Source organism: Gigantopelta aegis, chromosome 12 (assembly GCF_016097555.1).
Source record: "Gigantopelta aegis isolate Gae_Host chromosome 12, Gae_host_genome, whole genome shotgun sequence".
NCBI classification, from domain to species: domain Eukaryota; kingdom Metazoa; phylum Mollusca; class Gastropoda; order Neomphalida; family Peltospiridae; genus Gigantopelta; species Gigantopelta aegis.
This window is the reverse complement of record NC_054710.1, coordinates 4555820-4621099: the sequence shown is the minus strand read 5'-3', so window position 1 is coordinate 4621099 and position 65280 is coordinate 4555820. Positions and strand designations below refer to the sequence as shown.

Sequence of the window (65280 nt, the reverse complement as noted above, 5' to 3'; positions counted from 1 at the left end):
TATAACCATAACGTTGATGCTATACCATGTACTTGGTTAGCCTTTTATAAAACGTAATATTGGATGAATGTGGTTTTATGTATAATATATTCATGTACACAGTTGGATGTTTTGTGGTTAAAACATGCAGTTAAACGAATACTATGTGACCAGTACTTACAAAAATGGAATAGTGATAAATTTGACTCATCAAAAGGTATTAACTACAGAATGTTCACGCATGCATTTAAATTAGAACATTATTTGTTGAAACTCAACAAAAAATGCTAGAATTCTTTGTAAATTTAGAACTGGTAATGTCAGACTTCCTATTGAAACCGGTAGATGGTTTAACATTGAGAGAGAAAACAGAATATGTCACTTGTGCAACACTGATGTTGGTGATGAGTTTCATTATATTTTTAAATGTACGTCTTTATCTACTGATCGAAATGTGCATATACCTAGTTACTATACCAATAGAGCAAGTGCAATTACCTTTTACCAGTTATTTTCTACAACTAAAAAATCACTTTTGTGTAAACTATGTAAATATTTGCAAATTGTCATTGAGAGGGTCAGTCTTCCGGGTTAATATTACTTAAACATTATGTCCATTACCACTACAGAAAACACTTATTTTGTTTATATTTTCTCCATACTGCACTCGGTGCAGTTTATGAGAATAAAAGTCTTGTCTTGTCTTGTCTTGTCTTGTCTTGTCTTGGTAGGTACTACTGGGTTCGGATCCCAGTCGAGGCATGGGATTTGTAATCCAGATACCAACTCCAAACCCTGAGTGAGTGCTCCGCACAGCTCAGTGGGTAGGTGTAAACCACTTGTACCGACCAGTGATCCATAACTGGTTAAACAAAGGCCATGGTTTGTGCTATCCTGCCTGTGGGAAGCGCAAATAAAATCTCCCTTGCTGCTAATCGGAAAGAGTAGCCCATGAAGTGGCGACAGCGGGTTTGTTCTCAACATCTGTGTGGTCCTTAACCATATGTCTAACGCCATATAACCGTAAATAAAATGTGTTGGGTGCGTCGTTAAATAAAACATTTCTTTCTTTTTGGACAGCAAAACGATTGTAAAGCATATATCACATTATACGACGCGACCCAACTGAACTCAACAGTTGAGTCGCGTCGTGTAGTGTGTATTAAAATATCAGCCGTCGGCGACTGATTTTCAGTCGGCCCGACTGCATTTGACAAGACCGAACATGTTCAATCGCAGACGACGGTTGTCGTATATTGTGAACGGGTCTACGATGCGACGCGACTGTCACGTCGTGTAGTGTGAATGGTTTAGACGATGCTATACAACTGATGTATATCGGTATCCAATGAAATGTCTACATTTCATCACGTGACATAAACGTTACAAAGGCACCTAGTGTTTTGGTTTCATGGTTAATTTTAAATATAATCTCAAGCAGCTTAAACTCTTTACTAATGATACATAACCGCCGATTATAAATATACGTTATCAGATCTGCAGAAATGAAGTGGTATAATAAAGATATCTTCAGGAAAATATTATTTCTCTTTGGGATGAATTCAATCATTTTACCAGTGACCAGATATTTCAGGGTAATGGAGAGTCGCTCTCCAAGACTTATTATGCACGATGGAAGCAAGTAGATATTGGGTGGTAGACTGATTGGGTGGGAGACGGGCTGACTGAGACCGAGGGCGCAAAGCAACGGTTTTAGGGGGGGGGGGGGGGGGGGGGGTACGGGTTATGCTTCCCCGTAAAATGTTGAAATCTAGGTGTCCTGAAATGCAATTTCTTGCATTCTACGAGACAAATTATCTCTGTCTTATCCGGCAACTACGGCAGTCCGAGCTCTCCAGTGTCTTGTTGGACCCATCTTTGATTGCTTAAAGGGGATAAATAAAAAATTATTATTATTTTATTTTTTTGCAGTCGAGTTGAGTCGCATCGTATAGTGTGAACAGATTTCAGACACGACCGATTGGTCAGCGATCGTGGCTCGCGACGCGACGCGACCATCCAGTTGAGTCGCGTCGTATAATATGATCTAGGCTTAAGGCTTCTCATCACTTTTGCTGGTACCGTGATGTCACACCTCTCGGAAATGTAACGTCTGCGAGCGATTGGGATGCATGCAGTTGGGGTTCATTAGTTTTCATCTGAACACCATACAGTGTCTACGAAGAAGTTTGAAGTATTAGGGATCTTCTGTATTTAGAGAGCCTACTTGTGACGTCACGTTTGCAAAATGCTTATATCAGACTAGCACACCTACGAAAAAATCATTTGGACATGATAGGTCTGACATCCAGAACAGGAGCTAGCTTGGGATTTTCAGGTGGTACGCATACTTTCGGCGATGGAATAAAACGCATACACATACACGCATTTACATCATATATTTTAATAATAATAAAAACAATATTTGTAATCTCAGGTGGTACGCAGCTAGGCCCATGCAGAATCATCCGCGAGTGAAGGCCGATTAGTGGAAAAACTGTATGCAATCGGTTACGTAATTACAAAATGCGATCACGACTGTTCAACAATACGTAGGTGTTAGATCGTAAATGACGTCGCACCAAGCATGGTGTAGACTACACTTTATTAGGTTCAGAAGTCCGAATTGGACCACTGTAATTTTAAAAAGTATTTCTGAGTTTTCATTGATGCACAGGAAGTGAATGAATCTATATACACTCTAATCCCGAGACTACATTTGAAATATGTAGGTCTATATAAACCCTAATCTCGAGACTGTATCTGAAATACGTAGGTCTATATAAACCCTAAACTCGAGACTGCATATGAAATATGTAGGTCTATACACACCCTAATCTCGAGACTGCATCTGAAATATGTAGGTCTATATAAACCCTAATCCCGAGACTTCACCTGAAATATGTAGGTCTATACAGACCGTCATCTCGAGACTGTATCTGAAATATGTAGGTCTATACAGACCGTAATCTCGAGACTGCATCTGAAATATGTAGGTCTATAGAAACCCTAATCTCCAGACTGCATCTGGAATATGTAGGTTTGTCTTACTCTTCTCTGCCAATACCTCTTCCTGTAAGCAAGTATTAATAATAATGAAAACACACATTTTCTAATAGTGTTCAACTTACTGTGCTAGCACAACCAATATACAATAACGGACGTGAATAAACACCGTTAGTGCGCGTGGATTCAAAAGTAATGGGAGGAGGTAAAAAACCCAAAAGAAACAACAACAACAACTGAGGACTTACCCATTAAACCAGAAAAGTTTGTCTGAAGTAATGATACAGTGAAATGAAATAACATATCTTATGCAGCACCATGTCGACCCAAAACACAACTAAGGAATATTGTACTTCAACACATGGTTGTATTAGTGTTTTATCTTATGCAGCACCATATCGACCATTTTTATGGCCAACCCTACACTTCATTGACGGGTTTCTGCCAGCCCTGGACTACCTCGCATACACATCTTGAATTCGTTGACAATGTTTAAATAACGTTAAAATCGTAACATACATGTTTATATTCTGTCTAGAAATAAATACTTGAACCACAACCTTATCCTGTTGTGGTTGCGTTACATACATATATGTCTTACATAGAGAACGAACAAAATATGTGCCCATGTTTGTATTTCATATAGCAGAAACATACTATTCCAGTTCCCCATGTGTATTACATACAATAGAAACAGGATGTTTACCCGTTTGAATGTTTAAGTTGCCCGTTTGTGTATTAATACATAAGGAACATAATATTACAATACCCCCCCCCCCCCCCCCCCCGCGCCTCGTGTATTTCATGTAGCAGGAACAGAATATTTCCCAGTGTGTTTTACATACAGAAAGGGCGGGACGTAGCCCAGTGGTACAGCGCTCGCTCGATGCGCAGACGGTCTGGGATCGATCCCCGTCGGTGGGCCCATTGGGCTATTTCTCGTTCTAGACAGTGCACCACGACTGGTATATCAAAGGCCGTGGTGTGTACTACCATGTCTGTGGGATGGTGCATATAAAAAATCCCTTGCTACTAACCGAAAAGAGTAGCCCATGAAATGACGACAGCGGGTTTCCTCTCAAAATCTGCGTGGTCCTTAACCATATGTCTGACGCCATATAACCGTAAATAAAATGTGTTGAGTGCGTCGTTAAATAAAACATTTATTTCGTTCTTTTACATACACAAGGAACATAATAATATAATCTCCCCCTCCCGTGTATTGCATATACCTGGAACATATTTCCAGTGTGTGCATTTGCAACAACAGGAACATAATATTATAATACCCCACCGACCCACCCCCTTCCCGTGTACTGCATATAGCTGGAACATATTTTCCCTCGTTTGTATAACATACAGCAGGAACAGAATATTATAATATCCCATACACCCACCCCCTTCCAGTATACTGCACATAGCTGGAACATATTCTCCCTCGTGTGTATAACATACAGCAGGAACATAATATTTGCCCGTGTGTTAGACCTGTGTTCCCCGTGTGAGTATTACTGAATTCCCCATGCATGTATTACTGTATTCCCCGTGTGTGTATTAATGTATTCCCCGTGTGCGTATTACTGTATGTTCCCCGTGTGCGTATTACTGTGTTCCCCGTGTGAGTATTACTGTATTCCCCGTGTGTGTATTACTGTGTTCCCCGTGTGCGTATTACTGTGTTCCCCGTGTGAGTATTACTGTTGTCCCCGTGTGAGTATTACTGTATTCCCCGTGTGTGTATTACTGTGTTCCCCGTGTGAGTATTACTGTATTCCCCGTGTGTGTATTACTGTATTCCCCGTGTGTGTATTACTGTGTTCCCCGTGTGTGTATTACTGTATTCCCCGTGTGTGTATTACTGTATTCCCCGTGTGTGTATTACTGTATTCCCCGTGTGAGTATTACTGTGTTCCCCGTGTATTACTGAATTCCTCATGCGTGTATTACTGTATTCCCCGTGTGTGTATTACTGTATTCCCCAGTGTGTATTACTGTATTCCCCGTGTGTATATTACTTTGTTCCCTGTGGGAATATTACTGTGTTCCCCGTGTGTGTATTACTGTGTTCACTGTGTGAGTAGTTCTGTATTCCCCGTGTGAGTAGTACTGTGTTCCCCATGTGTGTGTTAATGTGTTCCCCGTGTGTGTATCAATGTGGTCCCGTGTGTAGTTTTCCCCGTTTGTGTACTGTGTTCTCCTCGTGTGTGTACCAGGTGTTCTCGTGTGTGTGTACTTTTCCCCGGTGTGTATTAATGTGTTCCCCGTGTGTGTATTAATGTGTTCCTCGTGTGTGTATTGTTTTCCCCAAGTGTATATTAATGTGTTTCCCGTGTGTGTATTAATATTTCCCCCATGTGTATTAATGTGTTCGCCATGTGTGTATTCATGTGTTTCCCGTATGTGTATTGTTTTCTCCATGTGTTTATTACTGTGTTCCCCTGTGTGAACAACGGGATTTAGTGCATTGTGTGTATTACTGTGATCCCCGTGTGTGTATTAATGTTCCCCGTGTGTGTATTAATGTTTTCCACATGTGTGTATTGTGATTCCCGTGTGTGTATTAATATTTTCCACATGTGTGTATTAATGTTTTTCCCATGTGTATATACTCCCATTGACTACTTCCCAGTTTGTACTACTGGTAACCGTAAGGCTGAATAAACACACCTCTGACAATGTAAGTATTGCTCCATGATAAACGTAAGCATGGACACATTGATTGAAAACTTATATGAAGTGATGGATTTCGGCTATGATGACGAGAAGTGTGAACGCTTTAAAGACTACATTGTAAGCAACAGTGTGGATTATGATTCTCGATGTCCTCTGTCTATCTAGATTCATTTGGAAACCCAGAACATACAACCATCTGGAAGGTTGACATCACCATCTTAACCAAACCATCAGATAAAGCCATCCTAACATATTTGAATTAATAACAGTTTTGAAGTCTTTCGAAGCGACACACAGTAGGAGGATGGCCCAGTTAGACTTGAAAGCGCCGGCTCTAAAGAGAAATAGGAAATATGTAGAGTTGGGTAACCGTCTGAGTAGATTGCACTGTGTTTCAGTCTGAGAAGTGGAAACAGGACTCCTATGCAGTTTCGAGATGCTGCTGGACGTTTGAACAAACTTGGCTTAAGTGTATGTTGTCAATACACAGACATTTTCATATATACATTAGATGGTGTCATGTTTATTATGAAATACACATACATTTTAAAATATACAATTGTTTGTTAATCTATGCATAAGTGCAGTTCATTGTCATAGAGGTGTGTTTACTCAGCCTTATTTTTACCAGTAGTCATAATGGGAAGATACCATTCTGCTTACCCGTATGCAGTTATTTATGTGAATGTATTCCCTGTGTTGCGTATTAATGATGACGGTTCCCCGTGTGCATTTTTTATGTATGGTATTTATTACTTTGTAGTGTGTTTATTAGAAATAATGTAACATCGAAAAATATGGCACTGTAACTTTGAGATAGCATCTTTAAATTTAGTACGTAGGCCTAAAAATTGTGTTTCTGGAAACCCGACACTATAGAAAAAAAAAAGGGTTGAACCTAATTTGTATCAATGAAGATGTGTTTTCTCTCTCGATATCTTTATTATGTAGATGAACAGAGTAAATATTTAATTTAAAAACAAAGAAAAAAAAAAAGAGAAAAAAAAAAAAAAAAAAAGAGAACAAAAAGAGAACAAAACCCGACAGGCCATACCTGTTTTGTTTTTTTGCCACACTCCCAGAAACACACATTTGTTGCTTGTTTAGGCCTGAACATGTCTGTTTGCACAGCGTTCAAGTACATTGCAATTTTGATATTCCAAAGTTATTCATGTAAAGATTATTTGTGGAATCAATTAAAATCTGAACCAAATTGTTTACAACTACGATAAATTACTCTCCTACCTTTAAATACTGTTACATTTCTGCCAAATTTTGTCCAGACACAAGTTGTGAAAAAACCCAATAACATTATATTAACACAGATTCCACATATGAGACTAACAATGTCGCCAGTATCGACTTCGCTGAGATAGCATAAGGCAAAATACATGCAGTTTTCAGCTGTCTGCCATTTTGTTTTTTTATGGAATACTCCTCAAGTGGGGTGAAAGCCTCCAAAGTATGTTACATAATTAATATAAAATCAATTATCTCTAGTGGTATCTTTAAACAAACAAATACTAATTTAAACAAATTAATATGACGTCATGACGTTTGCTTTTATATCATAACATGTTATGACGTTGTTAGATTAAGTCATATCATTTCACCCCTCTTGGAGAATATTCCATAAAAAGTCAAAATGGCAGCCAACACAAAATTACATGCTTTTTGCCCTTTAGACGGGCCAGTATACGATCCGACCCACAGAAAAGTCGAACAAAGGGTATGTCAACGGTTTTCTGCCCTAGTGGCTGTAGTGAATGACACGAAAAAACGTCTACCAAAAACTGACCCCTAAAAGTGGGTTAAAACTGGGTAAGTTTCAAGATGGCTGCCGTCGGCCGTGAAAATCAGTAAAAGTGCTATAAATTGCTGAACATTTTGGGATTGAACCATAATTCTTGTTTATAGTCCATGGTTTTAAGTGTTGAGCAACTCATTGGTGACAATACGATTTTGACCCGGCCAGTGAACACCAAAAATCCAAGATGGCGGTCAATAATCAAGAGTGAAGGGCGTCAATACAAATAAGTGCGCAGTGCGCTGTCATTTGACATAAAGCAATTACATTTGCTTTTTATGAAAAATATTAGGGATCAAGGAATACAATGTGCCCATTTATTATTTTTTGAAACCCGAGTACGATGAATCCAAGATGGCTACCAAATATGGTGACGTTATATATTCACAACAACTCCATTAGTGATGAATTTATTTACATGTTTCAAAAAGTGTATTTACAAGAACGGATTTAATCATGAAAAATCCGATACACACTAAATTTACTGGTAAGTTCACACATTTTACAAATATCCTTTAAACCATTTGAATGTGCAGAACACTATAGATGTGCCAGTAAATGTCCTTCAGGTGTATTGTAATTGAACAGCAGATGCGACTGATGTTAAAATTAATAGTTTAGATTTAGGATTCATTGACCAGGCAAGAATGTTAAGTTTCTCCTATCTTGAGATGGTGCCAATAGCTGAAGGGCTGAATACAGGTCTGAAAGCCTAAACTCATCACTCATCACATTCCTCTAGTTCATCAGAAACCTGAACAAACTGATTGTCACCATACGTAAGTTAGCATGATCCACACACAGAGGTGCACGGAAGCCCATGTTTTCTGGAACTGCAACGAAGGCCACTACAACCAGTTGTACAATTGCAGTACGGTGTCCGGTGCAGCATTTATATCAGACATTATGGGTACTAGTTGATTGTCTTCTAGTCTCCAGCCCCAATCCAAAGGATCAATGTCACTCTCCATCCCCATCCATGTCATGGTCTGATTGTACACCCTGAGACAGTGGAATTTGGTGGCAGATTCAGTTGGAGGAAGACGTTCAGGCGTAACGAATTATTTAGGAGAGGCAACGTTTTTCGTGAATATGCCATACCGCAAGGCTGCCAGAGAACATGTGCTCTCCTCACCAAATATAACAAGGTGCTCTATGTCACAGTGGTTCTTACCACGTAAAGTGAATGCATTTGCACAAGACTGGAGGACTGGATCACCTTTCGCGTGTTTTTCAAAGGCTGGTCTCTTTCCAACGCCATACACACGAGACGTAGAATCACATCCAGTGAATGCATGTAGGAATAATATTTGTGTGCACATCTCACTGCCAAGAAGATACTTTATCTAAATGATGTTGTTCACTTTTGAAACGCCTCTAGACTGTTTGTCCGATCTAAAATAGTTTGGTTGTACATCTGCCGTACAGTAATGGAGTAGCAGAATCAACAAGTCAGTGTCCTCACCAATCAGTGTGGTGGAATGCACATATGCAATGTTAACTGCAGTTTTAGCAATGTCCACATCAGCGTCTCCTTCTGCCTGAATGACCGTACAACCCACTCTCTCCAGTTCGTCACTTATTAAACTGGAATCAGTGGTCCTGTCAGGAGCAACCTTGACAGCAGATGCATTTCCCAGTGTCTTGGCTTTATCTTTCCTCTTGAAAGAGAAGGAGAACATAGGCTGGTGTATGCGAGGTCATTGAACTCCTGCATGGCAATGTTGAACTCAGACATTATGGGGACTGACATTGTCCACAATGCTTGCTGTTCTTCCGTCATCTTACTGCCATGAGTCAAGCCATCTGTGCTTTTTACTGATCTCATAAGCTTTTGCTCAATGACTAGGTCGCAACTGAGGCCTGCCCAAAACTGATTTGTTCGACGAATGACATGGAAGCCATCTTGAAACTTCCTATATACAGCAGGGTGTTTGCTATCCAGTTCACTCATTTCTTGGATGTAGAGATAAGCAGACTTTAGGTAGTTGTAATGTCCTGCTGCAGCGAATATTGGCAAGGCATCAAAGACTGAACGCAAGTGATTATCCCAAGACCCAGTGCGATCTGATTTGATCAACGCTCGTACAGTATCAAACATCCGATGCTAACCTAGCCACAACTGGCTTGTTTTGGAATGTGCATTAAGTTCAGGTTTTTTCTTGTCAAGTGTCTCAGTGATTTTAACAACTGCAGTGGATTTTACAATATTTTCAAGAGTGGTGTCACCCTTCAACAAGGAGGGATACATTCTTTCAGTGTCATCTACTAAGGAAGCAAACTCAGGATTTTGATCTATCACAGATTTCACAATCATTTAATGAAGACACTTGTCAACCAGCAGATGGTCATGGAATGCCCTTTGAACAGATTTACCGGTTGTCATATGCACGGCAGCATTTTCACTGTACACTACTTCCAGAATGTTTTTAAGTCCTGTGCTCTCCAACAGTGTGCCTATTGCACCAAGCAAATGCATGAACGTGTGGAAAGTGCCCAGCCTAAGAACTATATTCTTCAAATTGTTATTCTGTGGCGAAGCACTGATGATCTCAGCAGCTTTCCAATACAGGGGCTGATCAAACGTTATAACTGGAGCAACATGATGCGCGATGACCAAGTTGCTGAGGAACTCCAAAGTGGACAGAATGCAAGTTTTATCCCCAGGATACATATCAGTCATTGGAAAATATTGTATGGAGGATTGGCCAGGATGCGTATGCCTCTGATGAAGAATATGCATCATGCCCTGCACATTCGGAACTGGTTGCTTGAAATGGAATGAAAATTCCCATAAGATATTGGCTCGTATATCACAATGTTGGAGTTCAGGAAGTTCTTGAAACTTGATGTTTCGAGGAGCATGGGTAGCGAAGCGGTATTCGATGATATCAATTTTGGACATCTCTACAATGCTCAGCTCCGAAATATTTCGTCTACTGACAAGATTGTTTGTTTTTCTCCCTGGGGTCAACGCAGCTATAGTGCCCATTCCGTGAAATGTACCTTTTCCGTCAATGGTGATAATATTGTGACAATGACAAGTTCAATAGATCTATAGGACTCAGGTATCAGGTATATGTACCAGTGAATTCCATGACACTTAAAACCTTTGGGTAGACATAAAACAACTGTTCTACACCGAATCATAAGAATTCTATGCCATTTTCCTTCGTGTTAGAGTCATTAGCGGCCAACTTGGATGTGATCCAGTTTTAACCCCTTTCCAGTGGGCATTTTTTGGTAGACGTTTTTGCTGCCATTGAATGCATCCCATACAACAACCAAACACTGGGAAACCTTTTGTTAAAATGTTTTGGGAGTGTGGGTGTATTTGTGCATAACTTGACCCGCTACTATGCGATATCAGCGAAGTCAATGTGGATTCTGTGTCATTGTAATGGTTTTTACAAGATGTCTGTCTGGACAAAATGTGGGTAAAATCTAACGAAAACTAAAAGTAGGAGTTTTATTGTAAATGGTTAAGAACATTATCAGTAAAACTAATAAATAGACCCGCCTTAAAATAACATATCAGTATAAAACTAATAAAATGTATGTATTGTATGTTTAACGAACTTTATCAGTATAAAACTGGATTCTGTGTCATTGTGTTGGTGTTTAAAAGAATTTTTATCAGTATAAAACTAATAAATAGAATGTGTTGTAACAGTTTAAAATAACATTATCAGTATAAAACTAATAAATAAAATGGGTTGTATGTTTAAAAGAACTTTATCAGTATAAAACTAATAAATAGAATGTGTTGTAACAGTTTAAAATAACATTATCAGTATAAAACTAATAAATAAAATGTGTTGTATGTTTAAAAGAACTTTATCAGTATAAAACTAATAAATAGAATGTGTTGTAACAGTTTAAAATAACATTATCAGTATAAAACTAATAAATAAAATGTGTTGTATGTTTAAAAGAACTTAATCAGTATAAAACTAATAAACAGAATGTGTCGTAACAGTTTAAAATAACATTATCAGTATAAAACTCTTCCTAAGGATTGCATTCCGCTGTTGTCTTTACACCAAATAATTACGAAAAATTATTTTGCCAAAATGTAAAATTACTATTCACGTTCGTAAATAGCATTAATAAATGAACTTAATACCAGACGTTTTGACCAAAATATAATTATTTTTGCCGTTTTATTTTTAGCATGAATACCAGTTGACAATCAAGCTGAATGACAAGCACAACGCGCACGTGGAAAGGATGTGCCTTCAAGCCAGAGTGCACATTACCGTGCGTTAATAACCTGCCTTCACTTTGTGATGAAGGCTCAGATTGTCATGGAATAAACAATTTTACCATAATTTATAATTTTGTTAGTTTGATTTAACTGACAATAATTAAATTTTCTGTGCGTCTATAATGTGATTGGTCCTGATGTGCTTTTTTTTTGGTTCATATCTCGATGAACCGAAACCAATTAAACAACGCCAATCCCCACCCCCCCCCCCCCCCCCCCCCCCCCCCCCCCACCTCCTACTTTTGTGCAACAAGCCGGATTATTCAGGCAACCATATTTAAAGTCCGAACCAAATTGTTAACAACTACAATAAATTAATCTCCTACCTTTAATTACAGGTACATTTCCCCCAAATTTTGTCCAGACACAAGATGTGCAAACACCATTACAGTGACATCGATTCCACATATGAGACTGTAACGATGTCGCCAGTGTCGACTTCGCTGAGATAGCATAGGGCAAAATACATGCAGTTTTCTGCCGTCTGCCATTTTGTTTTGTTTTAATGGAATACTCTTCAAGAGGAGTGAAAACCTCCAAAGTATGTGACATAATAAATATAAAATCAATTATCTCTAGTGGTACCATTAAATAAAAATAAAAATAACAATAATAAAATTAATATGACGCCATCACGTTTGTTTTTATACCATAACATGTTATGACGTTGTTAGATTAAGTTATATCCTTTCATCCCTCTTGGAGAATATTCCATAAAAAGTCAAATTCAAATAATAGTGAATGAACGTTTGCATTCTTACGCGACCGAAGTATTATTGAAGTTTACAGAAACAATACTACAGACGTATTAAAAACCAAGCAAAATAAATTCAGTTATGTATTATTAAAGTATGCATACAAAATTAATTATGAAATTTAACCACAAATATTTTTAGGTTCATGCAAGTATGAACCGAAAAAACGATGCGCACACTTGTGTCTAACCAACTACGCGGAGTAATACAGCGTGCACATCGTGTTTTTCGATTCATATTTGCATGAACCCCCCAATTTGCATGAATGCCCCAATTTAGGCGTCAACTTAAGTTCAAGAACAAAGCAAAATAGCATTCAAGAAATACATTAAAAAATCTCCACATTTCCTATTTGCCAAACTCTCAATTATTCTTTGATTGTTTTTGCATCTTTGGAAGGTAGGGGCGGGATGTAGCCCAGTTGTAAATCGCCCGCTTGATGTGCGGTCGGTCTGGGATCGATCCCTGTTGGTGGATCCATTGAGCTATTTCTCGTTCCAGCCAGTGCACCACGACTGGTATATCAAAGTATGTGCTATGTGATATCCTGTATGTGGGATGGTGCATATAAAAGATCCCTTGCTACTAATGGACAAATGTTGTGCGTTTTCTGTCTAACACTATATGTCAAAATAATCAAATGTTTGACATCCAGTAGCCAATGAATAATAATCAATATGCTCTAGTGTATTCTTTAAACAACAACAACAAAAAATAACCTTTGGAAGGTGCTAATTGAAGATCCGGAGAGTGTAAACTTGACATCATTAACATTAAAAAAAAAACTCAAAAGAGGGAATACACAATATATCGGATACGTTATCACCTATGACAAATTTTTGATGCCTATGACTGGGTTTTCAGAGTCCAGGAGTTCATTTTGAACTACTCTCGGATAATTAATATATTGCAGTATCATTTAAATGCAAGACATATTAGCAGCGAGAACAAGTCAATTGCAACTAGGACAAGGTTTTGAAATTAGTGCTGCTTCAGGTGTATAGGAATTCATTTATAACAACGTTTTTATTAACTGAGATATTGCATCATCATTTAAATCCAAAATGGCCACGAAAATAGTCACCACGAGATAGAAATGGCCATATATTGCATTTTATTTTACCCTCCCCGCACCCCTTGGTTTTTATTTAAAGCTCAATTATCACATTCACCACCTAATACCGACACATTTTATTATGGATTATGGACTATCAAACGACCTCATTATATATTTTGCTACACCTTAGACAATCATTTTAAAGCCAACCGCTCAGTTTTAATGTACACCTATTCATTTTTGCAATGCCTGTAAGCAATTTACAATTCAACTTCGCTGTGATAAATGTGTATATTCACGCACATCATAACAGGTGACTGAAGTTTAGTTTGTATCTGTTTGGTGACAAAGAGAATTTGTCTCAGAATATTTTTTTTAAAATTCATCCAAAATCAACATTTTCCACCATAACATTCATATATTCCCAGGATACGAGAAAACAAAATCAATGTTGCCCAATAGAAAACTGAAAATACACCACCCAACGATCAGTGCCCTTATATATTAAACATCTTCATATATATCCTCCTCAGACTGATTCTTAGTTCTACACACACAAAAAAAAAAACTATATGCGAACTCAGTGGTTAACAGAAAACTATATGCGAACTCAGTGGTTAACACAAAACTATACGCTAACTCAGTGGTTAACACAAAACTATACGCTAACTCAGTGGTTAACAGAAAACTAAACGGTAACTCAGTGGTTGACACAAAACTATATGCTACCTCAGTGGTTAACACAAAACTATATGCTAACTTAGTGGTTAACACAAAACTATACGCTAACTCAGTGGTTAACAGACAAATATACGCTAACTCAGCGGTTAACAGAAAACTAAAGTAACTCATTTGTCAACATGCACATTTTGGATCCAAAGAGGCCATTTTTTTTTGAAAAGCCACATCAAAAAAAAAAAAAAAAAAGTTTTTATTTAATGACACCACTAGAGCACATTGATTTAGTAATCATCAGCAACTGAATGTCAAACATTTGGTAATTTTGACATATAGTCTTAGAAAGAAAAATCGCTACATTTTTCCATTAGTAGCAAGGCATGTTTTATAAGAACAATTCCATAGACAGGATAGCGCATACCACAACCTTTGATATGCCATGGTGTACTGGCAGAAACGAGAATTAGCCCAATAGACCCATACTAATTTAGTTGCATAGTTTCAGTGGTAGAACTGATTTCAGTCAATCTGGTGATTTCATTAATTTCAACTTATTTCCGTGCTTATATCAAATTCAGGTTCAAACACGCTGTCCTGGGCACACACCTCAGCTATCTGGGCTGTCTGTCCAGAACAGTCGGTTAGTTGTTAATAGTTAGTGGTTAATTAGAAAGAAGAGGGTGTAGTGGCCTTACACCTACCCAATGAGTCGTTAGAACCCGCTCTGGGTGGGAGCTGGTACCAGGCTGCGAGTCCTGTACCTACCAGCCTTATGTCGGATGGTTTAAGCACGACACCACCGAGGCCGGTCCACATGGTGAACACTGCAATGAATAGTGGGACAACAGCACACAAAATTAAATAGTTGCTGGCCTGTGCCCTATCAGGCTGCTATCATATCAAGAGTTGCAAAAGCAATACATCATCAAAATTCTGCCGAAATATTTAAATGTCTAAACTTAGATGCTGATATGCATAAGTTACTTGAGAAGTTTCATAGCTTGTTGCTATGGGTGTTCAAATTAAACGTGTTGCTGTGTGTACATAGTCAGACATACTTAGGCCAGCTATGATTGGGTGGTGTATTTTCAAAATCAAATACTTTTAGGGGCAACATCCCTTTGTTCACATTTGTGTCCCATAAATATTTAGCTATTTTGTGTGGTAACTGCAAAATGTTTGGTGAGCAAAGCTGATTTTGAAAACAAATTACATTAGTGCTGAGACAAATGCACACTCACTATGAAGAGAATGAAAATTCAAACGATAAAGACTGATTCCACTGTTCTTACCATCATCATCATCATCATCATTATCATCATCATCATCATCATCATCATCATCATTATCATCATCATCATCATCATCATCATCATCATTGCCTATTAATCTCAGTAATGAAAGCATTCTAGACTTGACGGGTCAGAATGACCAAATTCATAAAGTTGTGTATCCATCTGCCAAGAAAGCTTTTCATCAAATGTGGTTACAATTGGCAAAGTAGTTTTGGAGAAGACAAAATAGAAGAACTATAGAAAACTCAGGGTCAATTAGGTGACCGAACAGTAACGACATTAACAAACTAAATCTCTTGATCTTTACATTTTTCCTTTTTAGGGAGAGGATCAAAATGACAAAATTCACAAATTTGTTTATCCATATACCAATGAAGCTTTCCACAAAACGTGTTTGGAATTGGTCAAGTAGTTTTGGAGAAGTTGAAAATGTGAGGAGTTTACTATGCACGACACACAACAATGGATAAAAAGGTAATAATTTGTAATACGAGACAACGAGTAATCTACTTCTTTAAAACAAAATTATATATTGAAAAAATCCACATATATTTTATAGCTATTTTAATTCATCAAAGTACTTTGTGGTCTATCATTTTGATACTAACGCTGAGGCTAAGAACAGGTCTATAATAGTGATGTGATGTCTATAGTCAGTCTGTTAACATAAACTTGAGGCTAAGGACAGGTCTGCAATAGTGATGTGATGTTTATAGTCAGCCTGTTAACATAAACTTGAGGCTAAGGGCAGGCCTGCAATAATGATGTGATGTCTATAGTCAGTTTGTTAACATAAACATGAGCATAAGGACAGGCCTGCAATAGTGATGTGATGTCTAGAGTCAGTCTGTTAACATAAACTTGAGCCTAAGGACAGGCCTGCAATAATGATGTGATGTCTATAGTCAGTTTGTTAACATAAACATGAGCATAAGGACAGGCCTGCAATAGTGATTTGATGTCTATAGTCAGTCTTTTAACATAAACTTGAGGCTAAAGGCAGGTCTGTAATAGTGATGCGATGTCTACCGTCAGTCTGTTAACATAAACTGGGGGCTAAGGACAGGTATGTAATAGCGATGTGATGTCTATAGTCAGTCTGTTAACATAAACTTGAGGCTAAGGACAGGCCTGCAATAGTGATTTGATGTCTATAGTCAGTCTTTTAACATAAACTTGAGGCTAAAGACAGGTCTGTAATAGTGATGCGATGTCTACCGTCAGTCTGTTAACATAAACTGGGGGCTAAGGACAGGTATCTAATAGCGGTGTGATGTCTATAGTCAGTTTGTTAACATAAACTGGAGGCTAATGACAGAACTGCAATAGTAATGTGATGTCTATAGTCAGTCTATTATCATAAACGTGAGGCTAAGGACAGGTCTGTAATAGTGATGTGATCTCTATAGGGTGTATACTACCAAATCAAATCCCATAGACGACAATAATAACAAGCGGACACTCCTATTTGCAGCGTATTAATATATATAATAACCACAGATATAAATACTACCGCCCTCACCCTTAAAGTGAACCAGAAACAACTGGGGGTCGAGCTGCTCATTTCTGTGATAATGGGTAGCGTCTATGACTACCCAAGTTCCACACAGAATTCGAGTACTTTTTTGTACAGGTACCCCATACATGGTACTAGATGAAATAAACTTGCATACATGTTTTGCCCAGATGAAACTACAATATGTTAACATAAGCTGGATGCTAAGGACAGGTATGTAATAGTGATGTGATGACTATAGTCAGTCTAGTGACACAAACTGGAGGCTAAGGACAGGTATGTAATAGTGACGTGATGTCTATAGGCAGTCTAGTAATATAACGTGGAGGCTAAGGACAGGTATGTAATAGTGACGTGATGTATAAAGTCAGTATAGTAACATAAAGTGGAGGCTAAGGACAGGTATTTAATAGTGACGTGATGTCTATAGTCAGTCTAGTAACATAAAGTGGAGGCTAAGGACAGGTATGTAATAGTGATATGATGACTATAGTCAGTCTAGTGACACAAACTGGAGGCTAAGGACAGGTATGTAATAGTAACGTGATGTATATAGTCAGTCTAGTAACATAAAGTGGAGGCTAAGGACAGGTATGTAATAGTGACGTGATGTATAAAGTCAGTATAGTAACATAAAGTGGAGGCTAAGGACAGGTATTTAATAGTGACGTGATGTCTATAGTCAGTCTAGTAACATAAAGTGGAGGCTAAGGACAGGTATGTAATAGTATCTGTATTTTGGTTACTTGCGTGTCCTGCAACTATAACAGACAACATATTTAAATCACGCACACAAGCACACTAATATGTTTTTATAAATAAATACAAATAGAGACGAAGATAATGTGTAGGCCTAGACTCAAGAAAAGTGATTTAGATAACCTATAAGCAGGTATGTAAAAACAGAAAATCGGTAACTTATGACTTATTGTTAAAATTAAAACACTTCTGTATAATTACTGTTACAATTATACAGACTGTCATTCAACACAGTGAATCACAGTCATTTGTTTCAATGAAACCATGCAAGTACAAAACCATTTTAATACAGATTTCAAAATTAGCACTTCAAAAAAGAACCAACATTTTTTACATGATTCCTGGGCAAATATAGGATAACATTGTTCTGTTGTTCTTTTATTTCTAACTATCTCTAATAAAATAATCCAATCTGATTAAAATTATCTCTACTGGTCTACCAGTAGATCGAACAGCATTGCGTGGACTCCCATGTCCAGGTGACATTTCATCTATAAATAACAATTTAAATATCGACCAACTACACTTCCCCTTTTATAGCGTTATTCGGGAGCAAACAAATCAGGCGAGACTATATATGCAATAGGCGAACTTGTTGGTCTGTTTCAAAATTAAAAAAAACTAGGGGGAAATGTGCTGTAATAAACTCCTTATTGTATACTATAAAAACAGATTTCATGGCTACAAAATTCAAGTCTGTTCAACGGTCCATTCAGATTTGTACAAAAGTCCAGTAAAGTATCTTCCTCAGTCCAGTCAAGTCTCTTCCTCAGTCCAGTAAAGTCTCTTCCTCTGTCCAGTCAATTACCTTCCTCAGTTCAGTCAAGTATCTTCCTCAGACTGTGCAGTGGTCCAGTCAAGTCTGTTCAGCTAGCTGGTCCAACCAGGTATGTGCAGTGGTCCAGTCAAGTCTGTTCAGCTAGCTGGTCTAGCCAAGTCTGTGCAGTGGTCCAGTCAAGTCTGTCCAGTGGTCCAGCCAAGTCTGTCCAGTGGTCCAGTCAAGTCTGTTCAGCTAGCTGGTCCAGCCAAGTCTGTCCAGTGGTCCAGTCAAGTCTGTTCAGCTAGCTGGTCCAGCCAAGTCTGTGCAGTGGTCCAGTCAAGTCTGTTCAGCTAGCTGGTCCAGCCAAGTATGTGCAGTGGTCCAGTCAAGTCTGTTCAGCTAGCTGGTCCAGCCAAGTATGTGCAGTGGTCCAGTCAAGTCTGTTCAGCTAGCTGGTCCAGCCAAGTATGTGCAGTGGTCCAGTCAAGTCTGTTCAGCTAGCTGGTCCAGCCAAGTCTGTGCAGTGGTCCAGTTAAGTCTGTTCAGCTAGCTGGTCCAGCCAAGTATGTGCAGTGGTCCAGTTAAGTCTGTTCAGCTAGCTGGTCTAGCCAAGTCTGTTCAGTGGTCCAGACAAGTCTGTCCAGTGGTCCAATCAAGTCTGTTCAATGGTCCAGTCAAGTCTGTTTAACAGTTCAGTCAAGTCTGTTCAATGGTCCAGTCAAGTCTGTTTAACAGTTAAGTCAAGTCTGATCAACGGTCCAGTCAAGTCTCTTCCTCACTCCAGTCAAGTGTGTTGCTCTGTCCAGTCAAGTCTGTTCAATAGTCCAGTGAAGTCTGTTCAATGGTCCCTTCAATTCTGTTGCATGGTCCAGTGAAGCCAATTTGTCACACTCACAAGCATTGTTATCTTGATATGTCTCCAGAGTGCGGGACCTTTGGTCAATGTTGACATTTTTCAACTCCACATCAGACGAATCCATTCTCACAAAGTAACATGACCTCTACATTGCCGGATAGATTTCGCAAATCATCTCTCTCTCTCTCTCTCTCTCTCTCTCTCTCTCTCTCTCTCTCTCTCTCTCTCTCTCTCTCTCTCTCTCTCTCTCTCTCTGTATATATATATATATTCTTGATGTCGTCAATTTATCACTCACTGCACTGAAAAAAACAAGATGATTATTATCACCCAATTGATTGGTCCCCCAAAACTGTTACGCATATGCATACACAAACACATAACTGCATGCAACATACAAAATCACTACATGAAACATCCAGACATTATTATTCTAACATTATTCTAACGTTAAAAATTGGAATGTAGTAATGTTTTGCAAATACAAGTATATGATTGTTGGAAATAGTTTTCAGTTTTAAATGAGTTTTTGTTCAATGCATACATAGTGTGGTTCAATACTGAACTTTAGTATATATAAAATGAAAGCTATTGTTTGAACGTGATATTGATATTTCCTTTCGGGAAGAATACAGCGACTGTCACATTGTATTTAATGAAAATGTTTTTAATCCATAAATACAAATATTCCATAATCCATAAATACAAATACTCCATAATCCATAAATACAAATATTCCATAATCCATAAATACAAATACTCCATAATCCATAAATACAAATATTCCATAATCCATAAATACAAATATTCCATAACCCATAAATACAAATACTCCATAACCCATAAATACAAATATTCCATAATCCATAAATACAAATACTCCATAATCCATAAATACAAATATTCCATAATCCATAAATACAAATATTTCATAATCCATAAATACAAATATTCCATAATCCATAAATACAAATACTCCATAATCCATAAATACAAATATTCCATAACCCATAAATACAAATATTCCATAATCCATAAATACAAATACTCCATAATCCATAAATACAAATATTCCATAATCCATAAATACAAATACTCCATAATCCATAAATACAAATACTCCATAACCCATAAATACAAATATTCCATAACCCATAAATAGGTTTTAGGCTAACCTTTGTCTTTCATATTAGTATTGCTTTAATATAAAAATGTTTCCTTAAAAATAAATTGTACTCTCAAAATCGAAAACTAGGAAATGCATTTGAGACATATAGAATACTAAACGAGCTAGCGTGTCATACGACTTTTATGAACTGATTGAACAGTTTTGGTATCTGGCAAGCGAAAACTACCAACAGTTCCCGAGTTTTATGGAAATGACATGGCAGGCAAGCTAGTTTAGTATTTTATTTATTACAGACCAACTGCAAACAAGCAGCAACGCAGAAGTAAGCAAATGTCGACAAATTGGGTCAGCAAGTGATCTACGTCACGCTCACGTCACGCCGATATTACACTAGTTCGATACAGAGTGATTGTTATGACATGAGCAATATCTTACACTGGTGTGTAATAAAGAAACATATGCAATGCACATGCGATTTATTTTATATTGTGTATTGTAGGTTCTTTAAAGGGACATTCCTGAGTTTGCTGCACTTTTTAAGATGTTATCGACTAACAGAGACATTTTAACGACTGTAAATACATATCAAATATATTTTTTTGCATAAAATATTAGTGGCTGTATATTAAATGTGTTTCTGATCGTTCAAATATTTGTACTAGGTTAAATTTTCATCGTATTTCTACTAATATTGTTTTTTCGTACGTACGAAATTATTTTAAAACAAAATCCAGTTTGGGCTTCTTACAAATATTGAGACAACCAGAAACGCATTGAATATACAGACACCGATATTCTAAACATGAAAATATATTTAATATGTAAGTTTAATCGTGGAAATATTGTTCTAGTCGCAAACATCAGGAATGCCTTTTTAATTGATATAATTATGTGCTGGTTGTCGTATTGTGTATTGTATATAAAACATTTTGATGCTAAAGTACAAACGAAAATAAGACAAATACACTGTGTACATTCATTATACATCAGTTCTATGCAGTGTTTTGACAAAATGTTTTATCGACCGATGTTCGCTTGTATACCCTTAACACCCACCAGCCAATTTCCGTTCGTGATTGTGTGTCATTAAATATCCATTCCATTCCGTAACTGAGGCAGAATAAGGTCATCTTTCGAGAACACCTGATATCATCATTGCTTAGACAGTGATCCATGGGTGCTTGCTATAACGGCAGTATTTTATGCCAATGAGCTCTGCCTTGTGCTACCATTTATTTTGTAAAATAGTTTGGGAGTGGCAGTCCTCATAGTTGCGGTCAAAATGATGTATTGTTAAGTAAAGGATCACCTCCGGAGTGTCTACCTTCCTGGAGACGAGGCACAAGATAGAGTTTTAAAACGTTTGTTTTCTTTAACGACATCGCTAGAGCAAATTGCTTTATTAATAATCGATTAGTGGATGTCAAACATTTGGTAATTCTGACATATTGTTTGGGAGAGGAAACCCTCTACGTTTTTCCATTAGTATTATGCACCATGCCACAAACACGATAGCACATAGCACGGCCTTTGGCATACCAGTCTTGATGAACTGGCAAAAACGAGAAATAGCCGCACTAAATAGAGATGCATGGAATCAACAACTATTTTGCCGAATGTCCATTCGACTATGCATTGCGTTGAAATTCAGTCATGATCACGGGTGGGGTTGCTTCGCTGAGATGTATTAGTATTGAACAATTAGACAAGACTATCCTGAATTTGCAACTACTTTAACATAATGTAGTATAACCAGAGAATAATACATGAGTAGTCGTTAGATACCATATATTTTAAAAAATGAGTCGATTTAAACATTTAAATGATTTGTGACATAAATGGTATCTAACAGACACTAATGTATTATTCTATTTCTTACATATCCTCAAAACCAGGTTTTAAGCAAATTTTAACATCTTTTTTCGACTAAAAGTTACTTACAGTCGTTGCACTTGTAGCTAACTCACGCGTCACAGACACATGCTTGTCAGGTTATAACTATACGTCAAAGTCTAATCGATTTCCATCCTGTAGTTTTAATCATTGGTTGTGTGACATTGGTGGCCTGTTCCCCACCTAGACGCAGCCAGTCGTATGTCTTGAAATTGTTAACGCACGTACATGTGCTAACAACCATGTGTAACCAAAACTAACGCATGGTGTTCTCACCAACGTGTGTGTACTAATATAATCTCTTTAACAACACAATTTATATCTTTAATACCGTTTAGCTTTTCAAATACCAGTGTCGGAATATCAGATACGTTTCATGTCACGCTAATGTTTCATTTTACATCCCAATATAAGTATTATGACAAACAAAAACAAATCATTTTGTGGTATTAGAAACACCACGAACACTTAGGATTTATGGAAATGGATAATTTAAACGCTAACATTTAAGTTAAAGTCTTACTTCATTTCATAAAAAAACCCGCTCTAATAGCAAACAATATGCCATGGTGCCATGGTATCATTTTAATGTTTTGATATAGGACAACGTCGAAACCTAACAATGTAGTTGAACTAAAGACATACCTCTTTTCACATATTCCATGCAGCTTTTCACTGCAGGGACTGTCAGTCCACTTCCCATTGGTGCGAATAGTGGCGCAGTGCTCACCACCGCCAGAATTGGTCGGCTCCCCGCTGTCCCAGTGTTGATACTGGAACGTTTCCTCACTGCGACTCTAGATCCAGTGGCCTTCACTCAGGGCATCAGTTCCACCTATCCAGATTTGAGCTTCTGGTGCTAAAGATTATTGTGAAGCAATAGTATGTTAGTAGTTTGCATTTGGTTAATACAGGATGCAAGGAATATAATATAGATAATTCTTCAATCGTGTTCTAAAGAGTACGGAAATATGTTTAACATACATATATATGAATAAAAGGTGCGAAATTTGAAGAACATTTTGGAATATTTGGGTTATACTGTCAAAGAAACGATATTTAGCTTTATACTGTAACATGGAAGATGTGGAGTCCAGTTTTGTCAAAAAATAAAAATACCCCCCCCCCCCCCCTCATTCAAATGATATATGTTGGCAGCTCTGATAAAACCATTGAAAAGATGAGAAAAATTCGTATAAGAATATTTATATGTTTCTGTTTTATATTTGTATATGTACACTATACACCGAAATGTAATAAATGTATTGTAGCATTCTTTGAATAAACAATTGATTGATTTATTGATTGATTGATCACTCGTGTTCGCAAGATATCAGTTAGCATATTTTGAAAGTATACCTAAGGAGCAGAAAAGTTTGAAAGAAATTTAAACGTTTTCTTTTCTTTCTTGTTTGTTTATTGTTTGTTGTTTTGTGTTTTGTTTTTCGTTTCAACTTAAACATATTTATGTTTGCACTTGAACAGTCAGAGAGAAATCAATTTCATTAACTTATTCATTTCATTGGATGGTGTGGCTTTTGTCTTCCAGTCATCGTCATCTAACAACCAATCAATTTTTAATAAACTCACAAATATGTAACATCGCTGTGTGATATTAAAAATATCGAATGGGCGATTAAGAATTGCATTGAACCATATCTCAGCAACGTTTAAAGCTATTTTTGTGTCTAACGTGGATCGATTTTTCAGTATCAGTTTAAGTTGACTTGCCAGACGTTGTAATGCTACATGTACTTACGATGATTTCGTTTCACAAGCTGTGCTAAAAAGTCGTTTTCTTCCGGAGTTGATATCTCTGCCAAATAGGCACCATGAATCATACAGAACGCCTAGATAAATTGTATAAAATAATAAAAACTACTACCAGTAATACTAAAACTACTACTACTACTATTACTACTACTACTACTACTACTACTACTACTACTACTACTACTACTACTACTACTACTACTACCACTACTAATATAACCACAACCACCACCACCACTATTACTCCACCTCCAAATACTACTATTACTACTAAATATACTATTACTACTTTAAATTCTACTATTTCAACAATTATACTATTTAAACTGTCATCACCACCACCTCCACTACTGATACTACTAATACTTCAACTACTACTACTTACTGCTACTAATATTTATACTAGAACTACTACTACCACCAATACTACTATCACCACCACTACTACTACGTCTACTACTACTACAGCAACAACAACTACCACCACTATTACTACTTCTTCTACAACAACAAGAACAACAACAACTACTACTACTACTATTACTACTTTTAATACTACTGTTTCTACCACCACAACCATCGCATTGCTGATGCTGATACTACAATCACAACCACCACCACTTCCACCACTATTACTGCTTCTTCTACTACAATAACAACAACAACTACAACTACAACTACAACTACTACTACTTTTAATACTACTGTTTCTACCACCACAACCATCGCATTGCTGATGCTGATACTACAATCACAACCACCACCACTTCCACCACTATTACTGCTTCTTCTACTACAATAACAACAACAACTACAACTACAACTACAACTATTGCTGCTGCTGATACTACCACTGATATAACCATTGTTATGATGCAAACTGTTATAACTACTACTATTATTGCGATCCCAAATCATTTGAATATAATTTCGATATCACTACCGTTGCCGACGCCCACGACTGCGCCACTTGTGGGATGACGTAACAAGATTCCTCATAAGGTGTCCAGTAAAGAGGACATGATATCACGGCTGTAAGAAAAATAATACAATGAAACGTAAACAAAAAACCCAAAACAAACCAAAACAAACACTAAGGGCGATGGGGTAGGTGGGATGCGTGTATTGGGAACAATAAAATGGTCATAAAATTCTTTTTTTTAAAATGTGATACCCATCTAAAGGGTCCACGTGAATAACCAAACAGACAGTCATTAAGATAACGGTCATGTATGCCAAGGTCACAATGACACAGTAAATTAAAAACCTGTTATTATGGCAGGCCATTAAAAGCAGTTGGTAAATTGTGAATGTGAATCATGTTGTTCCGTGAGACCCTTCTACGACTATGTATTAATACGGTTCAGGTACGCTGGACTGGACATACACCTCAGTAATGTAGTTTTAGGCCTGGCCAAGAACTTAAAATTTATAATTTGGAATGCACAATACTAATTGGAAAAGGAAAAGAAACAACTTGCCTCCTATTGAAAGTGTAAATATAGAACCAACAAACAACCAAGCCATTGCAGTCTGTAGGCACTGTTCCCTTTTCTTCTAAGAATGCAATGTTGATAAGTAATTTATTGACCAAATGGTACTTCTCATACACATGACATACACCGATTATTTGTTGCATACGATAACAAGACCATTTCTCCATACGTAAAAATATCTTAATGCTGCTATGTAAGATTACAAATTATCATTAAATGTTGTAATGTTGGTGTCTTCGCAAATCATTTAGTAAAAAAAGTAAACCAATAACACCTATTAGTTGCTATATAAGATTGCAAGTTATAACATGTATGAAATGTCTTAATGTTGATGCCTTTAACAAAACATTTAATGGAAAATAAAATAAAAGTACCAATTATTTGCTATATAAGATGACAAGTTATCAAAATGCCTGAAATGTCTTAATGTTGATTTCTTCGCAAAACATTTAACAAACATTTAAAGAATAAAACCAAATATGTATTATATATGAATCTAAGTATCAGGTTGCCATGTGGCTAAAGTCCTAACCCAAATATCTGACGAAACTAATTATCATAGGCTTGAAATGACTTAATTATAATGTATTCGCAAATCATTTAATGAAAAATAAAAACATAAACACGTTTGTTATTACCTGTATAAGATAACAAGTTATAATATCCTTGAACTGTCATAATTTTGATGGTTTCGCAAATCATTTTATGGGGAAAAAAAATCGTTTAATTTTCATTTAATATATTTTCCTTGCCAATGATTAAGGTTCAAACACACTTCCTGGTGAGATAACTGTCTGTATAACCAGGATAGTTCCTTTAAATTACTACTTGGCGAAATAAAATTGCCATGACAACTGACTATATGTTTTACCTGGTACTCACAGGGACAATATTTAGCACATTCGGTAGATCACTCGTCTGAGGCGCTTGCGTCTCAGGTTCGAACCACCTCGGTGGATCCATTAACTGATTGGTGTTTTCTCGTTCCAACCAGTGCACCGCAACCGGTCAAATGCCGTGATATGTGTTTTCCTGCCTGTATGAAGTTGCCTATAAAACTTCCCTTGCTACATTAGGAACAAATGTAGCGGGTTTCCTCTGATGACTATGTGTTCGAATTACCAAATGTTTGACATCCAATAGCTGATGATTATTTAATCAATGTGATCTAGTGGTGTAGTTAAACAAAACAAATTTTGCAGCCAGTAGGTCTCTTATCTGAGGTGCTTTGGTAGAAGGATATGAACCCTTCAATGGACTAATTATCAGATTTTTCTTCGTCTCAACTACTGCTCTATCACTGGTATATTAAATATCGTGGTATGTGATGTCCTGTCATTGGGAAGTGCGTATAAAGCATTCCTTTCTGATAATGGAGTTTTTTTTTTTTTTTAATAGCAGCAACCGTTCTCTAAAAGCTACGTCAGTCTAAACCACTTGCTAGAGGTTCCTTGATTAAAGGATACAAATCCGTCAGTAGACAGATTGTGTGAATGCTTTTTCCCGTTCCAACTAGTCTCTCACGACTGGTAGATCTACAACTGTAGTATGTGACTCATTTGACCTTATAAGAAGAAATAATTTACAAAATGACCTTTGTGATGACTAAAATAACATTATTAAGATATGTTCTTGTTTCGAAGACAATGTCTGTATAAACAATGTGTTTGTTGTCTTATTGAGAGAGAGAGAGAGAGAGAGAGAGCGAGGAGAGAGAGAGGGGAGAGAGAGGGGGGGTGGGGGGGCCCCCCAACCCACCCCTCCCGGGTGTGGGAGGGGAGAGAGGGGAGAGAGAGAGAGAGAGGAGGGGGGGGGGGGGGGAGGGGAGGGAGGGGGAGGGAGGGAGGGAGGGAGCGATAGAGAGAGACAGAGAGAGAGAGAGAGAGAGAGGGGGGGAGGGAGGAGGGAGGGAGGGAGGGAGCGATAGAGAGAGACAGAGAGAGGAGAGAGAGAGAGAGAGAGAGAGAGAGAGAGAGAGAGAGAGAGAGAGAGAGGGGGGGGAGTGAGGGAGGGAGGAGAGAGATAGGGAGGAAGGGAGAGAGAAAGAGAGACAGAGAGACAAGGAGACAGATACAGACACCGAGAGAAATAGAAACATGGAAAGATAGAGATAACAACTTACTTAATTATGATCCTACTTATTTAATTGGATGATACGTTATGGTAACCGATTCATCGCCTATGAGCAACCAATCGACAACACAGGTTAGGTTATTGTCATTTGATATTATGAATAACACATGATCCCATTACTCTTAAAGTGCCAGTTTGTTTTGTTTAACAGCACCACTAGAGCACACTGATTTATTAATCATTGGTTATTGGATGTCAAACATTTTGTAGTTTAAAACGTATTGTTTTATAAAGTAAATCCGATACATTTTTTCATTAATAGCAAAGTATATTTTATATGAACCATCCCACACACACGGTAGCTCGTACCACGACCTTTGATATCCAGTAGTGGTGCACTGGCTGGATCAAGAAATAGTCCAGTAGGCCCACCGCGGGGATCGATCCTTGGCCGACTGTGCATCAGGTCATCGCTTTATCTCACCAATGGTAGCTGCAGCACTGTTTAAATGTGTTGATGACACCGGCCTATAAGTCTGGTAGGTACTTGGTCTGCATCTAAGACGCAACCAACTAGTGTGGCTATCTACTAAAGGGAGACTACAAGTCGTATGACATGTATGCGACATGTTTGACTGTAAAACAAAATGTTTGATAGGATACCGTGTGTGCCTGGAACCATCTGCGAAGACGTCATGTGAATAAGCTCTCTGACGTCAAATAAGCGCACGATGTCTTCATCATCACCATCTTCTCGGTACCGGCATTGGCGGTGTAGTGGTTAAGCCATCGGATGTAAGGCTGGTAGGTAGCGAGTTCGCAGTTCAGTACCGGCTCCCACCCAGAGCGAATTTAACGACTCGGTGTATAAGAACACAGTACCGACTTCTCTCTCAATAACAACTAACAATTAACCACTAGCCCACTGTCCTGGACAGACAGCACAGACAGCGTGTTTTACCCTTAACTGGATATATAGTGGTTATTACCAGAGTGTTTCGGTATCGTCAGTATCATACACTAGGAATAAACATTGTACTATGCGACCCTCTGGCGAGCATAATAAATTATTTTTATTCGTGATATATGATACTGACGATACCGAAACCCGAGGGTAATAATCTCATCATATAATCTCAAGCTTAATACAACGTGTTTTTTTTTTTTTAAATTGTACACGCAACTTTATGTCCTGATATTCAAATGGCGTAAGAATATGTGACGCAGTATCTTTTTGAATGGAAATGACTTCATTTTGGATGTCCTTACCTCAAAAAACAACGTGTTTTTTTTTTTTTTTTTTTTTTTTTTTTTTTCTGAACTCTGGACTGCCTTGATGACTATGAATGCATACGTCAATTTACACCTAATCTAAAAATAAATATCATATACTTCGATTGCACTACATCAGAGTCTTTGGAGACGAATCCATTATTGGCAAGTAGCATGTCCTGTACATTGCCCCCCCCCCCCCTTCCCCCCTCCTCGTCAATTTACCACTCACTGCACAATAGCATTGCCGTAACAAAACTCATTAATAGTTTATTTGGTTTATTTTTATTATTTCAAACTGTTTTCACAAAACAAGGAAGTATCTTCTACCTGCCAACACCAGGTTCTGTCCTTTGTCTGAAATTTTTTTAATTAAAATACTGTTAAGCACATGCATACACAGACGCATAACCGCATGCAACATACAAATTCACTATATGCAGCATACAAATAGTATTATTCTAACAATATAGATTGTTGGAAATAATTTACAGTTTTAAATGGATTTGTATTCAATTTTTTACTGCATACATAATATTGTGGTTCGATACCGGACTTTGATATATTCAAGATGAAAGCTATTGTTTGAACGTAATATTAATATTTCCTTTCAGGAAGAGTACAGCGACTGTCACATACTATTTAATGGCTGTGATTTTAATCCATAAATACAAATATTCCATAATCCATAAATACAAATACTCCATAATCCATAAATACAAATATTCCATAACCCATAAATACAGATATTCCATAATCCATAAATACAAATATTCCATAACCCATAAATACAAATATTCCATAATCCATAAATACAAATATTCCATAATCCATAAATACAAATATTCCATAATCCATAAATACAAATATTCCATAATCCATAAATACAAATATTCCTTAATCCATAAATACAAATATTCCATAATCCATAAATACAAATACTCCATAATCCATAAATACAAATATTCCATAATCCATAAATACAAATACTCCATAATCCATAAATACAAATATTCCATAATCCATAAATACAAATATTCCATAATCCATAAATACAAATATTCCATAATCCATAAATACAAATATTCCATAATCCATAAATACAAATATTCCATAATCCATAAGCACAGATATGTATTAGTAATAAATAGGTTTTAGACTGTCCTTTGTCTTTTATATTATTATTGTTTAATGTAAAAAAAATGTTGCTTAAAAATAAATTGTACTCTCAATATCGGAAACTAAGAAATGCATTTGTGACATGTAGAATATTAAACGAGCTAGCGTGTCATACCACTGTTATGAAATGATTGAACAGTTTTGGTATGTGACGAGCGAAAGCTACCAACACTGTTCCCGAGTTTCATGAAAATGGCATGACAGGCAAGCTAGTTTAGTATTTTATTTATTACAGACCAACTGTGAACAAGCAGCAACGCAGAAGTAAGCAAATGTCGTGACCCACTACACGATATTTGTCTACGAATTGGGTCAACGAGTGATCTACGTCACGCTCACGTCACGCTGATATTACACCAGTTCGATACAGAGTGATTGTTATGACATGAGCAATATCTTACACTGGTGTGTAATAAAGAAGCATATACAATACGCAGACGATTTATTTTATCGTGTGTATTGTGGTTTAATTGATGCAATTATGTGATGGGTATCGTTACGCGTTAAATTGTGTACTGTATATAAAACATGTTAATGATAAAGTACAAACGAAAATAAGACAAATGCACTGCGTACATTCATTATGCATCAGTTCTATGTAGTGTTTTGACAGAACGTTTTATCGATCGATGTTCGCTTATAGACCCTTAATACCCCACCAGCCGATTTCCGTTCGTGATTGTGTGTCATTACATATCCATTCCATTCTGTAACTGGGGAAGGATAAGTTCATCTTTCGAGAACACATGATATCATAACTGCTTTGACAGTGATCCATGGGTGCTTGCTATGACAGCTGTATTTATTCCAATGAGCTCTGCCGTGTGCTATCTTTTACTTTATTATTTATTATTGATTAATTATAACTAGTTTGGGAGTGGCAGTCCTCATAGTTGCGGTCAAAATGATTTATTTTTCAGTAAAGGATCACCTCCAGAGTGTCTATCTTCCTAGAGACGAGGCACAAGATAAGATGGGGTTTTATAAAGTTTTTTTTTTGTTCAACGATATTACTAGAGCACATTGATTTATTAATCATCGGCCATTGGATGTCAAACATTTGGTAATTCTAACATATAGTCTGAGATAGGAAACCCTCTTTATTTTCTCATTAGATCTTTTATATGCACCATACCGCATACATGATAGTACATAGCACGGCCTTTGATATACCAGTCGTGATGAACTGGCAAAAGCGAGAAATAACCGCACTAGATAGATATTCATGGAAGCAACCACTATTTTGCCGAATGTCCATTCAACTCTGCATTTTGCAGAGATTCGGTCAAGATCACGGGTGGGGTTGTTTCGTTGAGATGTATTAGTATTGAAAAATTAAACAAGACTATCCTGAGTTTGCAGCTATTTTAACATATTGCAGTATAAATAGAAAATAATACACGAGTGGCCGTTAGATACAATTTGTTTTAAAATGTATCTAACGAGGAAAAGCGAGTTTGATACGTTATGTAAACAAATATTTGTGAGACAAATCGTATCTAACGGACACGAATATATTCTATTTCTTACATATCCTCAAAAACCAGTTTTTAAGCAAATTTTAACATCTTTTTTCACCAAAAGTGATTTACAGCCGTTGCATTTGTAGCTAACTTATGCGTCACAGACACATAATTGTTAGGTTATATCTATACATCACAGTCTAATCGATTTCCATCGTGTATGTTTTCATTGGTTGCATTTCATTGGTGACCTGTTCCTCACCAAGAAGCAGCCAGTCGTATGTCTCGAAATTGTTAACGCACGTACATGTGCTAACAATCATGTGTAACCAAAAATAACGCATAGTGTTCTCACCAACGTGTGTAATAATATAATCTCTTTAACAACAAAATGTATATCTTTAATACCGTTTAGCTTTTCAAATACCAGTGTCGGAATATCAAATACGTTTCATGTCACCCTAATGTTTCATTTTGCATCCCAATATAAGTATTATGAGGTAAAATGCAGTTTGCGTTATTACATATATTAGGATAACAAGAAACACATTGCATATATACACATACACTGATATTTTAAACAGAGAAAAAAAAGTGTAATATAATAAGAACATTAATTTTTAATATTAATGTCAGTTGAAAACATGATAATTATAGCAAAGTCGGGATAGCCTTGTTAAAGACGCATAACCTACTTTCAACCCTTAAAAGTTACAGGGACATTCCTGAGTTTGCTGCAATTTTTAAGATGTTATCGAATAAGAGAGACTTTTTAACGATTGTAATTACATATCAAATATATGTTTCTGCATAAAATATTAGTGGCTGTATATTAAACGTGTTTTTTTATCGTTCTAATATTTGTACTAGGTTAAATTTTATTTTATTTCCTTATTATTATTATTATTATTATTTTTATTATTATTATTATTATTTTTGTACGTGCAAAATTATTTGAAGACAAAATCCCGACGACCAGAAACACGTTGGATATACAGACACTGATATTCTAAACGAGAAAATATATGTAATATGTAAGTTTAATAGCACAAATATTTTATTAGTCGAAAACAGCTTACAATGCAACCAACTCAGGAATGTCCCTTTAATCTACAAACCTGTAATACATCTGAATAAAGTTACACAGATAGTGAAACAAGAGTCTGTGATTTTGAAAATCACCTTAAAAATAGAATATAGCTAGTCTCTATATCTTTAACTGCTACATGCGTTCCTAAAATACTACTACTACTACTACTACTACTACTACTACTACTACTACTACTACTACTACTACTAATAATAATAATAATAAAAACACCAGGAAAACCACGAACACTTCGGATACATGTACGGAAATGGATAATTTAAACACTAAAATTTAAGTAAAATCTAATTTCATTTAATACCACCCCCCCCCCCCCCCCCCCGCTCTAATAGCGAACAATATCCCATGGTACCATGGTGTCGTTTTAATGCTTTGCTATAGCACAACGTCGAAACCTAACAATAATGTTGAACTAAAGACATACCTCTTCTCACATATACTATGCAACTTTTCACTAACAATAATGTTGAACTAAAGACATACCTCTTCTCACATATAACATGCAGCTTTTGACTGCTAACAATAATGTTGAACTAAAGACATACGTCTTCGCACATATAACATGCAGCTTTTCACTGCTAACAATAATGTTGAACTAAAGACATACCTCTTCTCACATATACCATGCAGCTTTTCACTGCTAACAATAATGTTGAACTAAAGACATACCTCTTCTCACATATTCCATGCAGCATTTCACTGCTAACAATGTAGTTGAACTAAAGACATACCTCTTCTCACATATACCATGCAGCTTTACACTGCTAACAATGTAGTTTAACTAAAGACATACCTCTTGTCACATATACCAGGCAGCTTTTCACTGCTAACAATGTAGCTGAACTAAAGACATACCTCTTCTCACATATACCATGCAGCTGTTCACTGCTAACAATGTAGCTGAACTAAAGACATACCTCTTCACACATATTCCATGCAGCTTTTCACTGCAGGGACTGTCGTTCCACTTCCCACTGGTGCGAACAGTGGCGCAGTGCTCACCACCCCCAGAATTGGACGGCTCCCCGCTGTCCCAGTGTTGGTACTGGAACGTTTCCTCACTGCGACTCCAGATCCAGTGACCTTCACTCAGGGCATCAGTTCCACCTATCCATATTTGAGCTTCTGGTGCTGAAGATCATTATGAAGCAATTGCATGTTAGTAATTTACATTTCGTTAATACAGGATAAAAGGAATATAATATAAATAATTCTTCAATCGTGTTCTAAAGAGTACGGAAACATGTTTAACATGCATGTGTGTGAATACATGCTTATGTGCGAAATTTGAGGAACGTTTTGGAATATTTGGGTTTACACTTTTAAACAAACCATATTTGGCCGTATACTATAAAATGGAAGATGTGGAATCCAGTTTTGTCAAAAACTAAAACTAAAAAAACCCAACAACATTCAATTGGTATATGTTGGTCCCTTTGACACAATCATTGAAAGGATGAAACAAATTCGTATAAGAATATTTATATGTTTCTGTTTTATGTGCACTATACACCAAAATCTAATACATGTATTGTAATAAGGGCGTGAGGCCTAAGATTTGTTGAATATACATTTGTTTGCTTGATTGGTTGATCACTCGTGTTCGCAAGATATCAGTTAGTATATTTTGAAAGCGTACCTAAGAAGCACAAATGTTTAAAATAAATTTAAACGGTTTTTATTTTGTTTTTTTGTTTGTTGTTGTTTTGTTTGCTTGTTTGTTTGTTATTTGTTGTTTTGTGTTTTGTTTTTCGTTTCAACTTAAACGTTTTTATGTTTGCACTTGAACAGTCAGAGAGCAATCCATTTCATTAACTTATCCATTTCATTGGTTGGTGTGGCTTTTGTCTTCCAGTCATCGTCATCTAACATCCAATCAACTTTTAATAAACTCACGCATATGTAATATCATTGTGTGATATTAAACATATCAAATGGGCGATTAAGAATTGCATTTAACTATATCTCAGCAACGTTTAAACTTCAGCTATTTTGGTGTCTAACGTGGATCGATTTTTTAGTATCAGTTTAAGCTGGACTTGCCAGACGTTGTAATGCTACATGTACTTACGATGATTTTGTTTCACGAGCTGTGCTAAAAAGTCGTTTTCTTCCGGAGTCGATATCTCTGCCAAATAGGCACCATGAATCATACAGAACGCCTAGATAAATTGTATAAAAAAAAACCAAAAAACTACTACCTGTAATACTAAAACTACTACTACTACAACCAACACCACCACCACCACTATTACTCCACCTCCAAATACTATTATTGCTACTAATTATACTTTCACTACTTTAAATTCTACTATTTCAACAATTCTACTATGTAAACTGCCACAACCACCACCACCACCAACGCCACCACCGCCACCGCCACTACTGCTAATACTAATAATTCAACTACTACTACTTACTGCTACTAATATGTATACTAGTACTAATTATACTACTAATACTACTACTACCACCACAACCACCAATACTACTATCATCACTACTACTACTACTACTACTACTACTACTACTACTACTACTACTACTACTACTACTACTACTACTACTACTACTACTACAAGAACTACTACTACTACCACTACTACTACCACCACTATTAATCCTTCTACTTCTACAACAGCAACAACTACAACTACAACAACAAAAACTAATACTACTACTATTACTAATTTTACTACTACTGTTTCTACCACCACAACCATCACATTGCTGCTGTTGCTGCTGCTGCTACTACTACTGTTCTGCTTCTGTTATGACTACAACAACGCCTATAACCATTATTATAATGTAAACTGTTATAACTACAACTATTATTGCCAACTCAAATCATTTGAATAAAACGTATGACACCACTAATTTAGATATCATTACCGTTGCCGACTCCCACGACTGCGCCACCTGTGGTATGACATAACAATATTCCTCATAAGGTGTCCAGTAAAGAGGACATGATGTCAACACTGTAAGAAAATACAAATATAATAAAACATAAAATGGGGCGATGGGGTGGGCGGAAGGCGTGTGGTGGGGGCAATACAATGGTCATAAAAAAGAAAGAAAAATGTGAAATGCATCTAAAGGTCAGATAGTCATTATGGTAACGGTCGTGTATGTCAAGGTCACAAATGCACGGTAAATTAATAACCTGTAATTATGATAGGCCATTAAAAACAGTTGGTAAATTAAGCTTCCTTAGGTATAAATATTCCACGATTGCAGAGTTGTAAACGTTAAAATTAATATATATATATATATATCGCCTAAAAATGTGAATCACAGGTTGTTCCCTAAGACCCTTCATATAGTTGTGAACCTCTACGACTATGTATTCAACTTAATACGGTCCAGGTACGCTGGACCGGACTTACATCTCAGTAATTTAATTTTAGTCCTGGCCAAGAACTTAACATTTTATCATTTGGAATGCACAATACTAATTGAAAAAGGAAAAGAAACAACTTACCGCCTATTGAAAGTGTAAATATAGCACCAACAAACAACCACACCATTGCAGTCTGTAGGCACTGTTCCCTTTTCTTCTAAGAATGCAATGTTGATAAGTAATGTATTGACCAAATGGCATTTCTCACAGACTTGTCATACACCGATTATTTGTTGCATACGATAACAAGATAATTTCTCCATACATAAAATAGCTTAATGTTGCTACGTAAGATTACACATTACCATATGCTTTAAATGTTTTAATGTCGGTGTCTTCGCAAATAATTAATATAAAAAAGTAAACGAATAAAACAAATTAATTGTTATATAAGATTGCAAATTATGATATGGTTGAAATGTCTTAATTCTGATGCCTTTAACAAAACATTTAATGAAAAATGAAATAAAAATACCAATTATTTGCTATATTAGATGACAAGTTTCAAAATGCCTGAAATGTTTTAATTTTGATGTTTTTGAAAGCATTTAACGATCATTTAAAGAATAAAACCAAATATGTATTATATATGAATCTTAGTACCAGGTTGCCATGTGGCTGAAGTCTTAAACCAAATGTCTGACGCCGTAAATGAAATATGTTGAGTGTGTCGTTTGCTGTATTAGGTAACTAATTATTATAGGCTTGAAATGGCTTTATTATAATGTCTTCGCAAATCATTTAATGAAAAATAAAAACATAAATCCAATTTCGAAAAACATAAATACCAATTCCGACAGAATCCTTATTTTATGGATTTTATATTTTTGCTATGGAAAAAAAACAAGTTATATCCTTGAAATGTATTTAATTTTGATGGTTTTCGCAAAATAATTTATGGGAAAAAATGCCATGCGCACTATCTAAATCGTTTAATTTTGCACTAGAAATTTAATATTCTTTTACTCTTTCCCTTGCTAATAATTAAAGTTCAAAACACACTTCCTGGTCAGATAACTACCTCGACTGTATATCAGGAACAGCGGATACTAGTGTTCGGTCCTTTAAATTATTTTAGTGTGGTGTCGTCGTTAAATGCATACAAACATTGCCATGACAACAAATGACTATAGGTTTTACCTGGTAACTCACAGAGGGGCCAATATTTGAGCATGTGTTCTGTAGATAAGATCCCACTCTCGTGTCTGGGCGCTTGCGCCTTGCAAAGGTTCGAACCACCTCGGTGGCTACGTCAGTCTAAAACTTGCATTCTTTGAACTGACGTTCCAACAGTTGGATTTTTCTCGTTCCAACCAGTGACTAAAATGACACCCGCAACCAGTTATAAAACAAATGTGGTTTGTGGTGATATGTGTGTCCTGCCTGTAGTGAAAGGTGGGCATATAAAAAGGAGAGGAGGCGAGAGAGAGAGGCTACATTAGGAACAAATAGAGAGGTAGAGAGAGAACATAGAGATGTAGCGATAGAAGATTTCCTCTGATGGAGAAGAGACTATGTGTTCGAATTACCAAACGTTTGACAATCAATAGCTAGGGATATTAACTTTAATAGTCAATGTGTCTCTAGTGGTGTCGTCGTTAAACAAAACAGATTTTGCAAGCAAAGTAGGTTCTCTTAGAGGTCTGAGGTATAGACTTCTTTTACACAGGCAGCAAGGTATCGTTTATTTCAGCACTTTCCCAAGGAAGGATACGAAACCCTTCAAGTGGAACTAATTCTATGACTTGCGGTATATAAAGATCGTGGTATGTGATGTCCTGTCACTTTGGGAAGTCCATTTAAAGCAGCACCGTTAACCGACGCCACCGAGGCAGGTTAACCGACTCTAAAAGCTTTTGCGCGTCAGTCTAAACCACTTGCAGGTGCTTTCATTAAAGGATAAAAATCCGTCAGTAGACCCATTGTCTGAGTGTTTTTTTCCCGTTCCAACCAGTATCTCACGACTGGTATATAAACAGCCGTGGTGTGTGACTAATTTGACCTTATAAGAATAATTAATTTACAAAATGACCTTTGTGATGACTAAGATGTCATATTGAAGATATGTTCTTGTTTGGAAGACAATGTCCGTATCAACAATGTGTTTGTTGTCGACTTATTGTGTGTAGTAACCCAAACCAAATTTTAGAAGGGATACCAAACGGGTTAGCGTTTTAATATCAAATTTATGTCCCATAAAACATAAAGAAATAATTTTGTCTTATTCTATTTATTACCTCAGCTATTTTTTTCTCGAAAAGCACATGCACGAAGGCCAACCTGCACAGAAACGATGTAATCCGCTTTACTCACTGTTCTGAGAATTGCTATTTTTTGTAATTTAATAACGTTCATAAATAATTTTTAAAAACAAAAGTTGTTGTTTAAAAACGTATTCAATTTGCTATAGCCGGTGCGATACGGTTAACACGACTCGTTATAAGATAAATGATGTCTTACAATAGCTTCAAACATCCCCAATTAATGTAAAATATCGCCAGGAATGATAATTAAAAGAAAATAGGTGTCGCTTTCTGTGTGTTTATTATTAAATGTAATATGTAAAAAGAAAACATCAGTTAAAGACGTAGGCGTCCTTTACTTGCCAACTCCAGGCTCAGTCAATGCACTGAAAGAAAACATGACTGCATATTTAATAACATTAATGACTATGATTATGTACAAAAGATACAAACAAAAGCAAACCAGTGTATCTGTGGGTGTGTGTGTGTGTGTGTGTGTGTGTGTGAGAGAAGAGAGAGAGAGAGAGGAGAGAGAGAGAGAGACCCACAGAGAGAGAGAGAGAGAGAGAGAGAGAGGAGAGAGAGAGAGAGAGCGCAGAGAGTGTATTGGGGGGGGGGGGGTGTTGTTGGTTCTTTGGGTGTTTCGGGTTTGGCTTTGTTTGGTTTTGGCTGTTTTTTTCTTTTGGTGGTGGTGGTGGTGGTGGTGGTGTTGTGTGTGTGTGGTGCTCTCTCTCTCTCTCTCTCGCCTCTCTCTCTCTCTCTCCTCTCTCTCTCGTCTCTCTCTGTCTCTCTTCTCTCTCTCTCTCTCTCTCTCCTCTCATCTCTCTTCCACATTCCACGTTTTTATGGAATTTCCGATGGTGGAACGGTTTAGCTCGAGGGCTGTTGAAAATAATGCGCGTCGGTCCTGTAGTTCTGTGTCCTGCCAACTGATGCGTTGTATTTTTAAACAGTACCTTGTCTTAATTCATGATTAGTAACACATACAAAAGACTGAAGAATCATCATCATCTTCTGTTTTGCTCAGTTTCAGTATATATCGATAACGGAGACATGCGAGTGCTATACATATATCTGCATGTTGCATTAGACTAATACTTTAAATTATTAAATGGGAACACAACACTGACAGACATTAGAGTTATGTTGAAAAGTCCTACCTTCTCTCGCATATCCCATGTAAACTGACGCTACAGAGTTCATCGTTCCATCGTCCGTCTGTACGAAACGTCAGACACTGTTCACCGCCACTGGCACTGTTTGGTTCACCGATATTCCAGTTCTGATACTGGAACAACGTCCCACTGTGACTCCATATCCAGTGGCCTTCACTGAGGGCGTCAGTACCTCCAATCCAAAGTTCGATTTCACTTGCTACAAAGCAATATTTTATTGTGTATTTTGTAAACTTTGACTCTGGTGCTCATAAGAAAACCAAGTTGGTGGATAATGGGTTGGAAAAAGGGAGAGTCCTAAGATTGTGTGTTTTCTTTTTGTTTTTTGTTTTTTTGTGTGTTTGTTTGTTGTTGGGTTTATTTGTTTGTTGTTGTTTTTTGTTTTGTTTTGTTTTTCTTTTTTTGGGGGGAGGGGGGCGGGGAGGGTTTTGTGTTCTTAGTACTGTTGTTTTTGTTTTGCTTTTCAACTCAAATAATTAAACACTCCTTAACCGTACCCATTTTAAGGGTCACTGTACAGCTATTAGTAAAGCAATTAAATACTCAAATAACTTAAGGTAAATCAATTATTTAAACACTTTTGATTGCACGTTAATATTGATCCAGCAAATATTTATAAATATACTTGCGATGATTTTGCTTCACCAGCTGTGATACGAAATGATTTTCTTCCTGGGATGTTATTTCTGCCAAATACGCACCATGGGCCATACAGAACGCCTAGGTAAATAAAAACACATATTTTAAATAATAATAATACAATAATAATAAAATAATAATAATAATAATAATAAGACGACGAAGAAGAAGACGACGACGTTGTAAAGGATCTCCTGTTACATGAAACACCATCATTATTTTTGGAAAAAAATACCCTCTCGACTCTGCCGTGTGCGGAGATACAATTTTGGAGTATGGATTATGCTAATTTTACCAGATAGGAATGTGTAGGCAGACATCGGTTTTTAAAATTACTATAATAAAAATGAATGGTTACTGCTAAACATTTAAATTCTGTTGAAAATGTCTACCGTTGCTGATGTCCACGTCTGCGGTATTTGTGGAATGACGTAACAAGAATCGCCATGGGGTGTCCAGTACAGCGGACATATCGCCAGAACTGTAAGGAGAAACAAAAACATCAATTCTCTAGTTGTGTGGTTTGGTCATTGTCATGGACATATCATAATACGTGTATGGTGGACCATGATGTTCCCAAACAATATGGAAAGAACGATTAAAAAATAGTTTGTTTTGTTTAATGACACCGCTAGAGCACATTGATTAATTAATCGGCTATTGGAAGTCAAACATTTGGTAATTCTTAGAGAGGAAACCCGCTACATCTTTCCATTAGTAGCAAGGACTACTTTGATGTAATACTGGCTGGATCGAAAAACAACTCAATGGGCCCACCAACGGGGATCGATCCCATACCGACCGCGCTTCAAGCGAGCGGTTTACCACTGGGCTTTGTCCCGCCCCGTAAATGGAAATGTTTCATTTAACGACGCACTCAACACATTTTATTTATAGCGTAAAGAACGAAACAAAAACTAGGAAATAAGTGGGATTTTAAACTTTATTTATCCGATAAATCACCAATAATACCCATGTCATAAACCCATTTGACATTTACCATTACCATTTACCATTATTAATTTACAGCCAACAGGACTGAGCGTGACGTTTTAATGATAATTAGTGCTTGACGTCATATTACCGGTGAAGCGAATTAAACACGTTTATTGACTAAACATTGAATTGAAATGTTACTTTAGAAGTGTTATAGGATAAATAGAGCCTGATAAATACCGATTAACACAGACTCGGTTGATATTTTTCATAACAGAACAAACTTGTGACGAACCCTCTCTATGTTTGACCAATGGGATATCAGCTAGAGTATTTGCCCGAAGGGTCATCGGCTTATCAGAACTATGCACTTCCATACACGGTTTGGACATATTCCGCGAACATAAGTGAACAAACATATCACAAGTTACAAACTATGCTAGATGTTTTATTTGTGATAGTTTGAGTATTTCACCGTTCAAGCAGGCAACCGATTATTTCGTCAAAAACAAAATGAGAAATTTGAAAACTGTGCCAATATGGCTGGTGATGTTTCTTGTATTGTCAAAGTACCTGAGAAGTGAAATTGTGCCACAAACAAATCATGTTAAATTACAACACAATAACTGAATTTTAAATGAAAACACAATAACCAAATTTTAAATGAAAACACAATAACCGAATTTTAAACGAAAACACAATAACCGAATTTTAAATGACAACATCATAACAGAATTTTAAATCACATACGTTAAATGACAACACAATTTATATATTATATGCATGTTCAAAGACAGTAAAACGCAACTATATTGGAAATATATCAGATGTACCAAAATATACAAACTTTCCATATATATTCATCAGTAAATGTTAAATGCCCGTGTGCCATTATGAACAATGGTGTTTATATCAAATACGACTCAGTCTTGGAAGGGTTAGGAAGGAAGGGCATGTGTTATTTAACGACGCACTCAACACATTTTATTTACGGTTATATGACGTCGGACATATGTTTAAGGACTAAACAGATATTGAGGGAGAAGACCCGCTGTCGCCACTTCATGGGCTACTCTTTTCGATTAGCAGAAAGGGCTATTTTATATGCACCATCCAACAGACAAGATAGCGCATACCACGGCCTTTGATATACCAGTCGTACTGCACTGGCTGGAGCGTGAAAGGGTTAGAGACACTGGGTTAATATACACATGTTTAACTTACCCCCAAAAGAAAATGTAAATAGAAAGCCAAGACGTATCCAGAGCATTGTTTAGTCTTGAGGTCGTATTTGCTCCGCTTCCAATAGTGCAATGCTATGGATAGTAATACAGGTTGCTCACCATAGGGTTTTTCTCACAGATATGTCGTTCTGATAACAAGAGTATTTGTTTAGTACGATTGTTATCACACTAAACATAGTATGTGTCTGTCGTGCTGATAAAAACAGATGGTTGGAGGGCAATTATGGCAAATGCATTGATTGCACATCTTACTTCTCCGAAAATCGCTGTCGATGAATAAAAAATAAAAAAAATAAAAATACGTGTTGCTCTAACTGGTGTGTCACAGTACCGTTGCTATACATTCCATGCTGAATATGTAAAAATAGTGAATTTATATGAAATTGTACTTGTAATTTTTTTCCGTGACTCTCTATTTAATCATTCTTCACGTTCGATCCCAATATATATAATTGTTAAAAGTTACACTATACTAATTAGAATGTCATACGTTATACAGTTAATGTACGTGGATAAAATACTTTATCATGTAATATCTTACATTGTCAGTGCAATCAAAGTATGTGATATTTTTTCACATACTTTAAGAATTTCATAGCTTTGCACATTAGATGTAAATTAATCAAGATCACGGTACTAGGCTTATTGAAATTTAAACAAACGTACTAGGATGACACTCCATAATTGACGTCATCAAATATAAACATTTTAATAGCAATTTTACACTTAAATGTGTCCAACGTTAAAAAAAAAAAAAAAAAAAAAAAAAAAAATCACCCCCCAAAAACCCGTTATGAACTAGTTTATTTTGATGTAAAGACATCCACATTCGAGTTTGACGTCATTTCCTTTCAAAACGACACCGCGCCACATATTCTTACGTAATTTCAATATTTAGTAATTGCGGACTGAAGTTACAGTTGCGTGTACAGTTTACCAAAACAAGACCGCGTTGTAGTAAGTTTGAGATTATATGATGAAGAGATTATTGCCCTCGTGTGTTTTGGTATCGTCAATATATCATATATTAGGAATAAAAATAGTTTATTATGTTCGCCAGAGGCTCGCATTATATAAGTTTTATTACTAGTATATGATATTGACGATACCGAGAGACAATCTGGTAATAACCTCTATATATATGCAACATAGGAACGAAACTTTGATCCATAAATATGAATACCACACCTCCCAAGTGTATATAAGAGGATGTTGTTCTCACACAATTATACAAACACAGTGGTACTGGACGAAACAAAATTGTGCAGACAAAAAACACACAACAGCAGTTCTTTTTTACAACAAATAGACCTAGTATTTACCGTGTTCTTTGAAGTCAAATACACTTTGACTCATCTTTCTGTTATTTAGTACAGCGTTACCGTTACATAAGAAAAAAATACATTGCAAACACGTTATTTCAAAGTATCTATTTAAAAAGGGTTTTGCATAACTTCAGAAGAATCAGAACTCTCAGCAAGTAATGTGTCTGACTTTGCATGGATACAAGGCGGGATTTAGCTCAGTCGGTTGAGTGCTCGCTTGAGGTGCTAGCGTCGTAGGATCGACCCACCTCGATGGATCCATTCAGCTAATTGCTTTTTTTCCCTCGTTCCAGTGAGTTCACTACAACTGGTCCACAAAAAAAAGAGAAAAAAAGAAAAGAAAAGAAAAAAGAAAGAAGAATATTGTTTGTTTAACGACACCACTAGCACACATTGATTTATTAATCATCAAACCAGTGGACTACAGCTGGTCAAATGCCGTGATATGTGCTTTCCTGTCTGTGGGAAAGTGCATATAAAATATATCTTGCTGCATGAACAGCCTATAGTGAATACACCAAGGTGCTCTAGTGGTGTTGCTAAACAAAACAAACCCTTCACACACACACACACACGCACACACACGCACACACGCACGCACGCACACACGCACACGCACACACACACACGCACGCGCACACACGCACACGCACACAAACGCATACACACATACGCACACACACGCACGCACGCACACACACACACACACACACACACACACACACACACACAGTACGTTTGTTTTGCCTCTGATTTGGTTTGACCGGCCTCTGTGGCGTCGTTCTTAGATCATCGGTCTTCAGGCTGGTAGGTACTGGGTTCGGATCTCAGTCGAGACATGGGTCTTTTAATCCAGATACCGACTCCAAACCCGGAGTGAGTGCTCCGCAAGCTTAATGGGTAGGTGTAATGTACTTGCAGCGACCAGTGGTCCATAACTGGTTCAACAAATGTCATGGTTTGTGCTATCCTGCCTGTGGGAAGCACAAATAAAAGATCCCTTGCTGCTAATCGGAAAGAGTCGCCCATGTAGTGGCGACAGCGGGTTTCCTCTCAAAATGTGTGTGGTCCTTAACCATATGTCTAACGCCATATAACCGTAAATAAAATGTGTTAAATAAAACATTTCTTTCTTTCTGATTTAGTTTATGTTTTCTTGTTTGTAGCTGACAGCAACGTGCTACGGATAGGCGGAACCAATTCACTGAGTGAAGGTCGCTGGAGATGGCCACAGACCACAATTAATTACGCTACGTGTTTCTATATAGCGTTAGTGGCTATAACATTTTCATTAATATCAACAGGCCCATGGATTTTTGTAGGTACCTTTGCCTGCCTGGGGGGGGGGGGGGGGGGGGGGGGGGGGGGGGGGGGGGGGGGGGGGGGGGGGGGGGGGGGGGGGATATACCCTGCAAAGGACAACCCCTGTTGTTCAGCTCTTTCTCCCAGAATATTGGTTTAAACAGACACACCCACTAAACCTGGCCAGGAGTACACCCATTTTACACAAAAAACATTACGTTTGCATGGGTCGGAATTGCCACAAACAAGTTTTCAATGTCAACAAGTTACACATACTACATACTCTCCACTTTCTAGTCTCCACTGTCAACTTCAGTCAAATAGTTGCCACGTCAAAGGTGTCTGCCATGAAATAATCACAGTCAAACAGCAGACTACTTGCGTGGAGATTTCCAGATTGGAAGATAACTGTGATCTGTGGCGAGATGGATTCACAATGGGGAGATAATCACGTGTCACAAATGGCACCGTCACCAGCCGGACAATGCGGGAGGGGGAGAGCACTGTCTGGAGATTTTCACAAGCGGTCTGCCAGAGAAGGTATATCCACTCAAAATCTAACAGTTAAAGTTTTTTTTGTTCGTTACACAAAACAAACTTTCTTACACACCCGTTGCTGAGAACACAATGCATTATATTTAGTAACACATAGTTGTTTACACACGTAAGTGTGTTAACAATTTTAAGATATACGGCTGGTTGCCCCTAGCTGATGACGAGATCACCACAGCCAAACATCCAGTAAAAAGCAGCACGGTGAAAATCGATTACACTGTGCCGTATATATATATATAATAGTTAACCTGGCAGCCATGTGTGTGTGACGCTTAAGTTAGCTACAAGTCCAACGGCGGGGAATAACATTTAGTCGAAAAATATATTAAAATTCCTTAAAACCTGTTTTATCTCACAATTCGTTGTTTAAAAACGCTTTCACTCGTTAGATACATTTTAAAACAACTAGTTGTTATGGAGTATTGCATTACTACCGTAATAATGAGTAAGAGGCTATGGCATGCATACAGAGGGCACTCTTATTATTGTTATTATTATTCTGTATTATTCTCCGTCTAACCTTTAGATTGGATGTCAAACATTTTGTAATGCTGATATATACATATGTACTCTTAGCGATGCAACCCTCTATATGGGTTGTTTCATTAGTAGCAAGGGATGTTCTATATGCACTTTCCTACAGATAGGAAAGTAAAGTTTGTTTTGTTTAACTACACCAGTAGAGCACATTGATTGATTTATCATCGGCTAGAGAATTAACCCAATGGGTCCACCGACGCGTATCGATCCCAAACCGACTGCGCATCAATGAGCGCTTTACGACTGGGCTACGAACCATGGCTTGCACACGATACACTGATGACAATTTCGCGGTATGTCACAACTGGGATATCGCAATCCAGACAATAATATTACACTACACAGTAGAAGGTAACACAACGATTTCCTCGTACATACAATGCAAGGCGGTGTGTGTGTGTGTGTGTGTGTGTGTGTGTGTGTGTGTGTGTGTGTGTGTGTGTGTGTGTGTGTGTATGTATGTATGTCTGAGCGTGTGTTTGTGTTTGTGTGTGTGTGTGTGTGCGTGCGTGTGTATGTTTGTGTGCACCCCTTTTTTGGCACCACCCTACTCCGGTGCCTAGATGTAACGTCGTATGTGCTTGATGGTAATGTTCTAACCAGCTTTTGCTCCATCGTTCAACGTGTCCAGCTATTTCCTCCACGACGACTGTCTACGTTTGTTATAAAAATGCTACCTGCATTGTAGTTTCTTAGAATATTATATTATATACCGATGCAATTTAATGACACTGATGAAAACAAATTATGTTTAAAAATCACGTGTCATGAACATCTCTCACACAGATATTCCAAGCCAATCGGAATAAGTCAGCCGATGTTGGATTCTCCGCGGAGTCACCTGTGCAGCTACCGTTAGATTGGTTTACTTTAAAACCCATTTTGCCTGTCACAAGAGCATATACCATGTACTACGAACATGCACCGCGGTGAGCGAGATCTCGTGCCACCGTCGTGAGAAAATTGTGTTCTCGTTACTAGGAACAGCATTTTACAGAATTTCTAATTTCCAACGAATCGAATCGAATCGAGATTTTAAAATATCAAATAGCATCAACAGATCAAATTTATCCTAAATTGAAATTAGTTAAATAATAATAATAATAATAATAATAATAATAATAAAAATAATAAATCTTCCCCCCAAAAGAGGTCAAACACAATTTTGACACAGGTCGATTTTTGTGGGTTGGTCGGGTTAGGACAAACAAACCTAATTTTCATTTTGCTTGGTATCTTTTAAGTTAGTCCTAGTACACAAAAAGTACATTTTCCTATTCATGATAGGAGGAAAGCTACGGAAATCGCTCATTTCAGATTCTAGTTTGAATACCATTGCCCATTAACCTTTTCATTTGTATCTAAACTTCTGCAAGTCGAGCACACGAACGCATGTGCAGTATGCACAAGCGAAACAAGCACGTCTTAACGCGTCGAGCTCCAGACTGGGAATGGACAACTTGGAATAAATATAGCTGTGATGGCACGCGGTCATGCATCACTGTTTTGACACCAAGTATTTGTGCAAGTTGAGCATATCCTGCCCCAACATTCGTACCCGTCATGGATACTGCCACCACAGCTGTCAAGTCTGTCACTTCATCCAACATGATGAAAAACTAATAAATGAACAAGTTTCACCAAAGAGATAAACAAAATTACCTCGCCTTAATGTAAAATATTCTGTTTTCAGTGGCCTTGGCAAAAATACCATTATGCCCCGCGTGGGCGGAGTCAAATCTCTTAATTGTGTTAATGCGCCAACATTTGTCTGTTACCAACGAAAATAAAACATGGCTGTCAAACGATGTGCCAACCGCTCGGAAATTGAATATGAAGAAAAACTAGGATTTTAATGTGGCTAAGCATTGTAATAATAGAGCTAATTTTGAATTTGAATGACATCAGTATTCCAATGACGTCACTTTACATCTCCTTACAATAACACTAAACTGGGTACATGATGTTGCTATTGAAAAAAAAACAAAAAAACATGTTTGAACATTATTAATGCACCTGGATGTGCTTGGAAAAAATATTGTAATTAAACTTCTAGATTTTTATACCCTCTGTATGCTCTTCTACAGAAGGTATACAAATCCATAAACGACTCATGACGCTTCTACAACTTATAATGTCGAAGATCAATATATGGAATATCATCATTTTGATCTGTAATCCATTGTATTTAGTAGACACACAACACATTGTGTTTACGGTTATATGGTGTCAGACATATGGTTAAGGACCCACATATATATATATATATATATATATATATATATATATCACGGGGAAATCCACTGTCACCACTTCATGGGCTACAATTTTCGATTAGCAGCAATGGATCATTAATATGCAACATCCCTAAGATAAGATAGTACATGCCACGGCCTTTGTTACACCAGTTGTGGAGCAGTGGCTTGACGGGGATAGATCCTAATTTGACCGCACATCAAGCGAGCGCTTTACCACTGGGCTAAGTCCCGCCCCTGAATGAATAACTTCGGGAGTGTCTGGACATCATAATCCAAAATAATATGGCGTTGTTTGAAATGTGCACGCAATGAGGATGTCCCAAGGTATCTTAGAAGTTCTAATATGTAGTAAAAATAAATAAAACTCGAGCAGAAGGTATGGTGTTACACATAAAGGGAAAACTGACTATTAGAAAGTTGAAGCCATCCCATTTGTCATACCCCTTAGTTTGGGGCCAGGGTCGGTTTGAATCTCTGGAGAGATCGAGGTATGAAACGGATTTGATACCTTCAGATGTTTGTTTTATGTTTATGCCTTGTAAGTAAATCAGTGGAAGTTATCTTGCTATTATTAAATTAAATACGAGCATCAATATTGCAGAAAGTAAAGTTAAAACGTTTAGCCAGATGCCTTTTTTTTTCGCAGCCATTACCCTTGTACCTTACCCGCCATCCGACTGTCTCCCAGAACCAGGAAGCAGAAAATTCACAAACAACATCATCAAGTTTCTCATATTTTTACTTATTCCGCTTGCAATAGTTATCTATTGAAGATCAAATTAAATTGATTGTTCACTAGAGGGACAGTGTCCCGTCCGTCTACCAGCGCCTGATGACTGCCGTCACTGATGGTAGAATACTGCTTCATCAGAATTACGAGGTGGAAGCACTTTTAATACTCTGATAAAAAGTAATAGGTAGAAACCTGTCTGCTATATTTTCCAAACCAGATATGATAGGACTGAAGCCATCTTGTTGCCATGGATCCAGCAGCCATGGAATCCAGCGGAAAGGTGTCAGGAAGAAGTGTTCGAGGTGGTGTGGAAGGCATGAGTAACAAGACGCGAATATTCCGTCCACTACAAGAGTTCCAGCTTCAGTGACTGGAACGTAAATACCTGTTAGAAAAATAAACAATACAAATCAGTACAGCAAAAAATACACACACGCACGCACGCACACACACACAAACGCATACACACACACACACACACACATATATATCTATATATATATATATATAGATACACATATATATATATATATATAGATACATATACATATACATATACACATACACATACACATACACACATACACATACACATACACATACACATACATATATATATGTGTGTGTGCGTTTTTTTGTTTGTTTGGTTTGTTTGCGCTCTTTTATTATTATTATTTTTTAATAAATATTTATTGTCTCAGATCATATAGCAGTGTCGGGGTTGGGAGCCCCGAATCACTGCTTTATCCATGTTATAAACCCATGTGATAATTTACTTTATTGGCCCGGTTAATGATGGCATGCAAATTTGCAAGGTCACTAGGTAATGTGTTGCTGTGGATGGGTCATTTGCTTACAAGCCAACAAGACCAGTAGCCCTGAGTGTAACTTTTTCAAAGATTTGTTTAAAATGCGTGACGTCAAACTAATTTGTGCTAATCGTGATGACGTCATATTATCGATGGTGGCGACTTTAGTACTGTGATTTACTAATAAATTAGTTAATCAGTATATACCGATATACAAATACCGATTAACAGAGATTCGGTTGATATTTTCCATATTGAAAAATACTCGTGACGAATCCCTCCCCTCTCTCTCTCTCTCTCTCTCTCTCTCTCTCTCTCTCTCTCTCTCTCTCTCTCTCTCTCTCTCTCTCTCTCTCTCTCTCTCTCTCTCTCTCTCTCTCTCTCTCTCAGTATATCAGTAATTAAATAGGGCCCATTCTTTAATGCATTGTTCATAATGGCAATTTTTAAATAGAATATATCTTTCTATTTATTTAAATATTTTTTTTTGCAATACATTTTTAATTGCAGTAATTTCTAAACATTATTTTTACTTCTGTATTTTTGTACAGTAAACATAGTATTTTATATTAATCATTAGACAATTAAGAAAGTTATCTTTTTATTATTTATGAAACCAAACATGATATTATTTTTATTAAATCTAATTATATTCCATGTCTCAGTTAATATCCAGGCTTGTACTGCATTCCATACGTTTTGGTCTCATTACACTCTACGAATAAATGTGATATGGTTTCAGGATAATTACTACATAAATTGCACATATTCGAATCGACGTAGCGAATCGTTGGTACAAATGTATTAGTAGCTAAAATTCTTTGAAATAATCTATACTGGGACCATAATAAAGACGAAACGTTCACGCACTGAAAAAGGTAACAGATGGTACTGTTCCCAATCACTTGTAAACATAAATCGTTCTTTTGTGTATTTAATTTGTGATTTTAGCGTTACTGATTTGAAATTTATTAGATCGTATATATTTTTGCATCCTCTTTGACTTCTAACAATAGTTTTAGTTCAAATGGAAGAATGGGTTTATTTGTTGTTCTGAAACTGTCATCTTTCAAAGCATCTAAATTTGTAATGTATGATTTTACTGTGTTTACCAGTGAAATATATATGTAAAATTGAAAGTATATGAAATTTGTTCTATGATATATAAATATAAGACAAAATGTCACCATTTTCATCGAATAGGTCACTTATGGAAATAATTCCGTTGCTGCCATAATTTTTAAATAAAAATGGTTTTCGATATATACATACATCACTATTATCTCAGATGTTAATACATAAAATACCGATTACACTTTCTGTATTATGTTTATATATTGCCTAGAAAGTTCTGTGAGATTTTCACAACGCAGCGATATAGGACATCACGTATATGAGATATCAGTTTCAAGAAAGCTGATAAGCTGCTCTGTGGTGGTGACTCGTTCTTCAAAGTCACACCATCTACTGAAATTATCACTGCCGAAATTGATTTCTGCCTGAAGAATAAGTTAACTGAAATCGTAAGTCTCTTAAAACGTATGCACGGTATAACATACTGAGTAATATATAGAACAAGTTTTTTTTTAATTAAGTAGTATAAAACTGATAAGTACCTAGCTTAGTCGATAGAGCACTCGCTTTTAGTTTGTGTCGAAGAATCGAACCATTTCCGTGCACCCATTGTCTGATTGGGTGTCCCCCGTTCTAACAAACAGACCATGTAAGGTGAGTACGCGGTTATTATTCAATAAAGAACATTCTAATTAATTGGAGGGCTAGTTGAATTTAAGAAGGGCCAGTAAGATGTTTCTTCAACTGGCCCTGCTGGCGACTATGTTTTGCATGTTAATGTTCAACACTGATTTTGTATAATTTTGTCTCATTATTTTATGTTTACCTTGTTTCTTCGTGCTAAGCGATACTTGCACTACTCGTTCTGGACACAGATCTCGTTTGCAGGATTTTGTTGTGAAAATGCAATCACCTGGTTTCACAGTCATAGCAAATCTGACCCCCCCCCCCCCCCCCCCCCAGTGATACACAAATACGAATTATACGCTCCATATAAAGAAGCTACATTAATAAAATGTAAATATTTGATGGATCTCTTTTAGTATTAAATACAATAGTAATAACAACAAGACAATTGCTTTCCACCTTTGAACCTCCCACCCCCCCCCCCCCCCGAAAAAAAGAAAGAAAAAAAAAGAAAATCACTCCCAAAAATGCCATTTAGCTTAAAATGTAATTTCAATCCAGATATAGAAGACTGTAATACTGTGCAAACGTTGTTTGTTTATTGCAACCCCCATTCCCCCCACACCTCCCAGTTATTGTAGACAGTGCGGTTATATAAATATAGTGTCGATTTACTAAAGGCCTTGATATGATTTGATGTCGCCTCCACGATAGTGAGCGTTAGCATGAAATGATAGAAGAAATATTTGTTGTACCTAGATTCCATTTCGGCAGACGTGTTTGTTACCGAGGCAAAGATAAAATGGTTATCTGACATCGTCACGTGATTCCCCTTTTCTGTAACCAGTATTCGGTAGGTAGTATTCTGGTGTGGGTGGCGCTTTATGAAGGTTTTCACTTCAGAGAAGACACGCCGGCCAGCTTGGACTACAATACAATATTTTGAAGAACAACTTCATAACGATTGACTGACACGCATCAGATTTTTTACTGTAGGAAGTCCTGATAATGGCGACGATAATGATGACATTGTTCAGTCCTTATGTTTGTGATGATGATTACATTGTTCAGACCTTATGTCAGTGGTAATGTTGAGGATATTGTTCTGTCCTTGTGTCGGTGGTGCTGATGATGAAGTTATTCAGTTGTTATGCTGGTGATGACGACGATGATATTGTTCAGTCCTTATGTCGGTGATGCTGATAATATTGTCCAGTTCTTATGTTGGTGGTAATGATGATGACATTGTTCAGTCCTTATGTGGTGATGATGATAGTTTTCATTCTGATGATATTGTTCAGTCCTTATGTTGGTGTTGCTCATGACATTGTTTAGTCCTTATGTTGGTGGTGATGAAGATTACATTCTGCAGTCCTTATGTTAGTGATGATGATGACATTGTTCAGTCCTTATGTTGGTGATGATGATGATATTGTTCAGTCCTTATGTTGGGGGTGATGATGATCTTGTTCAGACCGTATGTTAGTGGTGGTGATGATGACATTGTTTGGTCCTTATGTTGGCGGTGATGATGACATTGTTCAGTATTTATGTTGATGGTGGTGAACATGACATTGTTTATAGTATTAAATAGTAGGCCTTTATCCGTTCACTCTTCCTCCAGTTCTACGATCCTTCCTTTCTTTTACCTTGCCTAAGCAGTATTACTACAGTAGGTCTTTTATCCGTTCATTATTTCGCCAATTCTAAGATCCTTCCTTTCTTCCAGCTTCTATTATTATTAGTAGTAGTAGCAACAATAGTAGTAGTAGTAGTAGTAGTAGTAGTAGTAGTAGTAGTAGTAGTAGTAGTAGTAGTAGTAGTAGTAGTAGAAGTAGTGGTGGTGGTAGTAGTAGTAGCATCATTAATGAAAGTAGTAAGAACATTAGTAGTAGCATCATTAATGAAAGTAGTAAAAACATTAGTAGTAGCATCATTAATGAAAGTAGTAAGAACATTAATAATAGTAGTACTAGCATCATTAATGAAAGTAGTAAGAACATTAATAACAGTGGTACTAGCATCATTAATGAAAGTAGTAAGAACATTAATAACAGTGGTACTAGCATCATTAATGAAAGTAGTAAGAACATTAGTAATAGCATCATTAATGAAAGTAGTAAGAACATTAATAACAGTGGTACTAGCATCATTAATGAAAGTAGTAAGAACATTAATAACAGTAGTACTAGCATCATTAATGAAAGTAGTAAGAACATTAATAATAGTAGTACTAGCATCATTAATGAAAGTAGTAAGAACATTAATAACAGTGGTACTAGCATCATTAATGAAAGTAGTAAGAACATTAATAACAGTGGTACTAGCATCATTAATGAAAGTAGTAAGAACATTAATAACAGTGGTACTAGCATCATTAATGAAAGTAGTAAGAACATTAGTAGCAGCTTCATTAATGAAAGAAGTAAGAACATTAATAACAGTGGTACTAGCATCATTAATGAAAGTAGTAAGAACATTAATAACAGTGGTACTAGCATCATTAATGAAAGTAGTAAGAACATTAGTAGCTAGCTTCATTAATGAAAGTAGTAAGAACATTAGTAGCAGCTTCATTAATGAAAGTAGTAGTACTAGCATCATTAATGAAAGTAGTAAGAACATTAATAACAGTGGTACTAGCATCATTAATGAAAGTAGTAAGAACATTAATAACAGTGGTACTAGCATCATTAATGAAAGTAGTAAGAACATTAATAACAGTGGTACTAGCATCATTAATGAAAGTAGTAAGAACATTAATAACAGTGGTACTAGCATCATTAATGAAAGTAGTAAGAACATTAGTAGTAGCATCATTAATGAAAGTAGTAAGAACATTAATAACAGTGGTACTAGCATCATTAATGAAAGTAGTAAGAACATTAATAACAGTGGTACTAGCATCATTAATGAAAGTAGTAAGAACATTAATAACAGTGGTACTAGCATCATTAATGAAAGTAGTAAGAACATTAATAACAGTGGTACTAGCATCATTAATGAAAGTAGTAAGAACATTAATAACAGTGGTACTAGCATCATTAATGAAAGTAGTAAGAACATTAATAACAGTGGTACTAGCATCATTAATGAAAGTAGTAAGAACATTAATAACAGTGGTACTAGCATCATTAATGAAAGTAGTAAGAACATTAGTAGTACTAGCATCATTAATGAAAGTAGTAAGTAAGAATCATTAATGACAGTAGTAAGGTACTAGCATCATTAATGAAAGTAGTAAGAACATTAATAACAGTGGTACTAGCATCATTAATGAAAGTAGTAAGAACATTAATAACAGTGGTACTAGCATCATTAATGCAAGTAGTAAGAACATTAATAACAGTGGTACTAGCATCATTAATGAAAGAAGTAAGAACATTAATAACAGTGGAACTAGCATCATTAATGAAAGTAGTAAGAACATTAATAACAGTAGTACTAGCATCATTAATGAAAGTAGTAAGAACATTAATAACAGTGGTACTAGCATCATTAATGAAAGTAGTAAGAACATTAATAACAGTGGTACTAGCATCATTAATGAAAGTAGTAAGAACATTAATAACAGTAGTACTAGCATCATTAATGAAAGTAGTAAGAACATTAATAACAGTGGTACTAGCATCATTAATGAAAGTAGTAAGAACATTAGTAGCAGCATCATTAATGAAAGAAGTAAGAACATTAATAACAGTGGTACTAGCATCATTAATGAAAGTAGTAAGAACATTAGTAGTAGCATCATTAATGAAAGTAGTAAGAACATTAGTAGCAGCTTCATTAATGAAAGTAGTAAGAACATTAATAACAGTGGTACTAGCATCATTAATGAAAGTAGTAAGAACATTAATAACAGTGGTACTAGCATCATTAATGAAAGTAGTAAGAACATTAATAACAGTGGTACTAGCATCATTAATGAAAGTAGTAAGAACATTAATAACAGTGGTACTAGCATCATTAATGAAAGTAGTAAGAACATTAGTAGTAGCATCATTAATGAAAGTAGTAAGAACATTAATAACAGTGGTACTAGCATCATTAATGAAAGTAGTAAGAACATTAGTAGTAGCATCATTAATGAAAGAAGTAAGAACATTAATAACAGTGGTACTAGCATCATTAATGAAAGTAGTAAGAACATTAATAATAGTAGTACTAGCATCATTAATGAAAGTAGTAAGAACATTAATAACAGTGGTACTAGCATCATTAATGAAAGTAGTAAGAACATTAATAACAGTGGTACTAGCATCATTAATGAAAGCATCATTAGTAAGAACATTAATAACAGTGGTACTAGCATCATTAATGAAAGTAGTAAGAACATTAATAACAGTGGTACTAGCATCATTAATGAAAGTAGTAAGAACATTAATAACAGTGGTACTAGCATCATTAATGAAAGTAGTAAGAACATTAATAACAGTGGTACTAGCATCATTAATGAAAGTAGTAAGAACATTAATAACAGTGGTACTAGCATCATTAATGAAAGTAGTAAGAACATTAGTACTAGCATCATTAATGAAAGTAGTAAGAACATTAATAACAGTGGTACTAGCATCATTAATGAAAGTAGTAAGAACATTAATAACAGTAGTACTAGCATCATTAATGAAAGTAGTAAGAACATTAATAACAGTGGTACTAGCATCATTAATGAAAGTAGTAAGAACATTAATAACAGTGGTACTAGCATCATTAATGAAAGTAGTAAGAACATTAATAACAGTGGTACTAGCATCATTAATGAAAGTAGTAAGAACATTAATAACAGTGGTACTAGCATCATTAATGAAAGTAGTAAGAACATTAATAACAGTAGTACTAGCATCATTAATGAAAGTAGTAAGAACATTAATAACAGTGGTACTAGCATCATTAATGAAAGTAGTAAGAACATTAATAACAGTGGTACTAGCATCATTAATGAAAGTAGTAAGAACATTAATAACAGTGGTACTAGCATCATTAATGAAAAGTAAGAACATTAAGTACTAACATTAATGAAAGTAGTAGCATCATTAATGAAAGTAGTACATTAATAACAGTGGTAGCAGCATCATTAATGAAAGTAGTAAGAACATTAATAACAGTGGTACTAGCATCATTAATGAAAGTAGTAAGAACATTAATAACAGTGGTACTAGCATCATTAATGAAAGTAGTAAGAACAGTAGTACTAGCATCATTAATGAAAGTAGTACTAATCATGAGTAGTAGTATCATTAATGAAAGTAGTAAGAACAGTAGTACTAGCATCATTAATGAAAGTAGTAAGAACATTAATAACAGTGGTACTAGCATCATTAATGAAAGTAGTAAGAACATTAATAACAGTGGTACTAGCATCATTAATGAAAGTAGTAAGAACATTAGTAATAGCATCATTAATGAAAGTAGTAAGAACATTAGTAATAGCATCATTAATGAAAGTAGTAAGAACATTAATAACAGTGGTACTAGCATCATTAATGAAAGTAGTAAGAACATTAATAACAGTGGTACTAGCATCATTAATGAAAGTAGTAAGAACATTAATAACAGTGGTACTAGCATCATTAATGAAAGTAGTAAGAACATTAATAACAGTAGTACTAGCATCATTAATGAAAGTAGTAAGAACATTAATAACAGTGGTACTAGCATCATTAATGAAAGTAGTAAGAACATTAATAACAGTAGTACTAGCATCATTAATGAAAGTAGTAAGAACATTAGTAATAGCATCATTAATGAAAGCATCATTAATGAAAGTAGTAAGAACATTAATAACAGTGGTACTAGCATCATTAATGAAAGTAGTAAGAACATTAATAACAGTGGTACTAGCATCATTAATGAAAGTAATAAGAACATTAATAACAGTAGTACTAACATCATTAATGAAAGTAGTAAGAACATTAATAACAGTGGTACTAGCATCATTAATGAAAGTAGTAAGAACATTAATAACAGTGGTACTAGCATCATTAATGAAAGTAGTAAGAACATTAATAACAGTAGTACTAGCATCATTAATGAAAGTAGTAAGAACATTAGTAATAGCATCATTAATGAAAGTAGTAAGAACATTAATAACAGTGGTACTAGCATCATTAATGAAAGTAGTAAGAACATTAATAACAGTAGTACTAGCATCATTAATGAAAGTAGTAAGAACATTAATAACAGTGGTACTAGCATCATTAATGAAAGTAGTAAGAACAGTAGTACTAGCATCATTAATGAAAGTAGTAAGAACATTAATAACAGTGGTACTAGCATCATTAATGAAAGTAGTAAGATCATTAATAACAGTGGTACTAGCATCATTAATGAAAGTAGTAAGAGTGGTACTAGCATCATTAATGAAAGTAGTAAGAACATTAATAACAGTGGTACTAGCATCATTAATAATGAGTACTAGCATCATTAATGAAAGTAGTAAGAACATTAATAACAGTAGTACTAGCATCATTAATGAAAGTAGTAAGAACATTAATAACAGTGGTACTAGCATCATTAATGAAAGTAGTAAGAACATTAATAACAGTAGTACTAGCATCATTAATGAAAGTAGTAAGAACATTAATAACAGTGGTACTAGCATCATTAATGAAAGTAGTAAGAACAGTGGTACTAGCATCATTAATGAAAGAAGTAAGAACATTAATAACAGTGGTACTAGCATCATTAATCAAAGAAGTAAGAACATTAATAACAGTGGTACTAGCATCATTAATGAAAGTAGTAAGAACATTAATAACAGTGGTACTAGCATCATTAATGAAAAGTAGTAAGAACATTAATAGCAGTAGTACTAGCAAAGTAGTAAGAACATTAATAACAGTAGTACTAGCATCATTAATGAAAGTAGTAAGAACATTAAGTACCAGCATCATTAATAGTAGTACTAGCATCATTAATGAAAGTAGTAAGAACATTAATACAGTCAACTACCATATTGCGATATAAGAACAGTGGTACTAGCATCATTAATGAAAGTAGTAAGAACATTAATAACAGCAGTACTAGCATCATAATAAGTATAATTTGTATTATTTAGCATCATTAATGAAATAGTAAGAACATTAATGAAAGCAGTAGGCATAGCATCATTAACGTGTTAAAGATCATTATAACAGTAGCATCATTAATATCAGTAGTAAGAACATTAATAACAGTGGTACTAGCATCATTAATGAAAGTAGTAAGAACATTAAACAGTGGTAGCATCATTAATGAAAGTAGTAAGAACATTAATAACAGTGTACTAGCATCATTAATGAAAGTAGTAAGAACATTAATAACAGTGGTACTAGCATCATTAATGAAAGTAGTAAATCCACATCAAAGCATCATATGAACTCACAAAACAGTTTTAACAGTTTAGCATCATTAATGAAAGTAGTAAGAACATTAATAACAGTTATATAGCATCATTAATGAAAGTAGTAAGGGTTAAAACATTAATGCTTTTAGTACACAGATGCATGTCATTGATGAAACAGTAAGAACAGGATAAAAGTAAGCATCATTAATGAAAGTAGTAAGAACATTCAGTGTACTAGCATCATTAATGAAAGTAGTAAGAACATTAATAACAGTGTAGCTCTAAGAACGATACGCATCATTAATGAAAGTGGTAACAGTGTACTCATTAATAACGTAAAGTAGTGGTACTAGCATCATTAATGACAGTAGTAAGAACATTAATAACAGTTGTACTAGCATCATTAAACAAAGTCTTAAGATACTGAACTTAACAGTATACTAGCATCATTAATGAAAAGTTTGTACTATTTGCAGTGGTACTAGCATCATTAATGAAAAAGTAACAGAACTAGCATCATTAATGAAACTGTGTTTTAGCATCATTAATGAATGTTATTAATAACATTAGTATAGCATCATTAATGAAAGTAGTAAGAACATAATAACAGTGGTACTAGCATCATTAATGACATTACAGTAAGATCATTAATAACAGTCAGTAGCATCATTAATGAAAGTAGTAAGAACGTTGGGTAGACCAGATTAATAACACCCTAGCAACATTAACAAAACAAATGTAATAGCTATATTAATGAAAGTTAGTAAGTCATTGCTAACACCCCATCATTAATAAAAATAGTAGAATAGTTAATAACAGTGGTACTAGCATCATTAATGAAAGTAGTAAGAACATTAATAACATTAGTACTAGCATTTAATTATGTCGAGCCATTAATGAATAGTTGACACCAATTCATTAATGAAAGTAGTAAGAACATTAATAACAGTGGTACTTTCATCATTAATGAAAAAACATAATAGTAGTAAAGTTAATAGTTTAATGACACCACTATAATACACTGTATAGCATTATTAATCATAGGCAGGAATGTCAAACATTTGGTAATTTTGACATATAGTCATAGATTAATGAAACCTGTAACACATTAATAACAGTAGTACTAGCATCATTAATGAAAGTAGTAAGAACATTAATAACAGGATACTTTATGTCACTGCCTTTGTTAATCAGTTTTGGATCACTGGTGCTTCGTCTGGATCATTTCCCAAGATTTATTTAAGATTTTTCCAATGACACTGATATTAATGAAAGTAGTAAGAACATTAATAACCTCGCTGGCTACGCACCAGAACGTTTAATTCATTAAGAAAACCCCAAACAAGTAGTAAGATCATTAATGAAAGCTTTCCTATAAAAACTTTCATTAATGAAAGTAGTAAGAACATTAATAACAGTAGTACTAGCATCTAGTAAGAACATTAAGCATTGCATCATTAATTAGTAAGAACATTAATAACAGTGGTACTAGCATCATTAATGAAAGTAGTAATAACATATTTCTACGATTACACTAGCATATAAATAATTTTCGTAGTAGGAATCATTAATAACAATGTGTGGTACTAGCATCATTAATGAAAGTAGTAAGAACATTAATAACAGTGTAGCATCATTAATGAAAGTAGTAAGAACATTAATAACAGTAGTACTAGCATCATTAATGAAAGTAGTAAGAACATTAAGTAGTACTAGCATCATTAATGAAAGTATCATTTAGCACTAGCATCATTAATGAAAGCATAGTAAGATAGCATCATTAATGAAAGTAGTAAGATCATTAATAACAGTGGTACTAGCATCATTAATGAAAGTAGTAATGAATTAATAACAGTAGTACTAGCATCTAACATTATCATTAATGAAAGTAGTAAGAACATTAATAACAGTACTAGCATCATTAATGAAAGTAGTAAGAACATTATAATAGCATCATTAATGAAAGTAGTAAGAACATTAATAACAGTGGTACTAGCATCATTAATGAAAGTAGTAAGAACATTAATAACAGTGGTACTAGCATCATTAATGAAAGTAGTAAGAACATCATTAATGAAAGTAGTAAGAACATTAATAACAGTGGTACTAGCATCATTAATGAAAGTAGTAAGAACATTAATAACAGTAGTACTAGCATCATTAATGAAAGTAGTAAGAACATTAATAACAGTGGTACTAGCATCATTAATGAAAGTAGTAAGAACATTAATAACAGTGGTACTAGCATCATTAATGAAAGTAGTAAGAACATTAATAACAGTGGTACTAGCATCATTAATGAAAGTAGTAAGAACATTAATAACAGTAGTACTAGCATCATTAATGAAAGTAGTAAGAACATTAATAACAGTGGTACTAGCATCATTAATGAAAGTAGTAAGAACATTAATAACAGTGGTACTAGCATCATTAATGAAAGTAGTAAGAACATTAATAACAGTGGTACTAGCATCATTAATGAAAGTAGTAAGAACATAATAATAACAGTAGTACTAGCATCATTAATGAAAGTAGTAAGAAGTAGCATCATTAATGAAAGTAGTAAGAACATTAATAACAGTGGTACTAGCATCATTAATGAAAGTAGTAAGAACATTAATAACAGTAGTACTAGCATCATTAATGAAAGTAGTAAGAACATTAATAACAGTGGTACTAGCATCATTAATGAAAGTAGTAAGAACAGTACTAATATGAAAGTAGTAAGAACTAGCATCATTAATGAAAGTAGTAAGAACATTAATAACAGTGGTACTAGCATCATTAATGAAAGTAGTAAGAACATTAGTAGTAGCATCATTAATGAAAGTAGTAAGAACATTAATAACAGTGGTACTAGCATCATTAATGAAAGTAGTAAGAACATTAATAACAGTAGTACTAGCATCATTAATGAAAGTAGTAAGAACATTAATAACAGTGGTACTAGCATCATTAATGAAAGTAGTAAGAACATTAATAACAGTGGTACTAGCATCATTAATGAAAGTAGTAAGAACATTAATAACAGTGGTACTAGCATCATTAATGAAAGTAGTAAGAACATTAATAACAGTGGTACTAGCATCATTAATGAAAGTAGTAAGAACATTAATAACAGTAGTACTAGCATCATTAATGAAAGTAGTAAGAACATTAGTAGTAGCATCATTAATGAAAGTAGTAAGAACATTAATAACAGTGGTACTAGCATCATTAATGAAAGTAGTAAGAACATTAATAACAGTGGTACTAGCATCATTAATGCAAGTAGTAAGAACATTAATAACAGTGGTACTAGCATCATTAATGAAAGTAGTAAGAACATTAATAACAGTGGTACTAGCATCATTAATGAAAGTAGTAAGAACATTAGTAGCAGCTTCATTAATGAAAGTAGTAAGAACATTAATAATAGTAGTACTAGCAAAGTAGTAAGAACATTAATGATAGTGGAAACAGCAGCACCAATACTAATAGTAGTAATAGCATCATTAACGAATAGGTGTGCAACGATACGGTCAAAACCATATTGCGATATATTGCGATATAAGAAACCGTATTGCAGTATATATTGTAATATAATTTGTATTATTTAAATTTAATATTAATGTTTGTTTTTTAATGAAAGCAGAAGGCATACACGTGTTAATGATCTTTATTAGTGTACGCTATCAGGTTAAATGTTTTAGGTCATATTTTAGTTGTTTTAAACATTAGCACCAATAACAGTAGTAATCTACTTTATATTGTGTTTGCGTCAAACGAGAACGATGCATTGGCATGCAACTCCATAATGAATTACGTTACAATCCACATCAAAGCTCATACCAACTCACAAAACAGTTTTCTGTTTAATCTGAGTACAAAAAAAAAAAAAAAATCTTTATATATTACCATCAAACTGTGTGGGTTAAAACTAATTGCTTTTAATACAGAGATGCATGTGTCTGACGAAACAGTAAAGGAGAAAGAACCACAATTCTGCTTTTAAACTCAGTGTACTTCATTATCGATTTCTTCAGAGAACACTTATCAGTGTGCTCTCACGATACGCCCCATTTTGGTGGTGTGTACTCATCTTAACGAAACTAGAAAATATATATTTGGACAGCGAAATGAAATGGAATCATTTGCATCCAGCACTCTTATAACAATTTCTTCGAGATACTGACTTTTATTCTAAAATTTAATTTGACCTATTTGCGATATTTATAATTTTGCAAATATACACTGTGTTTTAATTTAACTTTTGAATGTTATTATAATTAGTATTGGTTTAAAACTTAATAATATGTCGTTTTTTAGTTCAGTTTTAAACATTACACACTATCATTCCAATTCATCAGTTCCGTTTTGCCGCAAAATATAATTTCGTTGGGTAGACCAGAAAAACCCACACCCCACAACAACAACAAAACAAATGTAATAGCTATACAAAGACAGTTTGTTGTCTGCTGCTCCACCCCATCATTCATAACAAATTCTGGAATAGTTATTACGTTACTCACTGTTGCATGGGTATGCTAAATTGACGCTTTTTATGTCGAGCCAGCTTATATAGTTGACACCAATTTTATATTGGAAGTCTTTCTGAATGGTAACAATTCCTTTCTGTTTAAAACATAATATAAGTAAAGTTAATAGTTTAATGACACCACTATAATACACTGATTTATTAATCATAGGCTACGGAATGTCAAACATTTGGTAATTTTGACATATAGTCTTAGAGAGGAAACCTGCTACATATTTCCATTAGTAGCAAGGACTCTTTTATATGCACTATCCCTCAGACAGGATACTTTATGTCACTGCCTTTGTTACATCAGTTTTGGATCACTGGTTGCTTCGTCTGGAATTTCCCCAGATTTATTTAATTTTTCCAATGACACTGATATTTATTGTACAGGTCTGGGTTTGCCTCGGCGTTTTTTTTCCTCGCTGGCTACGCACCAGGAACGTTTAATTCTATGTAAGCGTTGTCCAGAAAACCCCAAACAATGCTGATACCAAGTGCTGATTTTGGATGAAAGCTTTCCTATAAAAACTTTCAAATCTAACAAGAAAGTCAACCATGCTAGACTAGATCTGAATCAGCATTGCACATTATTAAAGGGACATTCCTGAGTTTGCTGCATTATAAGATGTTTCCTACCAATAACATATTTCTACGATTACACTTACACATTAAATATATTTTCGTGTTTAGGATATCGGTGTCTGTATATTCAATGTGTTTCTGGTCGTCTTAATATTTGTAAGAAGCCGAAACTGGATTTTGTCCCCAAATAATTTCGTAATGTAGGAACAAATCATATTTTAGGAAATAAAATGACATTTAACGTAATACAAATATTAGAACGATCAGAAACACGTTTAATATACAACAACTAATATTTTACGCATACAAATATATTTGATATGTAATTACAATCGTTAAAACGTCTCTAACTTCTTACAAATTGCAGAAAACTCAGTAATGTGCCTGTAAGCAATTCGTAAGATACAAGATAACAGACAAGTCTATGATTGATCATTCGTACCATGGCTTTACAAATGAACTTGTCAATTAATAGTAGGATTAGTTGAATCCTTACCAGGCTTGGGGATATGAATGATAATTGATTTTCTCCCATCAGAATGAAAGTCATCATAAATCCTGATTCTATTTTAAAAAAATATTTAAAGAACTATCAAACATTATTTAGCTAAATATAAATATCAATTGAAAATGAAAATTAATTTCATCTGCTTCTACTTCAATATAATGGGCTGTACAAACAGCATTCTACAATTCCTCTACGGAGAAGGAACTGTTGTATACATCAGGATTTTAGATGGAAAATTAATAGGCTGCTCTTTAGCTTTATTTCTCAAATATACGAGGTCTGTCCGGAAAGTATCCAGCCATATATAATAACAAAAATATATGGTTTACCTAGGACAATGCCGCCTTAATCCCCTTCAAAGTACTCCCCGTGGGACCTCACACACTTCTCCCAGCGTTCCTTCCATTTTGAAAAACAGTCTGGAAAGTCATTTTTGGTGATCTGCATCAGCATCTTCGTCACATTCTCCTTAATCTCCTCCACAGTCTGAAATCTCCTCCCTTTCAACGGCGATTTCAGCTTTGGGAAAAGCCAGAATTTGCGTGGAGCCAAAGCTGGGTTGTAGGGGGACTGAGAGACCTGGTTGATGCGATATTGTGCCAAAAATCTCTGCACGAGACGTGAAGAATGGGCGGGCGCATTGTCATGATCAAGCTGCCAGTCATCACTTGCCAACAGGTGTGACTG

General features: G+C 35.7%; 1 protein-coding gene and 1 long non-coding RNA gene across 2 annotated transcripts; both read right to left on the bottom strand.

The window, feature by feature from the left end:
- Nucleotides 1–29310: 29310 nt before the first annotated feature.
- On the bottom strand, nt 29311–36341 carry LOC121386165 (galactose-specific lectin nattectin-like). The gene is made up of 5 exons (XM_041516964.1): nt 36279–36341; nt 35687–35775; nt 34866–34956; nt 33712–33925; nt 29311–29401 (listed from the first exon to the last, which is right to left on the bottom strand). The coding sequence occupies exons 1-5, from the start codon at nt 36322–36324 to the stop codon at nt 29371–29373; spliced, it is 471 nt and encodes a 156-aa protein (XP_041372898.1). The 5' UTR covers nt 36325–36341; the 3' UTR covers nt 29311–29370.
- Nucleotides 36342–49135: 12794 nt separating this feature from the next.
- LOC121386235 lies at nt 49136–52580 on the bottom strand. Its single transcript, XR_005959614.1, has 2 exons — nt 52413–52580; nt 49136–49532 (listed from the first exon to the last, which is right to left on the bottom strand). It is a non-coding gene; the product is annotated as an uncharacterized LOC121386235 (long non-coding RNA).
- Between the last annotated feature and the right edge of the window lie 12700 nt (nt 52581–65280).

Excerpts from the sequence above, each read along its gene's own strand:
- LOC121386165 (XM_041516964.1), bottom strand. The coding sequence starts at position 36,324 with ATGGTGTGGTTGTTTGTTGGTGCTATATTTACACTTTCAATAGGCG. Across the intron at positions 35,776-36,278 it reads ATTTACACTTTCAATAGGCG|TGTTGACATCATGTCCTCTT; the intron begins GTAAGTTGTTTC and ends ATTTTCTTACAG. Across the intron at positions 29,402-33,711 it reads CATGGAATATGTGTGAAGAG|ACAAAGGACAGAACCTGGTG; the intron begins GTATGTCTTTAG and ends AAAAAATTTCAG.